This window comes from Schistocerca nitens, chromosome 5, assembly GCF_023898315.1.
Source record: "Schistocerca nitens isolate TAMUIC-IGC-003100 chromosome 5, iqSchNite1.1, whole genome shotgun sequence".
Classification (NCBI taxonomy): Eukaryota; Metazoa; Arthropoda; class Insecta; order Orthoptera; family Acrididae; genus Schistocerca; species Schistocerca nitens.
In genome coordinates this window covers 861,978,330-862,050,418 of record NC_064618.1, presented here as the reverse complement: position 1 = coordinate 862,050,418, position 72,089 = coordinate 861,978,330, and the positions used below count along the sequence as shown (strand labels likewise).

The 72,089-nt window shown below is 46.0% G+C and overlaps 1 pseudogene; it reads right to left on the bottom strand.

Annotated features, from left to right (window-relative positions):
• Positions 1 to 40,683: 40,683 nt before the first annotated feature.
• LOC126260766 (nucleolar GTP-binding protein 1-like) lies at positions 40,684 to 61,399 on the bottom strand (annotated as a pseudogene).
• Positions 61,400 to 72,089: the final 10,690 nt, after the last annotated feature.

Genomic DNA, 72,089 nt, shown 5'->3' with positions numbered 1-72,089 from the left:
CCATCTCTTTGGTCCCACCAAAGGTGGCGAAAGGATCGACTCAAAGATGATCATATATTCCCATTCACTATCTGTGGTTAGCAGACGATCATACATTCATTCATTTCACAGATCTCACCAAACTGGATGTAGGGATTTATTTTGAGGGAGTGCACATGTGATCAATTAGATAAATAAATTGTCATTCTTTCCCACACTGGTATCCGGCTTCGCTGTATTAATTGAAATTGAGTTACTTTTACACAAAAAATGTGTTGTTCTGACAAAAATATCGAAGTATTTCGTACCTATTTTCAATGTCGGGCGGTACTGTACCCTTTCAATGTGACTTATACCAGCGCAAATATGAGTTTGGATTTCCTGGGGATCTGCGTCAGTCTAAGTAATAGGTGCCTTAGACCATCTCACATCCAGGAACTAACACTCGTTGCAGACGTAATTTTAACCTCGTCTAAAGCGTTGCAGACCTGTACCTTAGCATTTACCCTTGACTCACATCTATTAAGCAGTTAAACTTTTGCTTTGTTTAAACAATACTGCGGAGTACAGCCCGCCCGCATCAGCTTTCGTCGCCTGCCTCCACAGTGCCTTGAGCCTGTCTACCCACTCAGCTTCTTCCCTCTCCTACCTGCTTCCGTTAGCAGCAAAAACTATCCACCTTTAACGGCCTTCCAGAACGTCGGTAGATCCCTACTGGTTTTCACCTATGTTTAACTTTAGCCCTGAGCTGGTGTTGCCTTCACTTTACAAACAATTATACATAGATAAATAAAAGATACTTATTGTTACTTACATAACACTATAAACATTTGTTAATTACATATAAACATTAAACTTCACATAGTCAAAGAATATTGTCTACTGCAGACACTCTTATACACTATATACTTTATAAATCTCATTCTTTGCTTCATTAGTGCAAAGTCCATCGCCTCTCAAAAGGTCGACAGCGTTACAAACCAACTTTCATGATTCTTAAACCAAATGTTAGCTATAATGAAATTATGCTCTGTGCAAAATTCTACCAGGCAGCTTTCTCTTTCCTTCCTTTTCCCCAGTCTATATTGTAACTGGGTTTTCTCTTTTGATGCTAGTCAATTGTCAGGATGAGCATTACTGCAAAGGGCATGTGATTCTAAAGCATTATGTCAGGGTGAGAAACAATAAATTGCTTTTTCTCTCTTAACAACATGTGGGCAGGGTGGGTTCTTCCTTGGCTCGCGTATGAGGTAGAATGAAAGAGCATTTTACCTAAGATAACTTTTATTGAAGATTTGTACAATGGTTTCCTTACTGGATTGTTCTGGCTGGGAGAGCGGCAGCTGTGTAGTTTGCGAAGCCTTCTGCTGCGGCAACGGCGGCGTCTGATTACGCCTGGCGGTGTGTATCTCGTGTCACTGTTTCGCCCAGTTGACTGGAGACGCGCATCGCGAGATGTGGCCCGTTTAATTATTGAGAACGAAGTCGTGAATGGGATGGCGATACCTCGGATGTGGCGTCCCAGTGTTTCACTTCTCTATGCGGCCGCGTGTGTCAGTGTTGTGCGTCGACCAGCGGAGCGGCGCGGCGGGGGAAGGCCAGTGTCCCGGACTCGAACAGCGGACTCCCGCTTGCCAGTCTTCGGCTGTCAGATCTTCATCCCAGCTCACAGGCGACTGCTGATGTGAGGCCGTCTCCTTCCCGTCCTCGCGAGTCACCCGGGAATGTAAAAATCAGGCTTTGCATACCTTCTGACTTCTGTCTTCTGGCGGCGAGGCTGCTGCTTGCTATTCCATTACAGCGGCGGACTTGGTGCTTCTGTGTACGATGTAGTCTCTTCCTGCATGACGGTCTTCAGCACCGAAACTGAACTGAAAACTACTGTCGGGCCCACTGTGTCTCGCGTATTTATTTACTTGAGTTCACTGGAGGCGAACAACTTCACGGTCATTGCCTCTTCTGTCACGTTGAAAAGCTTCTCGAAGAATCTTCTTAACGTCGGTTATTGACTCTTGGAATGTAGACGAGGTCCTTTGATCACGTGTGACAACTGAGAAACACGTGAGCCGGTCGGGCGATGCCCTGACGGCTGGATCGACGGCGTCCGCGTATGTGGGGAGGGCGATGGCTTCTCCTGCACGTGCTGACTTCACGATCATTGCCTCTTCTGCGCTGCCCGCTGTTTGCCAGTGTGTAATTCTTCTAAACTAAACTAAGTTTTTCATTTATTTTCTAATTTCTACTTCACATTGATTTCACTAATTTATTTACCTATCTTAAGTACCACTCAACAATATTTACCTACTGCGTTTCTATCTCTTCCTTTTCCTACTATCGAATTCCAGACTCCCACTACCATTAATTTTTCGGCTCCCTTAACTATCTGAATAAGTTCTTTTATCTCATCATACTTTTCCTCAATCTCCTCCTCATTTGAGGAACTACTTCGCATATAAACTTCTACATCTATGGTGGGTGTGGGCTTCGTGTCTATCTAGGACACAATAATGCGTTCACTATGCTGTTCATAGTAGCTTATCTGCATTCCTCTGTTTTTACTCATTATTAAACCTACTCCTGCGTTAATGCTATTTGATTTTATAAACCTGTATTCACTTGAGCAGAGGTCCTGTTCCTCCTGGCCCCGAACTTCACTAATTCCCATTATATCTAATTTTAACCTATCCATTTCCCTTTTTAAAGTTTCTAACCTTCCTGTCCTATTAAGCTATCTGACATCCCGTAGAACGACAGTTTTCTTTGTCCTGATTTCGACGTCCTCCTGAGTAGTCCCCGCCCAGAGATCCGAATGGGGGTCTATTTTATCTCCGGAATATTTTACCAAAGAGGATGCGATCGTCATTTAGCCATACAGTAGAGCTGCACGCTCGCGGGAAAAATTTCGGCTGCTCGCAGTATCAGTACAGCAAGGCCTTTTTGGTTAGTGTTACAAGGCCAGATCAGTCAATCATCCAGACTGATGCCCCTGCAACTACTCAAAGAGCTGTTGCACCTCTTCAGGAAGCTTTGATTTTATACTCAACATTACTGATATACATGTAACTCAAAAGCAGAGAAAAATCGTAATACCGACAATTTTCCTCGTCACGTAACCGTGAAGTCATCACTACTGCGGTTATCGTCAGAAACACAGGAAGGTGTCCGCATGATGCAGGCTTCAATCCACAGCTGCCACGCATAGCTCTGACTACGGGCAGTACGTGGACTCATTTTGTGATTTTCCGTTTGATAACTACAGTCGCCCTTCGTTCGGTAAAGCTCGACAGTCAACCACTTGGTACGCAAGACCTCTTCAAAGATACACCGACTGAAGGAGAGGGCCACTGTATCAGACTTTCAGCATATCGCACAACAAAATGCATCATGGGGTTCCATTTCCAAGTTGCAAACAGGTAGCATTTGTACTACATCCTCACTCTAGATGAAATTCCCGCATTTTACACTCCTGGAAATGGAAAAAAGAACACATTGACACCGGTGTGTGAGACCCACCATACTTGCTCCGGACACTGCGAGAGGGCTGTACAAGCAATGATCACACGCACGGCACAGCGGACACACCAGGAACCGCGGTGTTGGCCGTCGAATGGCGCTAGCTGCGCAGCATTTGTGCACCGCCGCCGTCAGTGTCAGCCAGTTTGCCGTGGCATACGGAGCTCCATCGCAGTCTTTAACACTGGTTGCATGCCGCGACAGCGTGGACGTGAACCGTATGTGCAGTTGACGGACTTTGAGCGAGGGCGTATAGTGGGCATGCGGGAGGCCGCGTGGACGTACCGCCGAATTGCTCAACACGTGGGGCGTGAGGTCTCCACAGTACATCGATGTTGTCGCCAGTGGTCGGCGGAAGGTGCACGTGCCCGTCGACCTGGGACCGGACCGCAGCGACGCACGGATGCACGCCGAGACCGTAGGATCCTACGCAGTGCCGTAGGGGACCGCACCGCCACTTCCCAGCAAATTAGGGACACTGTTGCTCCTGGGGTATCGGCGAGGACCATTCGCAACCGTCTCCATGAAGCTGGGCTACGGTCCCGCACACCGTTAGGCCGTCTTCCGCTCACGCCCCAACATCGTGCAGCCCGCCTCCAGTGGTGTCGCGACAGGCGTGAATGGAGGGACGAATGGAGACGTGTCGTCTTCAGCGATGAGAGTCGCTTCTGCCTTGGTGCCAATGATGGTCATATGCGTGTTTGGCGCCGTGCAGGTGAGCGCCACAATCAGGACTGCATACGACCGAGGCACACAGGGCCAACACCCGGCATCATGGTGTGGGGAGCGATCTCCTACACTGGCCGTACACCACTGGTGATCGTCGAGGGGACACTGAATAGTGCACGGTACATCCAAACCGTCATCGAACCCATCGTTCTACCATTCCTAGACCGGCAAGGGAACTTGCTGTTCCAACAGGACAATGCACGTCCGCATGTATCCCGTGCCACCCAACGTGCTCTAGAAGGTGTAAGTCAACTACCCTGGCCAGCAAGATCTCCGGATCTGTCCCCCATTGAGCATGTTTGGGACTGGATGAAGCGTCGTCTCACGCGGTCTGCACGTCCAGCACGAACGCTGGTCCAACTGAGGCGCCAGGTGGAAATGGCATGGCAAGCCGTTCCACAGGACTACATCCAGCATCTCTACGATCGTCTCCATGGGAGAATAGCAGCCTGCATTGCTGCGAAAGGTGGATATACACTGTACTAGTGCCGACATTGTGCATGCTCTGTTGCCTGTGTCTATGTGCCTGTGGTTCTGTCAGTGTGATCATGTGATGTATCTGACCCCAGGAATGTGTCAATAAAGTTTCCCCTTCCTGGGACAATGAATTCACGGTGTTCTTATTTCAATTTCCAGGAGTGTATTTATTTATGCATTTTTTTCACTAACAAGATCAGAGCTTTTTCCAAGTCCTTTACCCGTATCTTATATAGAGAGAGTCAACATTACGACCCGGACAGTACATGAGCAATATGTAATAATAATAATACATAGGGTGTATCATAATTAATGACGCAAACGCATACAATTGAAACTACACAATACTAGAAACAAAATAAGCTGTTAAACACGAGCTCTAAATGCATACCTTAAGAGGTGTTAGCACTTTCTCATCCTTGATCTCCATAGTTTGACAGGTATTAGTATGGACGAAGACAAGAAAAAGAAGTGCATTAAACGTGGGCTCTAAAGTGCTTACCTTCAGTGCTATGATCACTAATTCGTCTTCGCTACCGTGTAACACATCTCTTCTACTGCTCATAACAACGTATGCATTTTAGATGCCATGTTTATTAGACGAATTTTCTTTGTTTTGGGCCGGCCGAAGTGGCCGTGCGGTTAAAGGCGCTGCAGTCTGGAACCGCAAGACCGCTACGGTCGCAGGTTCGAATCCTGCCTCGGGCATGGCTGTTTGTGATGTCCTTAGGTTAGTTAGGTTTAACTAGTTCTAAGTTCTAGGGGACTAATGACCTCAGCAGTTGAGTCCCATAGTGCTCAGAGCCATTTGAACCATTTTTTTTGTTTTGGACTGCAGTACCTGATCTCAAAATATGAGAAGAAAGGGATGTACAGTGCTTACCTTGAGTACTATGATCACCAATTCATCTTCGCCACCGTGTAACACATCTCTTCTACTGATCAAGTGCTCATAACTTAATGTACGCATTTTAGAGGCCATGTTTATTAGACGAATTTTGCTTGTTTTGGTCTGTACTACATCGTCTCAAAATATGAGAAGAAACGGATGTACAGTATTGGAGATGCAGAAATGCTCATAGCTATTGAAGTACCGTTTTTTTATTTTTTTTTTTTTTTTTTACTTCTAGTATCGTGGAATTTCAAATGTATGCGTCACACCACTAGTTTTGATAAACCCTGAAGGAATTAAAGAAACGCCAGTCTTAAAACTTCACGTTCTTGTGGTAAGTCCTGAGTGGTCTAGAGGTAAAGCTTCCTGGAATCCGGGAAGATACAGGTTCTGATCCTACTCAGATCAGCTCTCAACGGCCTCAGGAGTCGCCAGAAAAGACACGTGGTTCAGATTCAGCACTAAACTGTATATCACGTTTCCCTATCTGAGTAGCTGGCGTGGGTTAGGAAGAGACAACTCGATGAAGAGACATCCAGTTAGAAGACTTGCAGTCAGTCATCGAGCCACAAGACGTTATTACGAGAAACAAAAGGGAAAGATTAGCATACAGGATGGACGAAAGCCGGCCGGGGTGACCGAGCGGTTCTAGGCGCACGCGACCGCTACGGTCGTAGGTTCGAATCCTGCCTCGGCAGTTCTAAGTTCTAGGGGACTGATAACCTCAGAAGTTAAGTCCCTTAGTGCTCAGAGCCATTCGAACCTTTTTTTTATGGACGAAAGTAAACAGAAATGGGGAGATATGACAACAGCATGGGGAGTTTGCAATGTGTCTGAGATGCAGGTTCCTTCATGGACAGAAGGAAGGCAGCTAGAATACGCCGAGAGGGAAGCTGCGGCGAAGATAAGAGATAAAGGTCGTTTTGGGTACAGCCGAGATGACGGCCGTATTTGACCTGTTATTGCAGTCATGGAACTGAATCAAAGTGAATGAAAACACTACCAATACTTTTGCTCAACGAAAGGAGTCAGAGGGAACGATGTCTCTGTACTCATGCACTGTTCATTCCTTTCGGAAATAAAACTGTTTACCTTCACCTAGGTTTCCAGTCCATATATACCGTGTGATCAAAAAGTGAGTATAAATTAGAAAACTTAGTAAACCACGGAATAATAGAGAGGTAAAAATTGACACACATGCTTGGAATGACATGGGGTTTTATTAGAACCAAAAATAAAACAAAGTATTGCTAGACGCGTGTAAGATCTCTTGCGCACGTCGTTTGGTGGTGATCGCGTGCTCAGCCGCCACTTTCGTCATGCTTGGCCTCCCAGGTTCCCAGACCTCAGTCCGTGCGATTATTAGCTTTGGGGTTACCTGAAGTCGCAAGTGTATCGTGATCGACCGACATCTCTAGGGATGCTGAAAGACAACATCAGACGCCAGTGCCTCACCATAACTCCGGACATGCTTTACGGTGCTGTTCACAACATTATTCCTCGACTACAGTTATTTTTGAGGAATGATGGTGGACATTTTGAGCATTTCCTGTAAAGAACATCATCTTTGCTTTGTCTTACTTTGTTATGCTAATTATTGCTATTCAGATCACATGAAGCCCCATCTGTCGGACATTTTTTGAAATTTTGTATTTTTTGGTTCTAATAAAACCCCATGTCATTGCAAGAATGTGTGTCAATTTGTACCTCTCTATCTATATTATTCCATGGTTTCTTAAGTTTTCAAATTTATACTGACTTTTTGATCACCCAGTATACGAACCGGTCGCCACCGTATCATGTACAGAAAGTGACTGCGAGCTACAGCTTCTTCACCGGACGAAACTTTTTTGCCCGCGTACTCCCGGTGAACGAACAGCCAGCTGCCGGCTCGAATTCTTTCCACCGAGGCCCGCCCGCCGGCCTTTGTGCGCTGCAGAGAGGGTGACGCGACGCGCGGCACCGGGCTGCAAATTCCGCGAAGAACTGCGCGCCCGAATTCCAGGCGGCCGCGCCTCCCCGCCGCTACCACCAGCCCCGCATAGCTGGCGCGCACCCCCCACCCCCTCGCCCGCCCCCCAGGCGACCGTGCGCCGCACGCGCGGCCACGAGCTGCGCCAGCCGCCGTACGCAACGTACAGTGGCGCGAACCGCCGCCAGCAGCGGCCGTGAAAAACGACCAGACGACGACCAGACGAAATAGTCCCACCTTCATCGAAGTTTCGTGGCGGTAAAATCGCCAGGAAACGCGTTTCTGTCCTCCAATCGACTACCTTATCGACAGTCTTTGAAACAGTGTGAGTCGGTTGGGTTGATTTGGGGGAGGAGACCAATCTGCGACGTCATCGGTCTCATCGGATTAGGGAAGGACGGGGAAGGAAGTCGGCCGTGCCCTTTCAAAGGAACTGTGCTTTCACCGCCAGACACCACACTTGCTAGGTGTTAGCCTTTAAATCGGCCGCGGTCCGTTAGTATACGTCGGAACCGCGTGTCGCCACTATCAGTGATTGCAGACCGAGCACCGCCACACGGCAGGTCTAGTCTAGAGAGACTCCGTAGCACTCGCCCCAGTTGTACAGCCGACTTTGCTAGCGATGGTTCACTGGCTACATACGCTCTCATTTGCAGAGACGACAGTTTAGCATAGCCTTCAGCTACGTCATTTGCTGCGACCTAGCAAGGCGCCATATTCAGTTACAAACAGATAATATTGTAAAGCGTGTACCGTCAAGAGCGACGTTCATCGTTAATGGATTAAAGTTAAGTATCAAACTAATTACGTCCGCTTTCTGAATTCTCATTCCTTGTCATTGTCCAGACCTCACGTCAGTATAGTTCTTCCCTCATCACGCCAGCCTGCGTGAGCTAAAACGCGTGCATTTCGGCCTCCACTAGTAACACGGTGTTGGCTCTTCTGCCAACACAACAGGAACCATTCCGACATTTACCTGAAGCGATTTAGGGACATCACGGAAAACCTAAATCGGGATGGCCGGACGCGGGACTGAACCGTCGTCCTCCCGAATACGAGTCCACTGTGCTAAACGCTGCTCCACCTCGGTAATGTGAGTTGGAGCCCGTTTACTTGTTTCTAGTACCTCAGTGGAGAATCAGCAAGAAATGGACGAGATCAAATTTCACTATAGATTTCTCATCCGACTGTACACGTACGAGAGCTGCAATAGGTATCCAATGGATACGGATGGTCAGTGGACCTTTTTCTTGGAGTTCAATAGAAAGTTGAGCTACTAGGTTACCAATTGTGCTCAATATGAAACTGCTTTAAGCTATAAGCACATGCCATTCTATGATTCCTTGTCGAAAAATGGGTCGTTCACGTCGTTGCGTACTGCTCGGTACACAACGGCAAGGAGACGTGGACTACAGAATGGAATGGCAGCTGTCGTATGGAACCTGAACAAGAGCAATTATAATTAGCGAACATGTAAATAGAGTAAACAGAATACTTCAGTTCCATATTTCTCCAAGTGCGACGAAGAAACTTTACAAAAGAACAACCTGCAATTTAGCCCAGATATTATAGGAAGCAAAATAAACATCGTCATGCAGGCTGAGGCTGCCACTACTAATTCACGTGTCAACTCACAAAGGGTGACTAAGAATGAAAACTGTTGAAGCCTGCGACTGAGACCGGCCGTGTTCGGGGCGCCGGTCATCCCATACCGCGGCGCAGAGAGCGCCCATAGTCAGACGTGCCTGAGACACCAGTCACTGGGAACGCGTCATTCAAATGGTTCAAATGGCTCTGAGGACTATGGGACTTAACATCTGAGGCCATCAGTCCCCTAGAACTTAGAACTACTCAAACCTAAGGACATCACACACATCCATGCCCGAGGCAGGATTCGAACCTCCGACCTTAGCGGTCGCGCGGTTCCAGACTGAAAGTCCTAGAACCGCTCGGCCACCACGGCCGGCGAACGCGTCATTGGCTCCGCTGGGTCCCCGCACAGCTGCTATCGACATCTCTCATAAACGTGCGAAACGTGCGTTTCTGTTGTCAACGGTGAGACGCCAGTAGAGGTGGTATCGATCTGTGATACCACACGTTCTTCATGGGCAAAAATAAAAATTGTCATCATTACATTCGGTCAGGTCACGAAGAAACTGTATGAAAAGTATCTCAGTGGAAAACGCTATCAATGTTACAGTTATGAGAAAGGCGCCGCAAGGTGTGGGCGAGTGGTTCCTTGCCTGAGGCGGGTGAAGGTGCAAATAATGCAGGCAACTAATCTCTTGTCAAACCTCTTTAACAATCATTCATGAACGTAGAGCAGTGTCTCTATAGCAGGCAGCCAGCAGGTGGTGTGCGATGTCCCTGTGACCTGAGCACGCCGGAAAGGACGCGCCGCACCTTGAGACGTGGCAGTAGAGCAGAAAAACGAGGTAGCTAGTAGCCAGCGCTAGGCAAGCAGTGCAGGCTGGAGAGCGCCAGTGGGCGGCGGCGGTACCTCACAGTGCAGAGGCGGCAGGAGCGCACTGCGTGTCCCGGACCGTGAGGCAGCGTCAAAGCGCCGACTAACCAGGCCAAAGCGCGTTTGCTGACGACAGCCTGCAGAAGGCGGCTGAAGCTGTGTCTTTAGTACAGCGACAACTGGCACGCGCTGTGCCTCATAGTATGATCCAGATGTACCAATCATGACAGACTGGACCTACATCTACATCTACATCTACATGATTACTCTGCAGTTCACATTTAAGTCCTTGGCAGAGGGTTCATCGAACCACAATCATACTATCTCTCTACCATTCCACCCCCGGACAGCGCGCGAGAAAAACAAACACCTAAACCTTTCTGTTCGAGCTCTGATTTCTCTTATTTTATTTTGATGATCATTCCTACCTATGTAGGTTGGGCTCAACAAAATATTTTCGCATTCGGAAGAGAAAGTTGGTGACTGAAATTTCGTAAATAGATCTCGCCGCGACGAAAAACGTCTTTGCTTTAAAGACTTCCATCCCAATTCGCGTATCATATCTGCCACACCCTCTCCCCTATTAGGTGATAATACAAAACGATCTGCCCTTTTTTGCACCCTTTCGATGTCCTCCGTCAATCCCACCTGGTAAGGATCGCACACCGTGCAGCAATATTCTAACAGAGGACGAACGAGTGTAGTGTAAGCTGTCTCTTTAGTGGACTTGTTGCATCTTCTAAGTGTCCTGCCAATGAAACGCAACCTTTGGCTCGCCTTCCCCGCAATATTATCTATGTGGTCTTTCCAACTGAAGTTGTTCGTAATTTTTACACCCAGGTACTTAGTTGAATTGGCAGCCTTGAGAATTGTACTATTTATCGAGCAATCGAATTCCAACGGATTTCTTTTGGAACTCATGTGGATCACCTCACACTTTTCGTTATTTAGCGTCAACTGCCACCTAGCACACCATACAGCAATCTTTTCTAAATCGCTTTTCAACTGATAGTGGTCTTCGGATGGCCTTACTAGACGGTAAATTACAGCATCATCTGCGAACAACCTAAGAGAACTGCTCAGATTGTCACCCAGGTCATTCATATAGATCAGGAACAGCAGAGGTCCCAGGACGCTTCCCTGGGGAACACCTGATATCACTTCAGTTTTACTCGATGATTTGCCGTCTATTACTACGAACTGCGACCTTCCTGACAGGAAATCACGAATCCAGTCGCACAACTGAGACGATACCCCATAGGCCAGCAGCTTGATTAGAAGTCGCTTGTGAGGAACGGTGTCAAAAGCTTTCCGGAAATCTAGAAATACGGTCTCAACTTGAGATCCCCTGTCGATAGCGGCCATTATCTCGTGCGAATAAAGAGCTAGCTGCGTTGCACAAGAAGCTTTGGGTATAAATACCACCGTCCAGGGTTGACTCTGTGGAAGGAACCATGTTTCTGTGTCACTTGAAAACATCTGCAACAGAGGCCAATGACCGGGGTCTGGCTGTTGTCATGGTCACTGTCCGAGACTCAGCCGACTGCTTTTGGAAAAGGATGGCTGTGATGTGGTAGCTTCTATGATGTTGCTGTGTTGTCAGGAGTGTCGACTGGACGGTAAGCTCCGGCTGCAGCCTGATTCTACACCTGTACATTATTAACAATTCTTCATTTCAAGTACAATAAATGTGCTTCAGACAGAAAGTCTTCTGTTCCACAAATCAGCAGAGTTTCAGAAAGCATTACTCATGCGAAACTTAGCTGGCTCTCTTCGCACATGATACCCTGCGGACCATGGTTGGTGGGCAACGGGCAGATTCCAGAGTCCCAGATTTCTGAAAAGTGGTTGACACGGTGCCCCATTACAGACTTTTAACGAATGTACTAGCATACAGAATACGCTCCCAGATATGTGAGTGACTTCAAGATTTGTTAAGTAATAGAAACCGGTACGTTGTCCTTGACGGCGAGTGCTCATCAGAGACAAGTGTATCATCACGAGTGCCCCAAGGGAGTGTGATAGGACCGCTATGATGCTCTACGTACCTGATCTGATGGACAGGGTAAGCAGCAGGGCTCTCTGCTGATGATTTTGTGATGTACGGGAAGCTGTCGTCGTTGGGTGACTGTAGAAGTATACAAGTTGACTTAGAAAAACTTTCTAATTGATGTAATGAATGACAGCTAACTCTAAATGTTGAAAATGGTAAATTTATGCAGCTGAGTAGAAAAAACAATCCGACAATGATAGAATACAGCACTAGCAATCTGCTACTAGACACAGTCACATTGATTAAATATCCAGGGGTAATGTTGCAAAGTGATATTGAATGCATTAGGGAGGGTCAGTGGTCCACTTCGTTTTATTGTGTGGATTTTAGGAAAGTCTGGTTCATCTTGAAAGGAGACCGCACAGAAAATGCTGCTGCGATCCATTCTTGAGTACTGTTGGAGTCTTAGGAATCCGCACGAGGTCGGGATAAAGGAAGACATTGAAGAAAATTCAGAAGCGTGCTGCTAGATTTGTGAAAGGTAGTTTCGATGAAGATAATCAGAGAAATTGTTTTATACTTCTTTGGCTAGAGAAAGATCGTAAGAGCTCAGATTTCGTCATACACATGATTACAATCATTCTAATTACTAGAGCCTTAAATTATTTTCAGGTACGAATTTCAGTAGAGTGAGGTAAAAACTAGTGTGTCCAAACTTCACACAAGGCTATCTTGCTCTATCAATCGTAGTAAGTCTTGAGATAAAAGTTCCCTTCTCACCAGGTTTGTTCTGTACACACACAAGCACACACACATAAACGCTTCCATATAAAGGTTTCAGACGTTTAATTGCAAGCAGGGAACACCCATTGTAAATATTAATAAATGCAAAATGGAATAGTCCTGAAGTGCTGCAAACATATATTACTGAGACACTCCCGCAAATGGAAAGTGACACTGTGAGGTACTGATCTGATATTAATCTAACGTTTTGGAAATGTTCATCACATAAAGTCAAACAATGGAAAATCCAGGATGGAATGGAACAATATTATGAAAATAAAGTTGCCACTCACCATATAGCGGAGACGCTGAGCCGCAGATAGGGACATCAAAAAGACTGTGACAATATAAGCCTTCGGCCAATAAGGCCCTTGTCGAAAATGGACGACACATACACAAACGCGCGCGCACGTTTGTTTGCTTGAGCGCAAACGCAGCTCACACGCACATGATTGCAGCCTCTGGCTGCTGAAGCCACACAGAGTGGCTGCAGTCATGTGTGTGTGTGTGTGTGTGTGTGTGAGTTGCGTGCGTGTGTGTGTGTGTGTGTGTGTGTGTGTGTGTGTGTGTGTGTGTGTGTATATTTTCGACAAGGGCCTTGTTGGCCGAAAGCTTATTGTGTGACAGTCTTTTTGTTGTGCCTATCTGCGGCTCAGCGTCTCCGCTATATGGTGAGTGGCAACTTTCCTTTTCATAATACTGTTACATTGCATCACATAAAAAGTATTCAATAAATAAACTTTCATTCCAATCGGAATTGAAGTTCATTATGAGCACCAGTACAAAACGTAACCCCTACAGGCCCTAATAAGCTCTTACGTTCGTAGCAGCATGGAAGTTAAGAGCCATTCTGATCACTTTTTTATGATACCTGAAACACTTGCTGATCCTAGATGTGCTCTACTGCTGACATTTAGGGAAGCGGGCAGCCGGAGCGACGTGCTGTTCATTCCGCAAGGCGTCTGTGTTGCAAAATGCAGTGTACAGTCTTGCTTTATGCAGTTGGAGTAAGGCATCTGGTACCCTGATCATGAAGAGCCCGGCTGCAAGTTTTACCACTCCTGCCACACAATGGTCAGCATTCAGTCTCCATTCAACATTACCACATCAGGTGTTGCCACCTCCTACAGCTCCTTTTTGACCTTCTCCAAGTAACCTGCTTACGCTGGCGTCGATCTGAGTGCCTTGAACAGAAACGAGTCTCGTGTAGAGCATCACAGAATATCGTTCAATATACCTCGTGGCTGTGACTCATACGAGGCCGTGCCTGTGGTGTGGTGTCAGAGGTGAAGGATTCACGACGACCCAGCTTCCCGTAGTCCGTTCCCAGCTGTTCGTGGTGATACTCCGTCTGTAAACCACGCACACATTTAAGATGTTCCATCGGTCTCTTCATCAGAGTGCAAGATCCCTTCACTTCACTAATCATCCTAAAGTGTCTCAATCTAGCTAGTGAGTACGAGGAGAATGGTATAAGAGGCGCACAGTATGACTGTCCTGCTTTCCATCCTAGATTTGCAGAGATTAAAACAACCTTCCCTTGAATTATCTTACTGAGTCGTCACGTAGGATTTGATCGTACCTGTTTTGCAGTGAAGCTCTCGTAGTTGATGTCCCACGCAGAAGCTGTAGTAGCGCCATTCAATTTTCTGGAAGCTGCAGTTCTACACTCCGTAATTCCAAGTGACGATACGTGTAGCTATATTACTTGAAATACGTTGTGGAGGCCATTACGATGTATTTATTTGCGAAAATACAGTAACCTGATAATAAAGAAACAATATATCACTTATTAACTGAAAAACTGGAACGTTTCGAGAGCATGGACTTCGACAGAACTCGTTCGGAAGGCACCCTATCGGCGACTGTGTAGAACGGCCCGCCGTCGACGTCACGTATTTAACAAACCTGAAAGATCGCAGCTCTTCGCACAACTTTATCAGGTAAAACATTATTCATTTGTTAACTAAAATTGATTTGTTGCCTAGAAATATTGGTGTAAGTGATTGTGACCGGTAGGCTTCCCCTCACATCTATAGTGGAAAAAGTAGCTTTAGTTAGTAAATAATTGTGAAACAAAATCACATGCTTCGCGCCAGAATGGCTTTGGTTTCCCTAGGGTAGCGTGCGCTGGTGTATCTATCTTTCTAATGGAACCAGATGGCTCAGTGGTTCGATCAGCTAGCATGGGAACTGGGATCATATGCCGTACTAAAGCGTTCTGCAGTGCTGTATGAACTCACTGAAAGCTCCTTATAGTGCAGATGCGATGTAAACCGTAAATTTGGACAATAAGAGAAGTAAAACGTGGTTCGAAAATAAGGTGTACCTTACAACAGCCATTCGAACATTCCTAATATCTTCTCGTGATGTAGCTTTCCTGCAACCACCTGTGTCTATTCTACATCTGCAGCAAGTAACCGTAAGGCGCGTGGCGGCGGGTACTCCGAACTAGTCATTTCCTTTTCTGTTCCACTCGCAAACAGAGTGAGGGAAAAGCGGCTGTCCATAATCCTCCTCATGAGCCCTAATTTCTCATATACCTTTGCGGTCCTTACTCGCAATGTATGTTGTCGGCAGCAGGATTGTTCTGCAGTCAGCTTCAAATGCCGGTTCTCTAAATTTTCTCACAAGGGAACCTCCCCATCGCACCCCCGTCAGATTTAGCTATAACTTGGCACAGTGGATAGGCCTTGATAAACTGAACACAGATCGATTGAGAAAACAGGAAGAAGTTGTGGGGAACTGTGAAAAAATAAGCAAAATATACAAACTGAGTAGTCCATGGGCCACATAGGCAACATCAAGGAGAACGTGAGCTCAGGAGCGCCGTGGTCCCGTGGTAGCGTGAGCAGCTGCAGAAGGAGAGGTCCTTGGTTCAAGTCTTCCCACGAGTGAAAATTTTACTTTCTTTATTTTTGCATAGTTATTATCTGTCCGTTCGTTGATTGACGTCTCTGTTCACTGTAATAAGTTTAGTGTCTGTGTCTGTGTTTTGCGACCGCATCGCAAAACCGTGCGATTAGTAGACGAAAGGACGTGCCTCTCCAATCGGAACCGAAAACATTTGATCGCAAGGTCATAGGTCAACCGATTCCTCCACAGGAAAACACATCTGATGTATTCTATACGACACTGGTGACGGCATGTGCGTCACATGACAGGAATATATTGTGGACCCACCTAACTTGTACATTTGGCGAATGAGTAGAAAGATTCTTCTACCTTGCCCGATTTAGGTTTTCTTGTGGATGTGATAATCACTCCCAAAAAAGTGATGAAAACATAAGAGTTTGTCACATAAACTGAAAATAAAAAATTAAAGTTTTCACCCGATGGAAGATTTGAACCAAGGATCTTTCGTTCCACAGCTGCTCACGTTACCACGACACCACGGCGCTCCTGTGGTCCCAGTGTCCTTGATGTTGCCTATCTTCCCATGAACTACTCAGTTTGTATATTTTGCTTATTTTTTCACAGTTCCACACAACTTCTTCCTGTTTTCTCAATTGATCTGTGTTCAGTTTTTCAAGGCCTATCCACTGTGCCAACTTATAACTAAATCTGAGGGGGGTGCGATGGGGAGGTTCCCTTGTCAGTAGCATTCCTCGAGAGGAACGTCGTCTTCGCTCCAGGGATTAACATTCGAGTCCCCGAAACGCCTCCATAATACTTACGTGTTCCAACCTAGCGTTGACAAATATAGCAGCCCATTTCTGAACTGCTTCGATGTCTTCCTTCAATCCGCCCTTTACTGATCGCAAACAGTCGAGCAGTATTCAAGAACAGGTCGCACCAGCGTCCTTTATGCGGTCTCCTTTATACATAAACTATACTTTCCTAAAATTCTTCCGAAGTCGACCATTCCTTACCACAGCCGTCACATGCTCGTTTGACTTCACATCGCTTTGTAACGTTACGCCCAGATAACGGGTGGTTAGAATTTCCCCAATTTAATACGTTATAACACGGAAACTAATTACCGTACGGGTACCAAACTTGGTAGCGTTAATGTCCAGAGTATGGCGTGCGTGATTTCCATGCGCCACAGCGCCACCGTCCAATTCCAACCATGGCCACCAGGTGCCGTGATCACTCATTGTGATTCAGTCTCACACACCTGACCAGTCGAGTGCACTTCCTGATGTGTCAACATGAGACTGGACAAAAGGAGCAGGGCATTACTGGTGAAACTCTGTTATCAAAACAACAGTAACGCCGCAGCTGCACTTCGAGAATATCGCTGGCTGAAAGGAGTATCGAAGGGTCCTCTTTCTCCAACTGCTGTGCGGAGAATGATGAGGAAGTTCGAATCAACTGGAGAACTAGGCGTCGCTCCCGAAAGAGGCCGACGACTGGATTAATAGCCCCACTCTCCAGTGTTGCCAAATACATTCAAAACGGAGAATCCAAGATGGCGGCGATAATGTGGTAACATCGCAATGACGTCATAATGGGAAGTTCAAATTTTGGCGGGAAAATAGGTCAACTGGGCTACCTCCATTAACCGCTGCATTGCCCTTGTCTGCTGGGAGAATTACTAAATCCTGATATTCTCTGATGGAACGCATCGCGGTTCCTTCAGGCGTGGAGATGTTACGTCGCGGGGTTGGCACCCGACGCAACGTATGAGAGACCTCTTGCCTCACCTCATCACCTAGATCGTCGAGAAACCTGGACACCGCTTGTTCAACGGGCGAAACGAATTCCGTAATTGCAACATTCCTGGGTGTATAGGCCAAATTCAGTACCTTTTTCCATACTGTCAGCGTAGCATAGTCCAGTTGTTTGGTTGTGAGATATTGTGTCCAGATGACGAGATGTTCCGGGTGGAGACCCGATATGAATACAACGAATTAGTAGGCCGGGAAAGTTTACGGAGTCACATGTACGGTACTCACTGTAAAATTTTGTGTAAACAAGTCACTATAAGATACACTCCTGGAAATTGAAATAAGAACACCGTGAATTCATTGTCCCAGGAAGGGGAAACTTTATTGACACATTCCTGGGGTCAGATACATCACATGATCACACTGACAGAACCACAGGCACATAGACACAGGCAACAGAGCATGCACAATGTCGGCACTAGTACAGTTTATATCCACCTTTCGCAGCAATGCAGGCTGCTATTCTCCCATGGAGACGATCGTAGAGATGCTGGATGTAGTCCTGTGGAACGGCTTGCCATGCCATTTCCACCTGGCGCCTCAGTTGGACCAGCGTTCGTGCCGGACGTGCAGACCGCGTGAGACGACGCTTCATCCAGTCCCAAACATGCTCAATGGGGGACAGATCCGGAGATCTTGCTGGCCAGGGTAGTTGACTTACACCTTCTAGAGCACGTTGGGTGGCACGGGATACATGCGGACGTGCATTGTCCTGTTGGAACAGCAAGTTCCATTGCCGGTCTAGGAATGGTAGAACGATGGGTTCGATGACGGTTTGGATGTACCGTGCACTATTCAGTGTCCCCTCGACGATCACCAGTGGTGTACGGCCAGTGTAGGAGATCGCTCCCCACACCATGATGCCGGGTGTTGGCCCTGTGTGCCTCGGTCGTATGCAGTCCTGATTGTGGCGCTCACCTGCACGGCGCCAGACACGCATACGACCATCATTGGCACCAAGGCAGAAGCGACTCTCATCGCTGAAGACGACACGTCTCCATTCGTCCCTCCATTCGCGCCTGTCGCGACACCACTGGAGGCGGGCTGCACGATGTTGGGGCGTGAGCGGAAGACGGCCTAACGGTGTGCGGGACCGTAGCCCAGCTTCATGGAGACGGTTGCGAATGGTCCTCGCCGATACCCCAGGAGCAACAGTGTCCCTAATTTGCTGGGAAGTGGCGGTGCGGTCCCCTACGGCACTGCGTAGGATGCTACGGTCTTGGCGTGCATCCGTGCGTCGCTGCGGTCCGGTCTCAGGTCGACGGGCACGTGCACCTTCCGCCGACCACTGGCGACAACATCGATGTACTGTGGAGACCTCACGCCCCACGTGTTGAGCAATTCGGCGGTACGTCCACCCGGCCTCCCGCATGCCCACTATACGCCCTCGCTCAAAGTCCGTCAACTGCACATACGGTTCACGTCCACGCTGTCGCGGCATGCTACCAGTGTTAAAGACTGCGATGGAGCTCCGTATGCCACGGCAAACTGGCTGACACTGACGGCGGCGGTGCACAAATGCTGCGCAGCTAGCGCCATTCGACGGCCAACACCGCGGTTCCTGGTGTGTCCGCTGTGCCGTGCGTGTGATCATTGCTTGTACAGCCCTCTCGCAGTGTCCGGAGCAAGTATGGTGGGTCTGACACACCGGTGTCAATGTGTTCTTTTTTCCATTTCCAGGAGTGTAATTTAAGCAGCAAAACGAAAAAATAGTGACTGAAAGCAGATGGGTTGTATATTTATAAATGTAAAATATGTATCTGTAACAAAGAAACAAGATACAAGAACATCCATGTAGGGATGAATAAGTAACATTTGCATAAAGAGTACTGTGCAGACAAGAGTTTGTGAGAACAGCGTGTATGGGACAGCACCGCAGTGGCTCACATGTGTAGTGAAACACGTACAGGACACATTGAGGCGAACCGAGTAACAGCTGATGGCCTAACAGTGAGGTGCGCGCCCATGTACGGCCCCTGAGCGCAGCGGAAAGTGGTCCGTCAGCCGCTTCATTGGAGACCATTCCTTTTTGGAGGACATCAAGTCAGCCAGGCCATAACCCGTGGTAGTATTATTCCGAGGGATACGCATCCATGATTAAATTTTCTCTTAGTGAGAACCTGTTCCCTGGTTCAACCGTGCAGTGCAGTTTTCAACAGCAACCCGCATTGTGTTTTAGATATGTACGAATAGCAACACCGTCCCAGATAGCCCTACTCCGACATTACCTCATGATATTTTGCTCCCCTACGAGCCATTCTTCATCTTCCTCCGTTTACGCAGCATAGATGCAAATAATAACAGGCCAAAGAGTGTAGATGAACTTCCCACACGGTCACACTACGCAAGTCACAGTAAGCTGGCTATAACTCAGTCCTTGCAGAGCCACTCAGGTGCAGAGATCAGCTGCACCCCAGCTGTAGACGTACGAGATAAGGGAATCTTAACTCCCAGATGGGTCATTGGCGTGAAGGAAGGACGACTCCCGACGCCCATGGCACTGAAACGACTAGATTCGATGCGCACAGCTGTTGACGAGCAAAGAGAGCCTGCCTTCCATTCAAACTGAACCACTGCCTCCACATAAATTCACATTCCAGTGTCAAGTAATCGTTCTGGCGAGTGAAAGTGGACATGCCATAGCTACCGTGAAGAACACAAGTATCACTTCCACTAAGTGAAGTCAGAACATTCCGACCTATTGTTGAGGGTGCTGTTACGCAATTTAGGCAACTTATGACTTGAATCGTACTGTATTTACGTTACTTTAACACTTTTTGTGCTAGCATATAACAACAGTTCATTTACCTCATCATCTGACACAATTGCCTAAAAAGGTTTCTTGCCCAAGAGGTCCACGCACAAATTATGGTGGCAGCACTGAGTTAATTGTAAACATGATAGGGATTCTTTTTGAATAGGATAGCATTTGGACGTTAATACACCACAACTGAAGGATAAGATTTTCAATAGACTTATGCCCCCCCCCCCCCCCTACCTCATCCATAACCTGCGGAATTAAAATTGTTGCTAGGATGAAGCAAAAGAGAAAGCGAAGGGTGATTAGACATTCGCATTTATGTATATTTTCTTAGCATAACTTAATTACTCGCTTATCACATACAATGTCACACTGCAGATACGCTTTTTGTGTTAATATCAAGCTCTTATATACAGGGTGGTCCATTGATAGTGACCGGGCCAAATATATCACGAAATAAGCATCAAACGAAAAAACTGCAAAGAACGAAACTTGTCTAGCTTCAAGGGAGAAACCAGATGGCGCTATGGTTGGCCGGCTAGATGGCGCTGCCATAGGTCAAACGGATATCAACTGCGTTTATTTAAGTAGGAACCCCCATTTTTATTACATATTCGTGTAGTACGTAAAGAAATACGAATGTTGCAGTTGGATCACTTTTTTCACTTTGTAATAGATGGCGCTGTAATAGTCGCAAACGTAACATCAGTGCGGACGGTATTTGCTTCGTGATACATTACCCGTGTTAAAATGGACCGTTTACCAAAAAGGTAGATATCGCGTTGATGTATGGTTATTGTGATCAAAATGCCCAACCGGCGTGTGCTATGTATGCTGCTCGGTATCCTGGACGACATCATCCAAGTGGCCGGACCGTTCGCCGGATAGTTATTTAAGGGAATAGTAAGTGTTCAGCCACATGTGAAACGTCAATCACGACCTGCAACAAATGATGGTGCCCAACTAGGTGTTTTAGCTGCTGTTGCGGCTAATCCGCACATCAGTAGCAGGCAAACTGCGCGAGAATCGGAAATCTCAAAAACGTCGGTGTTGAGAATGCTACATCAACATCGATTGCACCCGTACCATATTTCTGTGGACCAGCAATTGCATGGCGACGACTTGGAACGTCGTGTACAGTTCTGCCACTGGGCACAAGAGAAATTACGGTACGATGACAGATTTTTTGCACGCGTTCTATTTAGCGACGAAGCGTCATTCACGAACAGCGGTAACGTAAACCGGCATAGTATGTACTATTGGGAAACGGAAAATCCACGATGGCTGCGACAAGTGGAACATCAGCGACCTTGTCGGGTTAATGTATGGTGCGGCATTATGGGAGGAAGGGTAATTGGCCCCCATTTTATCGATGGCAATCTAAATGGTGCAATGTATGCTGATTTCCTGCGTAATGTTCTACCGATGTTACTACAAGATGTTTCACCGCGTGACAGAATGGCGATGTACTTCCAACATGATGGATTTCCGGCACATAGCTCGCGTGCGGTTGAAGCGGTATTGAATAGCATATTTCATGACAGGTGGATTGGCCGTCGAAGCACCATACCATGGCCCGCACGTTCACCGGATCTGACGTTCCCGAATTTCTTTCTGTGGGGAAAGTTGAAGGGTATTTGCTATCGTGATCCACCGACAACGCCTGACAACATGCGTCAGCGCATTGTCAATGCATGTGCGAACATTACGGTAGGCGAACTACTCGTTCTTGAGAAGAATGTTGTTACACGTATTGCCAAATGCATTGAGGTTGAAAGTTGTGAGCTCTATCTTCTTATCTTGTGTTTTCTACTCAAACTCTTGTGCTTGTACTCTTGTTAACTTTACTATTACAGAGATCGCCTAAACTTTATTTTTTTTATTGGTCCTGTGAGCAACAAATAACTTACTTGGTCTTTCTGCTGCCACTGCTTGATCTGCTGCATTCCATTATTTAACAAAAACATAAAAAACCTATTATTCATGCTGAGTGCAATGCATGTTCTGTATGGCGGCTCCTGCTGTTGCTGCGGCTGCTGCTGCTGCTGCTGCTTACTACAACTACATATAATTCAAGATAAAGGGTTTGGTCAAATCTAAACTCGATAAATGATAACCCAAACAAAAAACTATATTCTGAAAGCGATTCTTTCTCATTCAATTAACAAAACGCTAGAAGCTCTTTGAACAATCGCTTCGTTTGTAAATATGCCTCCAGTGGCATTAAAGCAATATTACAAATTAATGAAACTCTTGAGACAGACTGAAATACTTCCCAATTGAATACATAGTGAAACAATTCCCTGACAATTACAAAAGAAATCAATGACAAAAATCAATACTTAATCTAACAGTGGTTTCCCTTAAGAATTCAACTCCTATCATTATCAAAATTACCGTCTGCTGCTACGCACATACACAAACCCTTTTCTTTAAATTAATAAGCGCGCTGCAAATTATAAAAAATATCAACTAAATACCAAATCCTGTGTCGCTGCTGGCGGACACGGCAGTACGGCAGCTCGGCGACGACGCCTCGTCCAACACACGTGCGCACCACAGCAGGCGGGCTCCTACACTGGCCTCCAAATTGCTACTCGTGCGCTACGAAGCGCGACAACAATATCTTAGATTCCAGAGCTTGTGTACGTGCGCTGTAGCCAACGTTTAAATCCTAAGAGAATATTTCCAACTCTCAAGGTTGACGGACATCATTTTGAGCATTTATTGCATTAATGTGGTATTTACAGGTAATCACGATGTAACAGCATGCGTTCTCAGAAATGATAAGTTCACAAAGGTACATGTATCACATTGGAACAACCGAAATAAAATGTTCATACGCACCTAAGTTCTATATTTTAATTTAAAAAACCTACCTGTTACCAACTGTTCGTCTAAAATAGTGAGCCATATGTTTGTGACTATTACAGCGCCATCTATCACAAAGTGAAAAAAGTGGTCCAACTAAAAACATTCATATTTCTTTACGTACTACACGAATATGTAATAAAAATGTGGGTTCCTATTTTAAAAAAACTTAGTTGATATCCGTTTGGCCTATATGTTATTTTTGATCTCTAATAGTAACACAGGAACTTACATAATGCTCTTATAAAAATACTTCATACTGTGCGACAATTACACCGTCTTTATGTAGTTTTACATTTCATATTGTGCTTGTTGGGTTTAATCACTTAAATTTGTGTACTGATGATATAACAATAATTGTTATACACGTATTATTCTTGTAAAATTTAGTAAGGAGTTAATATGAAAGTACATGTAGATGGACCTTACGTCACAATCGTCTTATCTGCTGAAATAGGTGAAAGAATCATGGTATTGGGGACCACCAATAGTTTGGAGGCAGAAGACTTTATAGATATATTGTAATAATAGACTTTTCCCTTCCATTAAGATGTGAACGTGTTTATCAAACAACTGGACAGAGTTTTATTTTACTTTGGTTTGTTATTTAGATTTTTTTCTGATCAACGTTTGTGAGATTAAACTGCATTCCATAACATCAAGTAATTTGCCTTCAGCAGTAGCAGTAAGCCCAGTAAAACCGAGACGAACCGAAACCAAAACAAAAATGATCTGCCGACGCAGCGCTTCCAAGAAAATCATCCCTTGTTTCGTTTTACATACTGAGCATTTCACTACCTCTCTTTTGGAGGACAGAAGAATGGTATACAACAATTTGTCTGCCACAAGTCATCGATGAAAGCAGAGAAAACAGCCAGAAGCGTCACATCATTCTTCATCATGACAATTACAATATGACAAATAATTCAGTATTTCACGTAGAAAAACTTTCAAGGGTAGAGAGAGAGGAAGATCATGACGTAACGCTCCGTCGATTACGAGGTCATTAGAGATGATGCACAAGATCAGATTGTTTCAAAGATGTGGAAAGAAATCGGTCGTGCCTTTCAAAGGAGCCATCTCAGCATTTTCCTGGAGCTATTTGCGGAAATCACGGAAAACCTGAATCAAGATGGTGGAACGCAGATTTCAATTTTGCGAGTGTAGTACGCGCCACCATGGTCTGTGAAAAATTTTCAGTTAATCTATCGTAGTCTCTATCCATCTGATATAGCGCCCCAAGAAATTGCCGTATCCTTCCGAAACCACGTTTCTTGAGGCAGCGAGTACATAGTGGAAAAAATGGCTCCAGCATTGTGTGCAAGTGTGTATAAAGTTTAAAGGCAAATATTCTGAGAAATAATAAAACAGGTTATGCTAAATATGTTTTCCTTTCAGGGTTTTTATACACTCCTGGAAATTGAAATAAGAACACCGTGAATTCATTGTCCCAGGAAGGGGAAACTTTATTGACACATTCCTGGGGTCAGATACATCACATGATCACACTGACAGAACCACAGGCACATAGACACAGGCAACAGAGCATGCACAATGTCGGCACTAGTACAGTGTATATCCACCTTTCGCAGCAATGCAGGCTGCTATTCTCCCATGGAGACGATCGTAGAGATGCTGGATGTAGTCCTGTGGAACGGCTTGCCATGCCATTTCCACCTGGCGCCTCAGTTGGACCAGCGTTCGTGCTGGACGTGCAGACCGCGTGAGACGACGCTTCATCCAGTCCCAAACATGCTCAATGGGGGACACATCCGGAGATCTTGCTGGCCAGGGTAGTTGACTTACACCTTCTAGAGCACGTTGGGTGGCACGGGATACATGCGGACGTGCATTGTCCTGTTGGAACAGCAAGTTCCCTTGCCGGTCTAGGAATGGTAGAACGATGGGTTCGATGACGGTTTGGATGTACCGTGCACTATTCAGTGTCCCCTCGACGATCACCAGTGGTGTACGGCCAGTGTAGGAGATCGCTCCCCACACCATGATGCCGGGTGTTGGCCCTGTGTGCCTCGGTCGTATGCAGTCCTGATTGTGGCGCTCACCTGCACGGCGCCAAACACGCATACGACCATCATTGGCACCAAGGCAGAAGCGACTCTCATCGCTGAAGACGACACGTCTCCATTCGTCCCTCCATTCACGCCTGTCGCGACACCACTGGAGGCGGGCTGCACGATGTTGGGGCGTGAGCGGAAGACGGCCTAACGGTGTGCGGGACCGTAGCCCAGCTTCATGGAGACGGTTGCGAATGGTCCTCGCCGATACCCCAGGAGCAACAGTGTCCCTAATTTGCTGGGAAGTGGCGGTGCGGTCCCCTACGGCACTGCGTAGGATCTTACGGTGTTGGCGTGCATCCGTGCGTCGCTGCGGTCCGGTCCCAGGTCGACGGGCACGTGCACCTTCCGCCGACCACTGGCGACAACATGGATGTACTGTGGAGACCTCACGCCCCACGTGTTGAGCAATTCGGCGGTACGTCCACCCGGCCTCCCGCATGCCCACTATATGCCCTCGCTCAAAGTCCGTTAACTGCACATACGGTTCACGTCCACGCTGTTGCGGCATGCTACCAGTGTTAACGACTGCGATGGAGCTCCGTATGCCACGGCAAACTGGCTGACACTGACGGCGGCGGTGCACAAATGCTGCGCAGCTAGCGCCATTCGACGGCCAACACCGCGGTTCCTGGTGTGTCCGCTGTGCCGTGCGTGTGATCATTGCTTGTACAGCCCTCTCGCAGTGTCCGGAGCAAGTATGGTGGGTCTGACACACCGGTGTCAATGTGTTCTTTTTTCCATTTCCAGGAGTGTATATAAATAAATTTAAAAGGGGAATGTCATACTAAGGGACTTCACCATGAAAAACTCTTTTCAGCACATAACCATTTCGGTACCAACAACATCTAAAATTACGCATAAAATTACTGAGGAAGACAATGCTACGTACGAAATTGAGCCGCGAGTGGCTGGGACGCTGCACGCTGACACCTCCTTATGGGGTTACTCGTTGCACGGCCGTGGCGTAGTCTTTTGGGATGCGCTGCGGGTCGTTGTATTAAGTAGAATTATGTATTATAATAAATTTCTATGACTAACCGTGTTCTTCTTTTCTTTGATATTAACCCACGAGCTTTACCTTGATGATCAGACCAATACAGCTACGGAATCAGATCGCTCCTCAGGAGTCACTGCTCGTGAATTAAATTACGTGATAATTGAATTGAAGTGCATTATAAATTTGTGGGGTCCTGAGCACTGTATCCTGAATATGTCTCAGTTAACTGTCTGGTAATTCTGCCTATGGATATGGGTTTGCCGAGCGCTCCTAGGTGCTTTAGTCTGGAACCGCGCGACCGCTACGGTCGCAGGTTCGAATCCTGCCTCGGGCATGGGTGTGTGTGATGTCCTTAGGTTAGTTAGGTTTAAGTAGTTCTAAGTTCTAAGGGACTGATGACCTCAGATGTTACGTCCCATAGTGCTCAGAGCAATTTGAACCATTTTTTATATGGCTTTCATTACCTATGAAAGGAAAATCAAGGACTAAAATACATTCATAATTTATTCCTCAAGTGGCATTTTAAATACTGGAGTGATTAAGGAACCGACCTGTCCACTTTCATCTCCATAGCCTATGTCCGTCTTCTGCGGTCTTCACTGGTTGAGTCCTCAGTCTTCACTCGGAAGTGACCAGAAACGCAATTTCTCTCAAGCTGGCGGATGTTTTTCGTGGACATAAAAATTTACGACCAGGCTGAATTAACTACCAACACTGGCCAAGAGCAAATTGTTGTAGTGTTTTTCATCCTCCATCCAATAGGTCCATAAAAATATTCTCTTAATCAGCCACATTATTGCCCTCTCAATCAAAAAAGTAGGACTCAGGACGTACGTCACAGGCCATCTACCAATGTAGGATACTGTTTTGGCACTGTGGGAAAACAAAAAAAGGAGAGAACGGTCCTATTCTCTTGGCATCGGTTTGGCGGGCTACCAGTGACACAATAATAGGCCAGCTTGGTGGTATCTACATCTACATTTATACTCCGCAAGCCACCCAACGGTGTGTGGCGGAGGGCACTTTACGTGCCACTGTCATTACCTACGTTTCCTGTTCCAGTCGCGTATCGTTCGCGGGAGGAACGACTGTCTGAAAGCCTCCGTGCGCGCTCTAATCTCACTAATTTTACATTCGTGATCTCGTCGGGAGGTATAAGTAGGGGGAAGCAATATATTCGATACCTCATCCTGAAACGCACCCTCTCGAAACCTGGCGAGCAAGCTACACCGCGATGCAGAGCGCCTCTCTTGCAGAGTCTGCCACTTGAGTTTATTAAACATCTCCGTAACGCTATCACGGTTACCAAATAACCCTGTGACGAAAGGCGCCGCTCTTCTTTGGATCTTCTCTACCTCCTCCGTCAACCCTATCTGGTACGGATCCCACACTGATGAGCAATACTCAAGTATAGGTCGAACGAGTGTTTTGTAAGCCACCTCCTTTGTTGATGGACTACATTTTCTAAGCACTCTCCCAATGAATCTCAACCTGATACCCGCCTTACCAACAATTAATTTCATATGATCATTCCACTTCAAATCGTTCCGCACGCATATTCCCAGATATTTTACAGAAGTAACTGCTACCAGTGTTTGTTCCGCTATCATATAATCATACAATAAAGGATCCTTCTTTCTATGTATTCGCAATACATTACATTTGTCTATGTTAAGGGTCAGTTGCCACTCCCTGCACCAAGTGCCTATCCGCTGCAGATCTTCCTGCATTTCGCTACAACTTTCTAATGCTGCAACTTCTCTGTATACTACAGCATCATCCGCGAAAAGCCGCATGGAACTTCCGACACTATCTACTAGGTCATTTATATATACTGTGAAAAGCAATGGTCCCAAAACCCTCCCCTGTGGCACGCTAGAGGTTACTTTATCGTCTGTAGACGTCTCTCCATTGATAACAACATGCTGTGTTCTGTTTGCTAAAAACTCTTCAATCCAGCCACACAGCTGGTCTGATATTCCGTAGACTCTTACTTTGTTTATTAGGCGACAGTGCGGAACTGTATCGAACGCTTTCCGGAAGTCAAGAAAAATAGCATCTACCTGGGAGCCTGTATCTAATATTTTCTGGGTCTCATGAACAAATAAAGCGAGTTGGGTCTCACACGATCGCTGTTTCCGGAATCCATGTTGATTCCTACATAGTAGATTCTGGGTTTCCAAAAACGACGTGATACTCGAGCAAAAAACGTGTTCTAAAATTCTACAACAGATCGACGTCAGAGATATAGGTCTATAGTTTTGCGCACCTGCTCGACGACCCTTCTTGAAGACTGGGACTACGTGTGCTCTTTTCCAATCATTTGGAACCCTCCGTTCCTCTAGAGACTTTCTACAGGTGTTACCTGCAGGTGGAGCCTATGCTTTTGCAATGGTGAGAGGTCCTCACAACGCTTCTTTGAAACTCCTGACCACACTATCAGGAATGTTTTTCTGGTTAATCTCTGGGCACATGGGCTGACCTGCAAGTTAGACTGGAGGAAACAGGGTGCGGTCACAGCGTTTTAACATCGCGGATGCAGCTGTGCGTATCGTCCGCCGGCACCCACCTGGCGGCAGCCCGGCAGTTCCCGCAAAGCACCGTTCTTCCACTCTGCCCTGGCCGACCTGTAAGTACACTGCCTCCTACATCCCAAGGATTGACCCCCAGTGTGGCCATCGGGCCCCTCTCCAGCACTCGCTTTTCCCTGCCGGGATCGTGTTTCCCTCTGCTGATCGTTACTACAGCATATAGGAAATCCAAACAGCACCGAGACTTACTACTGCCAACGCAGTCGCTATCATATTCCTCATTTAAAGTCCAAGTTCAACTGTTTAGTTTAATTCTCATGCGCATGCTAACTCAAAAAATGGTTCAAATGGCTCTGAGCACTATGGGACTCAACTGCTGTGGTCATCAGTCCCCTAGAACTTAGAACTACTTAAACCTAACTAACCTAAGGACAGCACACACATCCATGCCCGAGGCAGGATTCGAACCTGCGACCGTAGCAGCAGCGCGGCTCCGGACTGGAGCGCCTAGAACCGCACGGCCACCGCGGCCGGCCATGCTAACTCATCCCATCGCCTATTACATGCATGAGATGTGGCTAGCCACCTCTCATGACTCCCTCTTTGCAGTTCAAATCTTGCATAGGAGGTATCATGCTTAAAAACAACTAGTGTGACATCTCCAAAGCATCCTTGCGTCCTCATAATCCCTTGGTATTATCTTACTGTATCCACCAGAAACAAACGCAAAATAATTTTATTTAAAAAAGCGGATAAAGTGTCACTAGAAGCCTTCCTAACAAGGGAACCTCCCCATCGCACCCCCCTCAGATTAAGTTATAAGTTGGCAGAATGGATAGGCCTTGAAAAACTGAAAACAGATCAATCGAGAAAACAGGAAGAAGTTGTGTGGAACTATGACAAAAATTAGTAGAACATACAAACTGAGTAGTCCATGTGCAAGATATGCAATAACATGGACAACATGAACTCAGGAGCGCCGTGGTCCCGTGGTTAGCGTGAGTAACTGCGGAACGAGAGGTCCTTGGTTCAAGTCTTTCCTCGACCGAAGATTTTACTTTCTTTATTTTCGCGAAGTTATGATCTGTCCGTTCGTTCATTGTCGTCTCTGTTCACTGTAATAAGTTTAGTGTCTGTGTTTTGCGACCGCACCTCAAAACCGTGCGATTAGTAGACGAAAGGACGTGCCTCTCCAATGGGAACCGAAAACATTTGATCACAAGGTCATAGGTCAACCTATTCCTCCACAGAAAACACGTCTGATATATTCTATACGACACTGGTGACGGCATGTGTGTCACATGACAGGAATATGTTGTCGACCCACCTAACTTGTACACTTGGCGAATGGGTAAAAAGATTCTTCTACCTTGCCCGAATTAGGTTTTCTTGTGGATGTGATAATCACTCCTAAAAAGTGATGAAAGCATAAGAGTTTGTCACATAAACTGAAAATAAAAAATTAAACTTTTTACTCGAGAGAAGACTTGAACCTAGGACCTCTCACTCCATAGCTACTCTCGCTAACCACGGGACCACGGCGCTCCTCGACTCCGATTGACCTTGATGTTGCCTATCATCGCATGGACTACTCAGTTTGTATATTTTACTAATTTTTTTCATATTTCCACACAACTTCTTCCTGTTTTCTCGATTGATCTGTGTTCAGTTTTTCAAAGCCTATCCGCTGTGCCAACTTATAACTAAATCTGAGGGGGGTGCGATGGGGAGGTTCCCTTGTAAGAGACAAAATCCATTCCTTCCGAACTGACTATGCCAATGTAGACGAGATGTGACTCAAATTCAAAGATATAGTAGCAACAGCAATTGAGAGATTCATACCTCATAAATTGGTAATAGATGGAACTGATCCCCCGTGGTACACAAAACAGGTCCGAACTCTGTTGCAGAGGCAACGGAAAAAGCATGCGAAGTTCAGAAGAACGCGAAATCCAGAAGATTGGCTAAAATTTACAGACGCGCGAAATTTGGCACGGCCTTCAATGCGAGATGCCTTTAATAGCTTCCACAACGAAACATTGTCTCGAAATTCGGTAGAAAATCCGAAGAAATTCTGGTCGTATGTAAAGTACACAAGCGGCAAGACGCAGTCAATACCTTCGCTGCGCAGTGCCGATGGTACTGTTACCGACGACTGTGCCGCTAAAGCGGAGTTATTGAACGCAGTTTTCCGAAATTCCTTCACCAGGGAAGACGAATGGAATATTCCAGAATTTGAAACACGAACAGCTGCCAGCATCAGTTTCTTAGAAGTAGATACCTTAGGGGTTGTGAAGCAACTCAAATCGCTTGATAAGGGCAAGTCTTCAGGTCCAGATTGTATACCGGTTAGGTTCCTTTCAGATTACGCTGATACAATAGCTCCCTACTTAGTAATCATATACAACCGCTCGCTCACCGATAGATCTGTACCTACAGATTGGAAATTTGCGCAGGTCGCTCCAGTGTTTAGGAAGGGTAGTAGGAGTAATCCATCTAACTACAGACCTATATCATTGACGTCGGTTTGCAGTAGGGTTTTGGAGCATATACTGTATTCAAACATTATGAATCACCTCGAAGGGAACGATCTATTGATATGTAATCAGCATGGTTCCAGAAAACATCGTTCTTGTGCAACGCAGCTAGCTCTTTATTCGCACGAAGTAATGGCCGCTATCGACAGGGGATCTCAAGTTGATTCCGTATTTCTAGATTTCCGGGAAGCTTTTGACACCGTTCCTCACAAGCGACTTCTAATCAAGCTGCGGGCCTATGGGGTATTGTCTCAGTTGTGCGACTGGATTCGTGATTTCCTGTCAGGAAGGTCGCAGCTCGTAGTAATAGACGGTAAATCATCGAGTAAAACTGAAGTGATATCAGGTGTTCCCCAGGGAAGCGTCCTGGGACCCCTGCTGTTCCTGATCTATATAAATGACCTGGGTGACAATCTGAGCAGTTCTCTTAGGTTGTTCGCAGATGATGCTGTAATTTACCGTCTAGTAAGGTCATCCGAAGACCACTATCAGTTGCAAAGCGATTTAGAAATGATTGCTGTATGGTGTGGCAGGTGGCAGTTGACGCTAAATAACGAAAAGTGTGAGGTGATCCACATGAGTTCCAAAAGAAATCCGTTGGAATTAGATTACTCGATAAATAGTACAATTCTCAAGACTGTCAATTCAACTAAATACCTGAGTGTTAAAATTACAAACAACTTCAGTTGGAAAGACCACATAGATAATATAGTGGGGAAGGCGAACCAAAGGTTGCGTTTCATTGGCAGGACACTTAGAAGATGCAACAAGTCTACTAAAGAGACAGCTTACACTACACTCGTTCGTCCTCTGTTAGAATATTGCTGCGCTGTGTGCGATCCTTACCAGGTGGGATTGACGGAGGACATCGAAAGGGTGCAAAAAAGGGCAGCTCGTTTTGTATTATCACTTAATAGGGGAGAGAGTGTGGCAGATATGATACGCGAATTGGGATGGAAGCCATTACAGCAAAGACGTTTTTCGTCGCGGCGAGATCTATTTACGAAATTTCAGTCACCAACTTTCTCTTCCGAATGCGAAAATATTTTGTTGAGCCCAACCTACGTAGGTAGGAATGATCATCAAAATAAAATAAGAGAAATCAGAGCTCGGACAGAAAGGTTTAGGTCTTCGTTTATCCTGCGCGCTGTTCGGGAGTGGAATGGTAGAGAGATAGTATGATTGTGGTTCGACGAACCCTCTGCCAAGCACTTAAATGTGAATTGCAGAGTAGTCATGTAGGTGTAGATATATATGTAGACCTATTCTCCTTGTTAAACACACACGTACACACACACACACATACAGACACACACGCCGGCCGAAGTGGCCGTGCGGTTGAAGGCGCTGCAGTCTGGAACCGCAAGACCGCTACGGTCGCAGGTTCGAATCCTGCCTCGGGCATGGATGTTTGTGATGTCCTTAGGTTAGTTAGGTTTAAGTAGTTCTAAGTTCTAGGGGACTAATGACCTCAGCAGTTGAGTCCCATAGTGCTCAGAGCCATTTGAACCATTTAGCCATACAGACACACAGACACACATAGACACACACACACAGAGACACACACACACACACACACACACACACATGCACGCAAATGCAGACGTAAATTTCTTCCATTCTGTGGCGCTTCATCCGTAAAGAAAGGTCAAACTCTTGAAAAACATCAAGTAAAGACTGTCTTCCGCCCACCAATTAAGACAGAGGCACTGCTTGGTAATGTCGAGGACGATATAGGACTACGGAAATCAGGAGTCTGCCAGATCCCCTGCGAATGTGCCATAACGTACTTAGGTCAAACGGTGCGCACTATCGACGATCGTTGCCAAGAACATCAACGACACAGCAGACTGCAGCAGCCTAACAAGTTGGCGGTTGCTGAACATTGCCTCTCGGAATCCCACAGAATGAATCACGATCAGACCAAGGTTCTGACACAGACGTCAAAATACTGGAGCCGTGTCATCAAACAATCAATCGAGGTACGAGTACGGGAACTGCTGATCAATCGAGGTAGCAGTCACACCCTTAGTAAGGTCTGGGAACCCGCTTTGAATCTGACTAAAAGGACAAAGAAGACATACCACCAGGAACTGACTTCGAGAACAGGCAGAGATACTAACAAGGGAACCTCCCCATCGCACCCCCCTCAGATTTAGTTATAAGTTGACACAGTGGATAGGTGTTGAAAAACTGAACACCGATCAATCGAGAAAACAGGAAGAAGTTGTGTGGAACCATGAAAAAAATAAGTAAAATATGCAAACTGAGTAGTCCATGCCAAAGATATGCAACATCAAGAACAGTGTGAGCTCAGGAGCGCCGTGGTCTCGTGGTTAGCGTGAGCAGCTGTGGAATGAGAGATCCTTGGTTCAAATCTTCCTCCGCGTGAAAAGTTTACTTTCTTTATTTTCGCAAAGTTATGATCTGTCCGTTCGTTCATTGACGTCTCTGTTCACTGTAATAAGTTTAGTGTCTATGTTTTGCGACCGCACGGCAAAACCGTGCGATTAGTAGACGAAAGGACGTGCCTCTCCAATGGGAACCGAAAACATTTGATCGCAAGGTCATAGGTCAACCGATTCTTCCACAGGAAAACACGTCTGATATATTCTGTACTACACATGACAGGAATACGTTGTCGACCCACCTAACTTGTAAACTTGGCGAATGGGTAAAAAGATTCTTCTACCTTGCCCGATTTAGGTTTTCTTGTGGATGTGATAATCACTCCCAAAAAAGTGATGAAATCACAAGAGTTTGTCTCATAAACTGCAACAAATGAATGCAACAGTTTCACAATCGCACAGTTTTCCCTGTGCTCTCTCAGAACATATATTTTAACGTTTTCAAATTTTTCCGTGTGTACACCGTCCAATCCTGCATATGTCCAAGCAAATCTGAACATGTCCTGGAACTTTAGAGAGCGAAGTTGATTGAGTGTGTGTGCCTGAACTTTGATAATTGTCTGAAAATAAAAAATTAAAATTTTCGCTCTAGGGAAGGCTTGAACCAACGACCTCTCGTTCCACGACTGCTCACGCTAACCACAGGACCACAGGGCTACTGATCATGTATTCTCCTTAATGTTGCCTATCTTTTGCATGGACTCCTCAGTTTGTATATTTTGCTTATTTTTCTCATAGTTCGACACAACTTCTTCCTGTTTTCTCGATTGATCTGTATTCACTTTCTCAAGGCCTATCCACTGTGCCAACTTATAACTAAATCTGACGGGGGTGCGATGGGGAGGTTCCCTTGTAAGAGGACGCCGCCAGCACACGTCCCTGGGCTCGGACCGCGTTTGGAACACCTGGAGGGGGCGAGGGAGGAGATAAAAGCCCCGCGCCGGCGCCTCGGCTGTCATTTCGTCAGCCCACATGATGATGGCAACGTGGTCGCTTGCCGAAATATTGTGCCCGTTAGGCACTAACATCCGGCTGCTCACCCGTCAACTCTTTCGTCAAAAACGCCTTTGTTTTAATTATGTCCACCTCAAATCCTGTATCATGTCCTCGATACTCTCCCCTATTTCTCGATAATACAAAACGTGGCGCACTTCGTTGAACTTTCTCAATGTGCTCCACTAATCCCATACGGTAAGGATGCCACGCCGCGCAGCTTTACTCCAAAAGAGGACGGACAAAGGTTGTCTAGGAAGCCTCTTAATAGATCTGTCGCATTTTCTAAGTGTTCTGCCAATAAATCGCAGTCACTGGTTCGCCTTCCCCACAACACTTCCTACATGTAAGTTGTTCGTAATTTTAATTACTAGGTATTTAGTTGAATTTACGGCGTTTATATTTGATTGATCTATCGTGTAACCGAAGTTTAACGGATTCTTTTCAGCACTCATGTGGACGACTTGACACTTTTCATTATTTACGATCAGTTGCCAATTTTCGCACCATACAGATATCTTTTCTAAATCGTTCTGCAATTTTTTTAATCTTCTGATGACTTTACTAGCCGATAAACGACAGCATTATCTGTAAACATCTTAGAGGGCTATTCAGATTATATTTATATAGATAAGAAACAGCAGAGTGCCTATAAGAATACCTTGCGGTACGCCATAAATCGCTTCTGTTTTACTGGATGACTTTCTGCGAATTACTACGAACTGTGACCTTTCTGACGGGAAATCACGGATCCAGTCCTGGAACTGAGACGATATTCCACAAGCACGCAATTTCATTACAAGGCGCTTGTGAGGTACAGTGTCAAAAGTCCTCTGGGAATTTAGAAATACGGAATCAATTTGAAATCCCTTATCAATAGCAGACAGCACTTCGTGTGTGTAAAGAGCTAGTTGTGTTTCGCAAGAACGATATTTTCTGAATCCGCGTTGACTGTGCGTCAGTGGACCGTTCTTTCCACGGTAATTCACAATGTTCGAATACAATGTACGTTCCAGTAATAACGTGCTGAAATATTTTTTCACATGCTCACACCGAATTGCTGTGCCGCAGGCTTTAGGCAGCCGCACACTCCATGACTGCAGCGCCCATAGAGCGCTCGGCTAATCTCGCGCGGCACCGTGAGCTTAAGCCGTCGGCACACGGACCGTGCATCCGAACGTTGAGCGTTGAGCGTGCCGAGTTTCTGACGTCACAGCATGGAATAGCACGCTCGGGAGTCTTTCCGAACGTGCAGAGCAATATCTGGCATGTCAGATATTCTCAGCGTGCGTCTGAGCGTTGACCGATGACATGGCACAACGCCACCTACGTCACACGCACGCCGTCTCCCTTCAGTACAGAGTTGTGACGCGCCATATTGTCATTCATTTCAAGCCTATACGTATATATGCCGTTCCGAGCACCATCAAATTGAGAATCACTGCAAAACTCATTGTTAACTGTGTGATTCGTTCCAATAAAATAATGAGAAACATCATATTCGCGGCAAAATAACTATTGTAACTTGCGTATAATGAGAGTAGGCTATTTGAAGGCAGCGACACACTGAAGATCCACCCAAAACGCATTGTTCTTGGTACAATGTGTTATAATTAAATTTCAGTTAGTAAAATATCTACGATTAAAGTTTTTGGCAAGAGGTAAGGTACTATCATTTGATACAGCAGATTTGATGTTGGTATAGCGTAATGAATAGCATCATTGTATACTAATAAGGTTTTTTGTTGGGGCGGTGGTTCGCGTCCTGACACGACAATTTTTTTTTCCTAACATTCGCGTTTTTATTAGGTTCTGATACTTTATTATTAGTTTAATATAAGTATAGACTGTAATGTTTGATTTTATGTAAATACAAGTTCACCTTTTTTTGAGGGGTGACTTTGTTCGATTGGCTAAATCTAAAGGACAGCTTACGCTACTTGTATAAAGGTATTTTTTCTCCTTTTTCTTTTACGCTTCGTAATTGACATGTTTCAAAGATTCTGCTACTGGGTACGAACAGTGATCAAGTAAGACTGACCTTGGGGTTTTACTAAAATGTTGGAATGATGAAATAATGTTTATCTTATGCGGAAAGTATTCCAATTTTGTAACGCACTGCTTGTAATGGAACTTTTATAAGCCTGTGTCCTTATTGATTGGACATGGTACTTTCCTTTTCGTGGACGATGGAAGAAATGTGCATTTTAATAGAGCTAACGTGGGAATTTTACGCGCCCGTTGAGTAAACAGTGTGATTAACGAACTAGAAACATCCCTCAACTGTCGCTTGAGTGCGTTGCGATCGCGTATACCACGTTGGGGTCCACGTACCGTATGCACAAGTAGCATCGTTCCTGAGCGTTGAGCAGCACGTTGAACTGGGCACGCTCAACGTTAACGTTCGGCAGCACGGTCCGTGTGCCGACGGCTTTACGGATGGGCGCAGAAGAATTAGCGTTGCTATTCCCGTGCATTTGCTTTGGTGAAGACAGCCACTGTCGTCTTTACTACGGGTGGGAAAAATCACACACTTCCGGTAATCCATCCGTAAGCGAAAGCGAAGTTATTCCTGGCGCACATTTGTTACGGACAATGTGAGAGGGTAAATCTGTGGCGAAATGTGGCGCCTACGAGATGGCAGTTACCGGCGTCTTCAACGTGTTGTTCGTGTGGCACAGAACGAAGGCAGGGCGACACTGGCGGCGCCGCAAAGTATTTTCCGTTTCTCTATGGGCAGAAAAAAACATTCACTCACCTCAGGTGCACATCGCTACAGCTCAGGCTATGACCGTAGAGGTTCCCTTTTGACTGAGCACGGCCGGTGTAGTCGTCCTTCAGCTTTAGTCATAACACCGGTTACGTGTATTGAGTTACAGTACACAATTTATAGTCAGTTACGTTCTGTCAATATTTTCTTCTTATAATTGCCTTACAAACGTCTAGCATCTCAGGTACACTATACGCTGCGCATCGTTCAGAAGCGATGTAAAGTTGTAACCTCCCCCTCACCTATCGACCTTAATGACAGTGAAAAATTAAACCGCGGGCACCTAATGGAAATTTGGGAAAAAGCAATCGTCACCGAAGTTAATTTGTCGGTAAAGAGGGAGGAAAGGGTTACATCTAAATGAAAGGAAAAATGCAAATGAAATTGGTGGAAAATAATTTTGAGAAAAGGGTAAAATTAATAAAGAAAGTAAATGTGCGGTCGTTACGTTAACAATTAATTAGCGTTAATTAGATATTTGAGATTTGGGGAAATTACGGTTACCAGTCCTATGGATAACTACTATAATAACTGAAAATGAAAGATTAATGCACATATAATTAGCACTAAAAGCGTGGCAACTGAAGATTGACACGTGTTGTGTGAAAACTGAATTTTTTTCAGAAGTAATAAATTTCGCTAGACTCTGACTTAATTTAGCAAAAGAATTAATAAAACCGGAAAATTGAAAGTTAATTTAATGACAGAAATTAATAGTTTCTGAAGCACTACGAAATTCAATAAAATAAGGTTAGTCTTGGGCTACCACAACAATCATTTCAAAAGCTACTTGAATCTACGCAATTTAGAAATAAGAGATTGAACTTTGAACTGAATTAAATGATTCTGAACAATTAACAATAGTAAAATTTAGTACGTACCAAGCTGAGCTGCAGACACAGGTAAGCTAAAATACGGTAACAAAACTCGCACTCTTAATTTGTGCTTGTGTAATCTAAATATTGTAGCCAGCTATGAATACCTTAACTGAACTTTGCAATTAAAGCAGTGAAATCGAATGATGTTGGCGTTTGAATTTCAGCGACACTCGGGTTCATTCCGGAAAAGGAAGGGACCCTGCTTGGTAATGCAATTGGAACAATGAGCAACAAAGGTTCATGCTACGTTGCTGTAATTTAGTGAGAAAAATTTAACAGTTTGAAAAGCTGAGGTCTGCCATACAGTTCTAAAACTTTACGTGCTCCCAGTCTTCCTTGTTGGTTGATTGAAGGTTTGAAGTCGTCGATCGAGGAGGTGGCGACAGTCACTCATTGTCGGTCGTCGCTGCTGCAGAAGCTGGATGCTGGCGCGCCTTCTTCTCGACACGGTCACCAGACGAAACGGGCTCTTGATGTGCGCCAGCTAATGCTTCCCGTCCGCGACACCGTGTCAGAAACTATCTTAGCAAGTCGAGCGCAATTACATGCTGCCAAACCCCGAAAGCGCGGCAACTCGCCGGAGCATCACACAACACGCTGCACCGCCCTACTCCAGCCAGACTCCCTCTGCCCGCGCTCCACACGGCAGAGTTAACACTACCAAAGATCCTCAACACTTTGGTTCTCCACACGACCTATCGATGTAATCGTTGCATACCATAGTTTTCCCTAGGCCAGACCCAGCGTAAAAATACAAATAATACAAACCAATTATACATCGACATAAATGCATATATATATATATATATATATATATATATATATATATATATATATATATATATAGTAAAACAATTACAATATACACTCCTGGAAATTGAAATAAGAACACCGTGAATTCATTGTCCCAGGAAGGGGAAACTTTATTGACACATTCCTGGGGTCAGATACATCACATGATCACACTGACAGAACCACAGGCACATAGACACAGGCAACAGAGCATGCACAATGTCGGCACTAGTACAGTGTATATCCACCTTTCGCAGCAATGCAGGCTGCTATTCTCCCATGGAGACGATCGTAGAGATGCTGGATGTAGTCCTGTGGAACGGCTTGCCATGCCATTTCCACCTGGAGCCTCAGTTGGACCAGCGTTCGTGCTGGACGTGCAGACCGCGTGAGACGACGCTTCATCCAGTCCCAAACATGCTCAATGGGAAACAGATCCGGAGATCTTGCTGGCGAGGGTAGTTGGCTTACACCTTCTAGAGCACGTTGGGTGGCACGGGATACATGCGGACGTGCATTGTCCTGTTGGAACAGCAAGTTCCCTTTCCGGTCTAGGAATGGTAGAACGATGGGTTCGATGACGGTTTGGGTGTACCGTGCACTATTCAGTGTCCCCTCGACGATCACCAGTGGTGTACGGCCAGTGTAGGAGATCGCTCCCCACACCATGATGCCGGGTGTTGGCCCTGTGTGCCTCGGTCGTATGCAGTCCTGATTGTGGCGCTCACCTGCACGGCGCCAAACACGCATACGACCATCATTGGCACCAAGGCAGAAGCGACTCTCATCGCTGAAGACGACACGTCTCCATTCGTCCCTCCATTCACGCCTGTCGCGACACCACTGGAGGCGGGCTGCACGATGTTGGGGCGTGAGCGGAAGACGGCCTAACGGTGTGCGGGACCGTAGCCCAGCTTCATGGAGACGGTTGCGAATGGTCCTCGCCGATACCCCAGGAGCAACAGTGTCCCTAATTTGCTGAGAAGTGGCGGTGCGGTCCCCTACGGCACTGCGTAGGATCCTACGGTCTTGGCGTGCATCCGTGCGTCGCTGCGGTCCGGTCCCAGGTCGACGGGCACGTGCACCTTCCGCCGACCACTGGCGACAACATCGATGTACTGTGGAGACCTCACGCCCCACGTGTTGAGCAATTCGGCGGTACGTCCACCCGGCCTCCCGCATGCCCACTATACGCCCTCGCTCAAAGTCCGTCAACTGCACATACGGTTCACGTCCACGCTGTCGCGGCATGCTACCAGTGTTAAAGACTGCGATGGAGCTCCGTATGCCACTGACACTGACGGCGGCGGTGCACAAATGCTGCGCAGCTAGCGCCATTCGACGGCCAACACCGCGGTTCCTGGTGTGTCCGCTGTACCGTGCGTGTGATCATTGCTTGTACAGCCCTCTCGCAGTGTCCGGAGCAAGTATGGTGGGTCTGACACACCGGTGTCAATGTGTTCTTTTTTCCATTTCCAGGAGTGTATAAAGACACAGAAATGTCATATCTTCAGGTAACAAAATAAGGAAAAAAATTTATAGTACAATAGATGGAAATATGAGGATATGCATTTCCGGTGTCACGATGTGAGTCACGATTTGCGGCTGCCCCGCTCCTGGTACCTCCTCCTCCACCCACGCGGATCGGCCGCCGCCAGCGCCAGCTCGCCACCGCCGGCGTCGTTAGCTCGTCGGCGGCTAAGCCGGCCGAGAACAATGGGTGACGCGGGGCCATTGTCTGGCGGGCTCCCCGCTGACACGGCTGTGCTGGCCGGATCACCGGCACAGACACACGGAATGGAATGGCCGGCCTCTCGTTTGCTGTGACTCACACTGCCACAAGCATTCCCAGCACCGTACGCCAGCTCGGCGTGGGCACCCTTAAACGCCGTCCACTGACAGCCCTCGCGGCTGTTTGCCCAAACCGTTATCTGTCGACCAATTACGCATAGCCCTCAAATACTCAGCGGACACATCAGTTGGGTACGACCAGAACCATTACTCCAGTTCGTCCGACAATGCTAAAAGCGTTCTCTCGGGCGTCTTAAACGATTTTTGGAAGGAACGTATCGTTCTGGTATCACATGAACGGCGACGTTTTCTTGTAAACACGAATGTGATGGTGTCAGAGCTCGTAGATACCCTCGCCTAAGATGGAAAACTCGCCAAATACACTATTAATTTCGTTTGCCTCAACATTAATAACAGTTTAATTTAGCTCCATAAATACCTAACGTACCTCCACTTTTGATTAGTTGGTTGGTTGGTTTGGGAGGGGGGGAGGGGGGAGGGGGAAATGGACCAAACTGCTTACTCATCGGTCCCTTGCTCCTATAAAACAAGTCCACGAGGGAAAGAATAAAACAAACGAGACCTACTGCACAAAACCAGGAGAAAAGGAAAACCACAAGAATGGCACAAGCGCAACAAACACTACAAAGGGCAAAATAGGACAAGAAAACCACAGAGACGGAAGAAAACAGGGAGACGGGATTAAAACATCAGAGCAGATCACCGTGGTTGGCTGATCACGAGAATGGTTCAAATGGCTCTGAGCACTGTGGGACTCAACATCTTAGGTCATAAGTCCCCTAGAACTTAGAAATACTTAAACCTAACTAACCTAAGGACATCACACACACCCATGCCCGAGGCAGGATTCGAACCTGCGACCGTAGCAGTCCCGCGGTTCCGGACTGCAGCGCCAGAACCGCTAGACCACCGCGGCCGGCAATCACGAGAATAAAAAAGGATAATCCAGTCGCTCTGCAACACATTAAAACCTCCAGGATAAAAGCGCTAGGCTAGAGAACACAGTTCAGGACATGCTCTAAAACTTAGATAGAACGACAAATACCCCTCCCACCCCAACCCCCACCGACCTGCACACACACACACACACACACACACACACACACACACACACACACAGAAGTATAATCAAGTAAAAAACTAAATCAGCCCATGAGGCGTTGTCAGCTAAAATTAATGGTAACGATTCCGGTAACTGAAGATTACTTCACAGGGCAACAGAATTTGGCAGGTCGCTTGTGTACAACCTAAAACGAAGGACTCTTAGATATTTTGGGTCAACACCCCCGCAATTTTGAGAAAATCGCCCCTAAAGGTTATGACGAGCAATCGTCTCAAAACTGGAGGGATCGATAAATAATTGTAAATAGAGCATTTTTCATCATCAGGTATGGTGTCCGCAAACGCAAACTTTTCCAGAAATCGATTAAAGAAACTTCTATAACTGCCGCTTCTGTACCCACATGGTAAACGCTTTTCGCCGACACTTCGGAAGCAATGTAGCTGTCTAAAGATTGCATTCATTACATGTTCTTGGTGCCGTGAGTATATTTGTTTCGAATGTTTATATGACAAGTACCACCCATCTAGCTGATCGAAGAAAAGTGAGGACAAGTAACAGTGACTGGAAGAGCCATTGTAAAGTGGCCTGGAGTAACATTTTAGTTGTTGACTATCCCAAGAGGTTTGAGAAATTTATTTGCCTACCTTATTATTATCAATCCTTATTGATTTACTTACCTTATTAACCCTCCTATCCCTATCAACTGAGATATGGAAAAATTCAAACGAGAAGAAGAACATCCGCTAGGTTTCTTTGAGATTCGAGCGCGGGTTCTCCGATTCGCAGCCACTTACCTTGGCCGTTGCGCTATCTTTTTCTTTTAAATTTAATTTTATTCGCTTTCGTTCGTTGCATCTGCTCGGGGCGGGCGTCGTAAGACATCCGTTTAAGTTCGTTGTTGATCGATTAACTCATTTTTTTTTATTACAGAGGGCAGCTATCCCTCTGACCGAACACGCTGAGCTACCGTGCCGGCGATATCGATGCTGTCGATGAGCGTTTACCGTATGGTTACAGAACGGCAGTTGTAAAAGTTTCTTATCTCGATTTCTGGAAAAGTATGCGTTTGCGGACCCATTACTGGTGATGAAAAATGCTCTATTTACAATTATCTATCGATCCCTCCAATTTGGAGTCGATTGCTCGTCGTACCCTTTAGGGGTGCTGTTCTCAAAAACGCTGGGGTGTTATCCCAAAATATCTTAGATTCCTTCGTTTTAGGTTGTACACAAGCGACCTGCCAAATTTGAGCCGAATCGGTTGGCCGTGTCTGAGGCCTTCCCCTTGTGAGGCGGGTCTTCACGGCACAGGAGACAGCCGTGGGTCACCCAAGGGCGGCCGACGCTGAGCCGGCAGAGAACCACAAAGACCCTGCCAGAGGCCCGCATGGAGGACTTCCAAACATTCGTAGTCTTCTAAACAACTGTTCTATGGATCACTCTGGAAAAAATGGTTCAAATGGCTCTGAGCACTATGGGACTCAACTGCTGTGGTCATAAGTCCCCTAGAACTTAGAACTACTTAAACCTAACTAACCTAAGGACATCACAAACATCCATGCCCGAGGCAGGATTCGAACCTGGGACCGTAGCAGTCGCACGGTTCCGGACTGCGCGCCTAGAACCGCGAGACCACCGCGGCCGGCGATCACTCTGGATTGCAGGTGAAAGTGGAGCAGCCAAAGAACGTGGCTTAAACTTAATATACTCTCTCATACGACATATATAGCTATAATTCTACACTGTATTCGAACATTATGAAGTACCTCGAAGAAAACGATTTATTGACACAAAGTACGCATTCACAAAATATCGTTCTTGTGAAACACAACTAGCTTTTATACTCATGAAGTTCAAATGCTTCAAATGGCTCTAAGCACTATGGGACTTAACATCTGGGGTCATCAGTTCCCTTGACTTACAACTACTTAAACCTAACTGACCTAAGGACATCACACACATCCATGCCCGCGGCAGGATTCGAACCTGCGATCGTGGCAGCAGCATGGTTCCGGACTGAAGCGCCTAGAACCGCTCGGCCACAGCGGCCGGTTCCCCACTCATGAAGTAATGAGTGCTGTCGATAGGGCATGTCAAATAGATTCCATATTTTTAGATCTCCAGAAGGCTATCGACACCGTTCCTCACAATCATCTTCTGACCAAACTGCGTGCCTGTGGAATATCGCCACTGCTGTGCGGCTGGATTCGTGATTTCCTGACAGAAAGGTCACAGTTCGTAGCAATAGACGGAAAGTCATCGAGTAAAACAGAAGTAATATCCGGCGTTCGCGAAGGAAGTTTTATAGGCCCTTCATTGTTCCTGACTGACCTATGTTAACGATGTAGGACACAATCTTAGTAGGCATCTTAGATTGTTTGCAGATGATGCTGTCATTTACTGTCTTGCAAAGTCATAAGATGACCAAAATGAATTGTGCCGGCCGGTGTGGCCGAGAGGTTCTAGGCGCTACAGTCTGGAACCGCGCGACCGCTACGGTCGCAGGTTCGAATCCTACCTCGGGCATGGATGTGTGTGATGTCCTTAGGTTAGTTAGGTTTAAGTAGTTCTAAGTTCTAGGGGACTGATGACCTCAGAAGTTAAGTCCCATAGTACTCAGAGCCATTTTATAAAACGAATTGCAAAATAATTTAGGTAAGATATCTGTATGGTGAGAAAGTGGCACTCGTCCCTGAATAAAGAAAAGTGTGAGGTTATTCACATGAGTACTAAAATAAATCCACTAAATTTCGATTACCCGATAAGTCACACAAATCTGAAGGCTGAAACTCAACCAAATACTTAGGGATTAGAATTACAAATAATCTAAAGTGGAACGATCACATAGATAATATTGTGGGTAGAGCAAACCAAAGAGATTCTCTGGCAGAAACCTTAGAAGGTGCAACAGGTCTACTAAAGAGACTGCTTACACAACGCTTGTCTGTCCTATTCTGGAGTATTGCTGTGCGGTGTGGGATTCGCATCAGGTGGGACTGACGGATGACATCGAAAAAGTTCAAAGAAGGGCAGCTCGTTTTGTATTATCGCAAAATAGGGAAGATAGTGCCAGAGACATGATATGTGAATTGGAGTGGCAAACATTAAAACAAAAGCGTTTCTTGTTCCGACGGGATCTTCTCATGAAATTTCAATCACCAATTTTCTCCTCCGCTTGCGAAAACATTCTGTTGGCACTCATCTACATAGGGAGAAATGATCTTCAGGATAAAATAAGGGAAATGATGGCTTGCACAGAAAAATTTAAGTGCTCGTTTCCCCGCGCGCCTTTCGAGAATGGAACGGTAGAGAGACAGCTTGAAAGTGGTTCATTGAACCCTCTGACGGGCACTTTATTGTGAATAGCATTGTAATCAGTAGATTTAGATGAAGATGTAGCTTCATTCGTCTTTTCTTTTCTTCCCAAATCTTTCGTTTGCCACTTTCACTTTTACATTCATTTCGCTTTTTATGGCGATTACTTTGTACTTTATGGCGACCTATTTAAATATATTACAGAGTGAATTATAAAAATTACCCAGTTACAGTGATAGTTTTACTGTGTTGTTATTCACATAGAGGGACGTCTGCAGCAGCCACAGCAGTTCTGTGTATTGCGCTACAACGACGGATACAGCCGTCATAGTGTTGTAACAGGAATGATGACTTTTTTAGTTGTTTCCTTTTAGTAGTTTTCTAATTCATACGACCAGTTTTTTTTTAGAAATGCATTCGTCCTAAGAAAAAACGCATTTATTTTTTTGTCATTTGAATTTTCCGCTAAAACGCTCATGTTATTCGCGTGACCTCGCTATGACTTCGTGAGTCTATATGCTGCTAGTGAAACGCCATGGATCTTAAAGACTTGCTATATTTCTCCCCCAATATTTAATTAACGAACAAAACAATCTGAAAATTGTTTTCCCAGTGGCAAGTGTCTGAAAGCTTATTTACCTCTTAGACTTTAATCTGAATTCGTAACTGTTGTGACTCGGGTACTAATACCCTGAAAAGATTCCCTTTCTTGTACAAAATATTAGCTCATGAATGAACAACCGATTTCTATTAATCAGATGTTAGGCACTAAGCATACTTTCAAAGCGCAGCAGAACACATCAAGTGGGTCTCCAACGCTTGTTACTGCAATGCAACATTATAACCACGACGTTCAATCATTGTAATACAACCTTCAAGTGCAGCTGCGTCTTCTTGATTTCTTCAGCACTGCAGCGCACGTCTCGAAGTTCTCTGCAGGTCAAATCTACCTTATACTGGCTGAAAGTCGCCCACGAAGAAGAAATATACTCTATCTGGTGAAAGCAGTTTTTCGTCATATTCGTGGAAGGCAGATTTTTTAAATCCTCACATCAGCTACGAATGTGTACAATGGATAAGCCGCTCACAGTGCCGCGTGATTTGAGGCTCTACGTCACGGATTGCTCGCGGCCCCTCCCTCTGGAGGTTCGAGTCCTCCCTCGGGCATGGGTGTGTGTGTGCTGTTCTTAGCGTAAGTTAGTTTAAGTAGTGTGGAAGTCTAGGGACCGATGACCTCGGCAGTTTGATCCCTTAGGAATTCACCCACACACATATACACATTTTACAAAGGACAAAAAAGTACATGGGGACTAAATCGTAAAGTTTAGAAATCATTAGGAGAAGAGAAATAGTAAAGGGTAGACTGAAGGTTCATTCTAATTTTAATTATTCAATAAGTAAGCATGAAAACTCACAAGCAGTAGATACACATGGCCTGCAAGGTATCACGTTGAAATACAATACTACATATTCTCATAAAAGAGAATAGAATCCAGTATACTCTCATATCCTCCCAGTACTATTAACTGAGTGGCAAGCAGCGTGAAACAAGATCGTCTACTACTATCTTAATGAAAGACCGATACTGAACCCTTCGTATTGGAAGAAGCCTCCATCCGAACAGATCTAACTTCGCGTATTACGAGAACACATCTGCAACGCTGAAAAATCATATAATATATAATTACACCAGTGCAATACTTGCAAGCAATGCTCTCAACAGAAATCCTAAATACTGCAGCCTAGAAGTGCTTACTGCCGTAATACACAAGTCGCTAACGTCCGAACATAAGATGCAGAACTAATTAACTGCTGCAGTGGCATCCACATGAGCCACCCGAATTCGAAGCCCAAGTCACTGTTAGCGTGGCAGCGCTCTGCCTCCGCAGAACAGGTATGCATCCGTATACAACCAGAGACGTTAGTTGCCTATCACAAGAAAACAGCTATGCTAGTGACTTGCAGCTCGTGTAGCGATGAAAAATACGAAGAAAGAAAAATTGTGGTTCTTGATAAGATATCGATCCGGTCTCGTCATTGAGAAATTGACGCGAGGAAGCGTGGTGTCTGAGAGGTGAACACTGACTTCATTCATATTAAAAGCCCACCGAAAAATTCAGCCGAATACGCCCATACAATCGTACAGGCTTCTAGGTCTGGACCAACGCACTACAACGACCTTGCCCTGTTAATGAAACTGAGGCCTCATGAGGTCTTGCAGAGCAGGCGGCGCGCTGATTCAGCTCGGGTAAAGTCGGTAGTCGGCAGTCGCGTCTTGAACGGTACGACTGGTACATAGTCAATTTTGACGATCATCACACAATCCAACACACTTCAAACACATACACATAAATACAGACACCCACAGCACAGTCGCAGCCCCAGCAGACAGCGGGAGAACGATCAGACCCAAACAAAAAACACAGAACTTGGGGAACAGACGACATTTTGAAGCTGGAAGAAAATATGTGCCTTTCGAGGTTAGGAAACAGAGACAACTTCCAAACAGCGCTGAGACTTGTGACTAGAACTGGTAACTCAAGAGGTGCCACAGTCTGCTATCCGGCGACCTAGCAGACAGACAGACTTCTACTGAAATCAGCTAACATACCGATAAACATTAAAGAAGTGACTGCACTACAACACAAAGCCTGCAGGAGAAGGGGCGAAAAGCTCATTCTAGAAAACGTATACAAAGACCTTGCGAGGGCCCACAGACGAGTATACAATGAAGAGGGATCTACGTTTTGTACGACGGTCACTCCAAAAGAAATGCACACTATTTTTTTAGATCCATCTTTTATTCTACATGTTTGAAAGTTTTACAGTGTGTAGATACAACCTTTAGGAACAATATTTTCATTTCTCCACATAATTTCCATCCCTCTCAACTGCCTTACGCCATCTTGGAACCGGCGCCTGTATACCCGCACGGTAAAATTCTGGACCAACCTGTTGGAGCCACTGTTTTGCAGCGTGCACAAGGGAGTCATCATCTTCAAACCTTGTTCCACGAAGAGAATCTTTCAGTTTCCCAAAGAGACGATAGTCACATGGAGCCAGGCCAGGACTGTAAGGCGGGTGTTTGAGTGTTGTCCATCCGAGTTTTGTGACTGCTTCCATGTTTTTTCACTGACATGTGGCCGTGCATTGTCGTGCAACAGCAAAACATCCTGATTTTGCCTATGTGGTCGAACACGACTCACAAGGGGAGGCCGCCAATTGTGAAATTCAGATTTGATTCATACTGCGCATAATAAAAGCTCATGGCCAGAGGTGTAATGTGGCAAAGCACCAAGATGCACTTCTCAGCCGCTGTCGAGAAAATCGACAGTTAAAATAAACCGTTGCGGTGAAATACGCTCTACGATTAATAACTTTCTACCGCGTCGTGGTGCAGCGGTAAGCGCTCGGGTTTGTAATCCGAAGGTCGCCGGATCGAGTCCCGCGACATGCAACTTTTTTTTTTAGTATTTGTTTTTTGTAATTCAAATATATATATATATATATATATATATATATATATATATATATATATATATATATATGTGTGTGTGTGTGTGTGTGTGTGTGTGTGTGTGTGTGTGCCGGCAATCAGTTGCAACAATTATGCATATAATAAGTTACTGAAAGTCGTTTGTGGTGGAAAAACTGGCGACTTCGAACATCATTATGTTTTCCGTAAACAAAGATGTATTTCACAAATGTTATTAATTGTCTTCATAATGTTAACCACGTATAGTTAACGGAAGACGTAGAAACGATATTCCGAAACGAATACGCATAGCGTAAGTCAAACGTTCGAATTAGAATAGAGACCCCACGAACACAAATTTGCTGTGGCAGGTATGAAATATAAACTCCGTTACTCGCTCGTTACACTTGAAGAACAGATGTTGAATGGGCCGAAACGAGCCGCCGCATAACTAGCGTAGTTGCCTGCTAACTTCGAAAGAAGGTAGATGCGGTCCCTAGCGCAACTTATAACATCGTCGAAAATCAGTGCGGACGGGAGAGCTTTGGTACACCCTGTTAAACAAACGGAAAAATGGAGGCGGTACAATTGGAGAGCAATCCGCCTTCACCAACATGCATAAGCAATTCATTAATAGTATATATATATGAATTACAAAAAACTAATTATAAAAAAAAATTGCATGGCGCAAGATTCGATCCGGCGACCCTCGGATTACGAACCCGAGCGCTTACCGCTGCGCCACGATGCTGGAGAAAATTATTAATCGTAGAGAGTATTTCACCGCAACGGTTTCTTTTAATTGTCGATTTTCTCGACAACGGCTGAGAAGTGCATCTTGGTGCTTTGCCACATTACACCTCTGGCCATGAGCTTTTATTATGCGCAGTATGAATCGAATCTGAATTTCACAATTGGCGGCCTCCCCTTGTAAGTTTGAAAAGAAGCGGGAAGAATGTATCCACACACTGTAAAACTTTCACACATGCAGAATGAAAACTGTATTTTTACAAAAATAGTGTGCATTTCTTTTGGAGTGACCCTCGTATATACCCGACATCCATGAAACTCTCACAACTGAATGCAAACAACCAGACACGAGTTAGTATGGAGCTACCTAAGCTAGTGGATGAAGTGCACGCGGACGTGGTCTGCTTGCAGGAACCCTACACCAGGAGCGGAAAACTAGTAGGTTTAGACCACAAACAAATCATCGTAACAGGCACATCGACTGCGACGGCAGCGATCGGTGTCACAAATCGAAACTTTACAGTTACACAGATAGCTCGTCCATGTAACGAACACCTCGCAACAGTGGAAATACTGCACGAAGGCAAGAAGTGGATTATTGCGTCGTATTACGCGCAGTACTCGCACAACATTTAAGCATATCTCAGTTACATCAGAGACGTTGTCAAACATGCCAATAACAGAAACATATTAATAGCTGAAGATGTAAATGCTATGCCGGCCGGTGTGGCCGTGCGGTTAAAGGCGCTTCAGTCTGGAACCGCGTGACCGCTACGGTCGCAGGTTCGAATCCTGCCTCGGGCATGGATGTGTGTGATGTCCTTAGGTTAGTTAGGTTTAATTAGTTCTAAGTTCTAGGCGACTGATGACCTCAGAAGTTAAGTCGCATAGTGCTCAGAGCCATTTGAACCATTTGTAAATGCTACGTCGACTACACGGAACTCTGGCACAACGGACGACCGGGGGCACCGAGTCCATGAGGCGCTAACTAAACTCAACCTCCAGAACGTCAACAGTTCGAATCAGCCACCCACCTACATAGCGCCATCGGGAGCCGGCAGTAGAATTGGCATAACAACTGCAAATTCACTTCCACCTACAACGGCGCTACTCACATCGACCTAAAAGCCATCATCATGAACGTAGGCACAGAAATATAGACACCTACACTGGACAGACATCAGCGATCGTTATTTCATAAGGCGGACTCGGCAAGAAAGGTGATTGAGGCGTTCCCTCTATATGCAGTTGAATATTCAATGGATTATAAAGCACATATTTTGACTGACTTACTACAAACACCACAAAGGGCTGCCATTCCGACCGCTGACACAGGACGAAAGCTAAACATACCACGGACTAGAGAACTAAAAAGGTTGCGCAAAGAAGCATGAAACAAACGGAAGTGGTATCAAAGAGCGGCAACGGCAACGGAGAGAGATGACAGTCTCATACAGTTCAGGGAAGCAAAACAACGCTGCAAACAAGAGTTACAAAATAAAATAAAATAAAATAAAAAAGTAAAATTAAAAAAAAAAAAACAAGAGAAAAACATTGGAACAAAATCGCGCGGAAACAGCTCCAAACCAACATTTGGGGCGAACCCTTCAAAAAACAACGAAGCTTCTGAAAACGTGATAACGGTACAATAACAGAGGAATAGAGAAGTTCTGTGGAAGTCCTGCTAAACAAACTCCTCCCCGATGACGAGCAACAATCAGATGAACAGATTCGTACTGCCAAACGAACCTTAATGAACTCTTGCTGTGAAAATAGTACCCTCATTATTCCCTTTGCACGTGAGGAGTTCGCGTTTGCCATTGCCAAATTAAAGAACAAAAAAGCCACTAGCCAAATTCCGAGACAGTGAAAATTGTCATTCCATAGAATGTTCCATATCTGACGGATCTACTCAACGAAACGTTACGGCTGGGACGGGTACCTGCGGTCTGGAAAACAGAAAATGCCGTCATAATTAAAAAGAGGACAAGGATCCTTCAGATCTAGAAACGTACAGACCTATACACTTAACTAACACCTAGGCCAAGGTCCAGGAACGACTTCTGTGCCACCGCTTGCTAAGCACAGGGAACTCCTTGACCTTAGTCCACATCAATTCGGTTTCAGGTCGGCAAAATGTATGGATGACGCACTAAATAAGGTACTAAGCACTGTTGTAACCTCCCCGCACAAATTAAAGAATGAAAATTGAACATAAACCAACAACAATATTAATTAAATAATGAGCCATGTACGAGATGTAACCTCCTAACAGAAATAATAATATCTGGTAAATTTTATAAGGGCAGCAGCGCTGACCTTCGGCCCTGTATTCTGAATAAAAAGCAAAAATTCTTACCTCAATAAAAAACCGCATCTATATCTGCTCTTATCTATCGACACAGCTTCGTGCAATGCTGGCCTATATATATTTTTTTGATTCTTGGGAGGAATGCATAGAAAAAATTCTTTAAATTAAAATGAATGCTTTTTCTTCAAAAGATTGGAAAAATTCTTTAAGTTGAAGTGAATACTTTTCTTTAAAAGATTTACTTTATAAAAAAAATTATTATTGGGGCATTTTTTCTCAACCTATTAAATTACAATTAACATACATTATTAGATATGCGCAATGCTGCTTCTTTACCTTCTACAACAACACTCATCGTGCACCACAATCCTGACCAGAGTCGCGAGAAGAGCACGCCGCCGACGCATGCCGACGCCCACTCAGTACAACCGTCCACTCGCTACCACTGACGACTGACTACAACTGCATACTCGCGCAGACAGGCGCAGACTAGCAACGATAAATAACTCTCTGGTCAGAGATTCTGTCATGCCTCGCCATCGCTGGTAATGAATACATACGTGTTTCACTGTCGATAACATAGAGAAGAAATACGCAGTTCCTATTCTTATAGACATTTCGGGCGCCTTTGTTACTCTCTTGTGACCGGCAGTGTTTGGAAGACTCAGAAAGATGCAGGTACCTAAGGCTCTCTACGATAGCCTCTCGGATTACTGTGGAAACAGGGTGGTTGGACGGCGCGCAGGAAATCAGAAAATGATCTAAAAAAGACACCAGAGGTTGGCCGCAAGGATGAATCTGTGGACCGGTCTTTTGGGATATCGCCTCTGAACCCCTCCTACATCAACTGGATGGGGAGACCCGTGTGAGCGGGACGACAGCATAAGCAGATGACCTTCGGGTGGTGCTCTCCACGGGCTCCAGAGTGCAACTCGAACACCGCTCAACACAGCTATTCACAAGCGTCAGCCCGTGGTGCAAACGTAATAAACTTCAGTTTATATACTACTCAAAGGAACACTACAAAGTACTCCAACCATGAAACTACTCGACATTAGCATACGCAGACAACTGTAAACACGATACCTTGGTGTGCACCTCGACGAACGACTGTCCTCTGACGAACACACAAGTCCAACGACTGACAGGGCTGCCAAGATCATTCACAAGTTCGTCAGACTGAACATAACACATTTCAGGGTATCATTAGTGTGGTGTGCGTACTGTTAAGACCTTCAGTACACACACCATGCACCGAGCGAGCTGGCGCAGTGGTTAGCACACTGGACTCGCATTCGGGAGGACGACGGTTCAATCCCGTCTCCAGCCATCCTGATTTAGGTTTTCCGTGATTTCCCTAAATAGTTTCAGGCAAATGCCGGGATGGTTCCTTTGAAAGGGCACGGGCGATTTGCTTCCCAATCCTTCCCTAACCCGAGCTTGCGCTCCGTCTCTAATGACCTCGTTGTCGACGGGACGTTAAACACTAACAACCTTAAACACACACCATCAGATTATTTGACCTGTCACTCTAACGAAGTAGGCGAGTGTCAGTAATATGTCTCGTGGTCTTATCGTGGCGTGTTTATATTCTGAGGTTAGGCCAGATGATAGAAATGCCAGTTGCGCGCTTAGAGTAGCAGATTGACGGTGACCAACTTTAAACAGAACTTCATTAATTTTCACACACATCTATTAAAATAATAACAAGCATAAAAATTACTTAACTTGGTTCTGCATGCTATTTACAATTGACAATCTGAAGTTCCTTTGGTATTGGTACGTTAATCTTATTCTCACATATATCTCTGATACCTGACAAAAGTGTCTATACATTTATCTTCAAGGCGATGTACAGGAATATGGTAATCTTATTAGGCACAGACTTGACTATAGACTGGTACAGACAAATGTAGAACTCGTACAGACTGGTACAGACTAATGCAGACTGGTACAGACTGGTGCAGACTAATGCAGACTGGTACAGACTGGTGCAGACAAATGCAGACTCACTAATCGGAGGTCTGTACACTCGTTATAATACCTCGCGCGTTCATGTATCACTGCGCGAGTGTGATCCGCGAGGAGAAAAGGTTCTACGTTAGCAGCAATCTCATTGGCTGCGTTACATATTAATACGCGGATCGGCGGAAGCAGAATTTGGTCCGTCTCTATGGCAGCGCCATCTCGTAGTGCGGAGACGGACGAGCGCTGCGCTTGCGCTGTTGTGAATAGCGGGGCGCGCTCCAGTGGGAAAGTTGAGTATGCGTTGACTACGCGGAACTACGTACACGACAATTACACACACTGAGAACTTAACAACGTGCACTCTGTCAGTCTGTGGTCTGTTTTGCAGCCAGTGCGTGGGTCCACCAAGTACGTGTGGTGACGATACGGAACACTGTGCGGCGAGAGCAGAGAAGTGCCCTGGTAAGGCTGTCAGGAGGTTTCAACACCACGTCAATGGAATCACCTTGCGTGCTGCTTGGAACCTTCCCTACCGACATAAAAATTCGTTTACGGGCTGCAATGTACAGGCTGAGGAGGGAGAGACAGGAGAAGGTAATTGAGCTTACCGGACAGGACATTGCCGAGAGGCACCAACTCGTTAAATGGCGGATGGATACCAGGCAAAGGGAATGGGAGTTACGCGATTAGGGCCGTGGGATACATCAATTATTTTGGAAAAAAATTTTTTCACTTTCTTCGATACAGAGCAACACACCAGACACCAACGGACTACAACAATGATATGATACGGACAATAAGAGACAAAGACGAGTGGGAGACAATAAATAAAATCACTGATTATGCCTCAAGAACATTACATGACGAATGCAGAGATACACGGCCGTGTGACAGAACACTGCAACACTGCAACACACATGAAACACGTAAGACAGCAGCCCCAACTCGTACACCAACACAGACAGCAATACCGAAACACACACTCACTCAGACAGCGAACACTTTCACTAGCACGTACCACAGACAGCCTTACACAACAAAATAATTAAACTGTATCAGAATAAACAGTGTAATGCAATCAACCCTGTAAACCTGTTCTAGCTTAAGTATAAACAGCAGGCATATCCATCCCGCGCTCATTATACCGTTGCTGGGATGCAACATTTGTAACTGAACATTTAGGATATAAGCTACACAACAGGTAAAATCCGAGACATATAATATACGAACTGAATGTTAATTAATAACCGCAAGAAATTACGTACTTTACACTCACACGCCACTGCGCTTTCCACAATGTACATAATAGTTATAGTGTTTTTGTAAATAGTGTTTAGAAATATTAATCAGTAAATTAATCTGTAGCGAATCGAGTCTGCAAGGCTCGAAGTAGTTCCGAGGCTTTCAGACCAGGCTGGCTCAGACACAGTATATTTCTCTCCCTCTCTCTCTCTCTTACTATCCAAGACTTTCCTATATCATCTGCCATCATATCTTCTTACAACTGGAAAATTTTTTGTTTTTTTTTTTCCTTCAAGTTGTAATGTGTTTTTAATTTATTATTATTTCCTTTGTAAATACTGAAAATAATAGTTGCTGTTTGTCATATGGAATATTTTTTGTGATCTACATGAAAAACTGTTAAATGAATGACCTGTTATAAAGTATAAGGCAACGGGTCTCTAAATGAGCAATAAATCAAATCAAATCAAACTCTCTATGGTGCACTGTGTGAGAAATCTTGGTCGAACTAATTAGGGTATTTTATTGAATAGCCGGCCGGGTTGGCCGAGCGGTTCTAGGCGCTACAGTCTGGAACCGCGCGACTGCTACGGTCGCATGTTCGAATCCCGCCTCGGGCATGAATGTGTGTGATGTCGTTAGGTTTAAGTAGTTCTAAGTTCTAGTGGACTGATGACCTTAGAAGTTAAGTCCCACAGTGCTCAGAGCCATTTTTTTATTGAATACGAGAGTATGAACAAAAAACTCATTCCCCTAAAGAATAGATTAATTACGTATGGGGATTATGCATATAGGGCTAACCACTATACCCTCTTTATTTTGTACACTGTTCAAGATATCGAAACGAGATTTTTGCCAAATGATAGAAGGCAGAGTGGCGCGTAATTTCGTAACTCTTGTAGCAACAGACACACTGAAGCAAATATAGCTTTTTTTTTAATGAAACGATAAACATTTTAACGACATTCGAAAAGTCTTGAATAGACGAGTACAGTAGCATAAAGGCTGTCAATGTTAACATTCAAACTCTTCGCAAAAGTACTCGAGAAATGTGCTCAAGTTGAACATCAATGCATCCGAAATCGGCTGTTGTTGCGTAAACTCCGTCAGCTGTCGCTCTCGTAGCAGGGCCCTTCATGAATATGCAGCTCTACTTTATACGACACAGGTACAGGGCCAGCAACGGTCGTTCTAAATGGAACTACATGCTAACTTTCAGCATATCAGACGGGACATAGGAAAAGTGTTTCACGTTTAGGTGAACAGCTCTTGTGCAAACGAGTAAACGGTCGAAGGGCTTGGGTCAGCGGATCGCGGTAACCAGTCCCGGACCCCTTTCCCGCCAGTTTGGATCATTTCTTGCGTACGCTCGGCAACACTTTCAACGGGTACTTCGAAATGCGTACATCACTGTACCCATCTTTCCGGGCGCTTCTGTATGCCGTTGAAAAAAGATACATAGTTTCATTTTTTTAAAAGAATCTGTACTTGCTTCAGTGTCTCGATTGATTGAATAGGTAACAAGAAATAGAATTACGTACCCCTAAGTGTGTTGTCAACGGCCGGACACATCGTTTCGATATCTTCAAACGTCCACGAAACAAAAGATGTGCCAGGTTTTATGATACTCATTTCGTATCTGAGTACGCTGAGCAACCCAATACTAACTAGTTTCTTCGTGTGTGATTCCTCAGCCCCGACGTAACTTCTAATTGTCGAAACCAGTTTTTACCTACACCATAAGTTGTCACTAATTTCTTGTACAGATCAACTTCGGTTAATCATACATGATTATTACACTACTGGCCAGATTCAGCGTATGGCCATTTTCTAATGGTACTGCATCGGTCAAAAGTGTGTCGTTACATTTAAAAACTATCTAGTGCTGCGTGGGAACAGACATCTGCTAGGCGATATACACTCCTGGAAATTGAAATAAGAACACCGTGAATTCATTGTCCCAGGAAGGAGAAACTTTATTGACACATTCCTGGGGTCAGATACATCACATGATCACACTGACAGAACCACAGGCACATAGACACAGGCAACAGAGCATGCACAATGTCGGCACTAGTACAGTGTATATCCACCTTTCGCAGCAATGCAGGCTGCTGTTCTCCCATGGAGACGATCGTAGAGATGCTGGATGTAGTCCTGTAGAACGGCTTGCCATGCCATTTCCACCTGGCGCCTCAGTTGGACCAGCGTTCGTGCTGGACGTGCAGACCGCGTGAGACGACGCTTCATCCAGTCCCAAACATGCTCAATGGGGGACAGATCCGGAGATCTTGCTGGCCAGGGTAGTTGACTTACACCTTCTAGAGCACGTTGGGTGGCACGGGATACATGCGGACGTGCATTGTCCTGTTGGAACAGCAAGTTCCCTTGCCGGTCTAGGAATGGTAGAACGATGGGTTCGATGACGGTTTGGATGTACCGTGCACTATTCAGTGTCCCCTCGACTATCACCAGTGGTGTACGGCCAGTGTAGGAGATCGCTCCCCACACCATGATGCCGGGTGTTGGCCCTGTGTGCCTCGGTCGTATGCAGTCCTGATTGTGGCGCTCACCTGCACGGCGCCAAACACGCATACGACCATCATTGGCACCAAGGCAGAAGCGACTCTCATCGCTGAAGACGACACGTCTCCATTCGTCCCTCCATTCACGCCTGTCGCGACACCACTGGAGGCGGGCTGCACGATGTTGGGGCGTGAGAGGAAGACGGCCTAACGGTGTGCGGGACCGTAGCCCAGCTTCATGGAGACGGTTGCGAATGGTCCTCGCCGATACCCCAGGAGCAACAGTGTCCCTAATTTGCTGGGAAGTGGCGGTGCGGTCCCCTACGGCACTGCGTAGGATCCTACGGTCTTGGCGTGCATCCGTGCGTCGCTGCGGTCCGGTCCCAGGTCGACGGGCACGTGCACCTTCCGCCGACCACTAGCGACAACATCGATGTACTGTGGAGACCTCACGCCCCACGTGTTGAGCAATTCGGCGGTACGTCCACCCGGCCTCCCGCATGCCCACTATACGCCCTCACTCAAAGTCCGTCAACTGCACATACGGTTCACGTCCACGCTGTCGCGGCATGCTACCAGTGTTAAAGACTGCGATGGAGCTCCGTATGCCACGGCAAACTGGCTGACACTGACGGCGGCGGTGCACAAATGCTGCGCAGCTAGCGCCATTCGACGGCCAACACCGCGGTTCCTGGTGTGTCCGCTGTGCCGTGCGTGTGATCATTGCTTGTACAGCCCTCTCGCAGTGTCCGGAGCAAGTATGGTGGGTCTGACACATCGGTGTCAATGTGTTCTTTTTTCCATTTCCAGGAGTGTATTTATATTTTTGGTGTGCGTGTGGCTCTTCACATGTAGCGCTAAATAGTTTTTAAATAGAGTGCGTGGCAAAAATGGTGAGGCACTCAGAAGATATGGTCGGATATCAATGTAACTTCGCAAATGTACACACCGTCGGCAGGTACGTAAATAATCAAAGTTGCATTTCTCTGTGAGAAGTGGTACGGTCACCGCAGTGCATTAGTGTTGTTCGTGTTCAGCACTGTTACCAGGCCAGGTGAGGCACAACAGGGCCGTGGACAGCGTCAGGTGTTGAATGATCGCTGTCAAGGACACAGAGAAGTCGCGTGTTTGTGTGAGACAGTGTTACCAGTAGCTGACAAGAGTTTGAAAGGGGTGCACTGTGGGCCTCTACCTGACACATTGGTCAAACTGCGCGGTATACGGATTTGTGGACCTTTCGCATGCGACAGTGGCCGATGTTGAACTGCACGTGGCCGTGGGGTGGGGACAGACGTACTTGTCGTGGGCGTTCCCGTCGACTTCGACTGCGATACGAGGGGTCGCCGTATCGTGCACCAAGTACATCGTAACCCGTTCATGTGTCATCCGTGAACAAGTGATGGACTGCCTACTACATTCCGTGTCGTACCTCACCATTCGTTGGAGACTTACAGCAACCGTACCACGCTATAATTGTCACAAGCGTAGGTTGCCACTAACAGCGCAGCACAGACGGCTGCATTTGTGCTGTGACTGGGCAGCGTGGACAAATGATGAATGGCATCGCACTGCGTTCAACGATGACTTGCGGTTCCGCGCTACCGCGAATGACCGTCCTCGGCGAATATGACGGAAACCTGGGCAGAGATCCGATTCATGGCGTATTTTGGAGACGCACAGTGGTGTGGCGATCCATTGATGTGTTCCATTTGGTGCTAAACCGTATTGGTGCCATTTTTCAACAGGACAATTCTCATCCATACATGGCACCAAGCTCTATGAAGAGTTGGTTAACGAGATCAGCAGATCTGCTTCCCCGGCAGAACATGTGTGGGAACTAGCTAAGAGGTCAACTCCGTTCCAGTGCCGTATTCGGCATATCGAGGATGAGCTGCAACAGTAGGTGGCCAGGTCGCCTCAGGAGAGGATACAACGCGTTTATAACACCCTTCCGAACGGAATCAGTGTGGTGTCACCGCCAGACACCACACTTGCTAGGTGGTAGCCTTTAAATCGGCCGCGGTCCGTTAGTATACGTCGGACCCGCGTGTCGCCACTATCAGTGATTGCAGACCGAGCGCCGCCACACGGCAGGTCTAGTCTAGAGAGACTCCCTAGCACTCGCCTCAGTTGTACAGCCGACTTTGCTAGCGATGGTTCACTGGCTACATACGCTCTCATTTGCAGAGACGACAGTTTAGCATAGCCTTCAGCTACGTCATTTGCTGCGACCTAGCAAGGCGCCATATTCAGTTACTATAACTACTTTAAGAATGTATTCTGAACAGATAATATTGTGAATCATGTACCGTCAAGAGCGACGTTCATCATTAATGGATTAAAGTTAAGTATCAAACTAATTATGTCCGCTTTCTGAATTCTCATTCCTTGTCATGTTCCAGACCTCACGTCAGTATAGTTCTTCCCTCATCACGCCAGCCTGCGTGAGCTAAGACGCGTGCATTTCGGCCTCCACTCGTAACACGGTGTTGGCTCTTCTGCCAACACAAAAATCAGTCTATGCGTCCAGGACACACGAGTGGAATGTTATACTGATAAGGGGGGATAATACTGACTCGTCCTTCGTAAATCTGACTCGTTCTGGTAGTCACTGAAATAACATCAGCTACTCTCTTCAGCAGTGAAGTTTCATTTCGTTCAGATGCAATACATAATCCAATAAATAATCATCATCTTCCTCTTCTTCAATTTCTCTCTCAAGTTTTCGTTTACGAAAAGCATGCTCTTGTCGTCGCTTTAACACATTTTCTGGTATAAAAGGCACTCTATTTGAATCTTTCTGTGATGGCAGGGCAACATGTATTCTGTTGAGAATGCCATCTACCATCTTCGTACGGACCTTCATTTCAAGCCTATATGAAAGAAGCTTCTCACAGGCCTCTGTTTTAACTTCTATCACACCTTCATGTGTCATTGTGCTCACTTGCTTTATTGGTACATTTTCATCTTCCAATGGCTTCAAGAGTGCTTGTTTCTCTAGAGGAAGTTCTTCTAATCTAACAACATCTGCTTTATTCAGGACTACCATCAGTGTCTTGTTGGAGAACAGCGGTTTAATACTTTCAAAGAGTTTAACTTGCTCTTCTACAGTGTGTCCACACTGCTCAGACAAATCCATAATGTAGAGCACAGCTGCACGGAGGTGGGCAAGTGCAGTAACCGCCTGCATTTCTATAACATTACGTTCTTCAAGAGGGTGATCCAGAATTCCAGGAGTATCAATAACTTGCCACCTCAGATACTTGTAGTCAGTGTGACCAACATACAGTGATTTAGTTGTGAAAGCATATGGCTGAACCTCCACATCGGCTCTTGTAATCTTGTTAATAAAGCTGGATTTTCCAACGTTTGGAAAACCACAAATTATTATTGTTCTTGTAAACGGATCAATAGAAGGTAACCTTGCCAAGTGTTGTCTCAGTTGCTCCAAATATTGCAGGTTTGGACCTTGTCGTTTCATAATGGTTGCCATACGTCCCAATGCTGCACGTTTCAGTTGCTTACATCTGTATAGCGAGTCACCAAATTTTAGCAGGCGTATATAATCATTTGCAACATTGTCAATAAGATGACGCGCCATATTCAGCTGACACAGTGCCAATTTGTAAAGATCTTTGTCATAGAGAACATTCATAAAATCAACATAAAAAGGATGAATATCATCAAGTTTCGGAAAGTCCTGTATAATCTCACCTTGCGCATATAAAACTGCTTTATTCTGGATACTTTGTAGTTTTTGTGAATAACAGTTGGCGCCTTCCGTTGTGTTTTTGAGAGGGTAATGTCTATAAAACGACAGCAATCTTTTTAAAATTATACATCGCCATGTTTAGAGATTTTTGGACATCTGTGTACTTTGCTTTTTATGTCAGACAATGCGTAACTAGACACATTTTATCCAAGCAAGTACATTTGAAAATACAGTAATCAGTAGTGTCACACATGATTTAATACAGTTTACTTATATAAAAAAATTGTGACAGCCTATAGAGGTCATAAAAATGGCTGCAGTATTTAGTAATCACTACCAACTGCGCTGAATAGAAAATTTCATCTACTGTCTCTACGGTTTCCTTTTCAATTTGTAGTATCTCCTGTTTTGTTGTGTCTTTTACTTTTCTACGCTAGTTTTTCGATCTGGTAACCTTTCTTTCAAGTGTGACTAAGTGTGAAAGCTAACAGTGGAAGAGGCCAGAACGTGAGATACTTGTGCTCATGAGCTCGAGAGAGAGAGAGAGCGAGAGAGAAGTCGGCAAACGGCGCCGGTCGCTCTGGCGCCGCGTACCGCGCGAGTGCGCCACACCACACCGCTGAGCGCCGCTCGGTGTGCCAAACCGCCCCCTGCCCCTCCCCCACACACCACAGCCCTCCCCCTCCCCCACCCCCACCCCCTGCTGCGTGCAGAGCGCGCGTGTTGTTTCGGCGCGGACCATTAGCCGGACCCAATTAACACATGTAAACGGCTTTTATTGCGAGCGCCAGTCGGCATGTAAACAGGCGCACGACACTCGCCACTCTGTCACTCGACAGCGGCCGCTTCCCCCCCCCCCCCCCCGCCCACCGCGGGCCGCACAGTGCAGCACCGGCCACCGGCAGCCGCGCAGCGCTGCTCGCTCTCGCTGCCCACTGGCCACTGGACACTGCACACTGCCAGCCACCACCACACACCACCTTCCCTGCGTGCCTCGCTTTCTCTCTGAATGATACCCTCACATCTCCGAGCTCTCTACAACATTCACGCGTACTGTATAACTTCAGCAGTGACATTTCTCACCATGAACCAGGGCATTTTGACAGGCTTACTGTAAAAACTCTCGACGTTCTGTTTCTTTGACTGTAACTTAAAAGCGTTCTACATTTCTGATGCCTTCTCTTATTTTCTGCTGCGATCAAATTGAAGAAAACTTGAAACTTCGTGGCAGATTAAAATTGTGTGCTGGACCGAGACTCGAACTCGGGACCTTTGCCTTTCGCGGGCAACTGCCGGGAAGTTTCATATAAGCGCAAACTCCGCTGCAGATTGAAAATCTCATTCTGGAAACATCCCCCAGGCTGTGGCTAAGCCATGTCTCCGCATAATACTTTCTTTCAGGAGTGCTAGTCCTGTTAAGTTCGCAGGAGAGCTTCTGTGAAGTTTGGAAGGTAGGAGACGAGGTACTGGCGGAAGTAAAGCTGCGAGGACGAGGCGTGAGTCGTGCTTGGGTAGCTCAGTCGGTAGAGCACTTGCCAGCGAAAGGCAAAGCTCCCGAGTTCGAGTCTCGGTCCGGCACACAGTTTTAATCTGCCAGCAAGTTTCATATCAGCGCACACTCCGCTGCAGAGCGAAAATCTCATTCTTGAAGAAAACTTGTTGAAAGCAACAGTAAGAACAAGGACTGGGCCGTCAACGAAGAGGTCATTAGCGACCCAGCATAAGCTCTACTTTGAGCCATATCCTTCTCCAACGAACGATCTCATCTCAGCATTTGCCTAAACACAGATTGTTGCATCTTAACTTGAACCTTCGTTCTGCGCATTGTGAGCCCAGTTTTCTTCATTTTCTCTCCAGCTAAGCTCAATTGAACAGATATGGTCCTTAATTACATGCTCAGCTTGACTGGATAAGATATTGTGCGACATAATGAGACTTAAACGGGACTTTGTCGACTTTGCCAGTGCAATATAAGGCACAATTTGTAACAAAGGAGATACAAATATGTCTATACAGTTATGCGATGTCACATGTTCCAGCTGTCGTCTCCACATTTGGGCACAATATTACAGTCGTTTCTCCAGTATAGTTACAAACTCTTTCAAACTACTCAGAATTATCTCGTAATTCTTAACAAAACTGTATAAAATTCGTTGGTATGGATCTCCAACATCATCAGTGAACATCCTGTCTATTTCACTTAGCCAATGACAGAAAAATCCGTATGACTGACCTGAAGTGCTCTTGAAGGTCAGGGTCCAGGTCGTGGTCAATGTATCTGAGACGCTCTGCTAAACCCGCAGGACAGGAAAGGGAGTTTAACTTGTGGAAATGGGCCAAAATAAGTGGATGTCAGTTACACTCGAACATACAACTTTATTTATTTCACCAAACATTACAAATTTTTTTTTAAAAAACACAGCATACATTTTTGGAACTTAATTACCAGCTGAATGTGCCATACAATCTCATGTCTTAAGGGCATGACCACTTTAATTTAAAATCGGCAGAAAGCCAATAACTTAAGACGCAAACCAAAATCAGAAATTTAAAAGGCAGAAGGCCTTATCTTAAATCAGTTCTTTCAATTCGGCTGAAGGCCCAAGCAATCTGACACCCTAAGAGCAAAACAACTTTAATTTCAAATCGGCTCAAGGCCCATCACTTAAGACTCAAACCAAAATAAATTTTTGAAAGGGCAAAAAGCCTTATCTTGAAACAGTTCTTTAATTAGGCTGAAGGGCCAAACAGTGTGACACCTTAAGAAAAATAGAACCTTAATTTAAAAATCAGCTAGGAGCCATACAGTTACAAACAACAAGAACAAATAAGAAAAGGCAGTACACCCAACGGCGCTCAGAAGTTTCCGAGGGTCGGTCTGGATTTCAAACACTAACGCTCGCGTAGATGAGACGGGCAGTCGACCCAACAATTCTCAATCCAACGGCAACCCAACTGACAGACAGTTAACGGACCCACTGACAAGACAACTTCCACCCGACCAGCAGACAACAGGGAGTTCAATGGAACAACGTAGAAGGTATTGGCGCCCACAACCAATTATACATTGAGCTGTCAAACTACACACCGTGCTGGACAGCGACAACACGATGAGGAAAATACACTGCCTGAATTTACAACGGCCTGGCCAGGTAACCGGAACGTTAACTGCCACAAGGCACAAGATTCCGCTGGTGCACTTCAATTCAAAAACAATCAAGTTAAGTTAAACTCCACAGGAGGGCGGCTAGAATTTCGCCAACTTGAAAACACACGTGTGTTGCTCGCGGGAATATCCCAACAGTTGACAACGAAACCCAAACGACACAATATGAACACTCGAGACTTGCTGGTAGATTGAGTCAAAACTCAACTTTCGTGTCCAGGATCGGTGAGCCACGGACCTCGTAGCAATGGGAACAGCACCACACACACCGACCGCGCGTGGACGCCACCAGCGGCCTCGGCCAAACTACACGCCGCGGAGATTTACTCGCTGCTCCACGTCAACCGACCGACTGCGCAGCCCCGGAAACGGCGAAAGGACCAAGTATACGTCGGCCGATGAGACGACCAACCGAATGACCAACCACCGGTCGTCCCGCTCCAATCTCCCTCCGTCGGACAGTTCATGTGTGTCGCCCGCGGTCGGCGAGCACTGGCTGTCGCCGCCTCACCGGCGCTCCGTCCCCCGTCTTCACTGCTGGTCTGTCCTGAACTGACCGCCAGACACACGACGACCTGGAAGTACTATCGGTCGCTCCAGAAATGGTGCGACAGTGCACTTATCGATACGCGCTGCTGCTGCCGCTCACGGCAAGTAAGGCAGGAAGTTAGTGACGCCAGTAAATCGAATAAGGAAACGAGGGGGCAGTACCGTAATATAAGGTGACAAACAATAAATGGGAGAAACGCGAGCGGTGCACGGCCCATTATCCATCTTGGACCACATCGCAGCTTTAGACGTCGTGTTACATCAGCAACAAGGAATCTACGTGTACACACATGTACCGCATTTGCTATCGATGGGGACCGGCAATATACGAGCCCAAGAGGCTATCGAAAAGCTTGAGAGGTGGCACGCCACTCTCCCAGTTTAACAACGATGTCAGTCTGATTAACGTTTATATTTTGGTTCATGATTTCGGTGTTCCCCTGTAGTACATTTGGTATGGGTGGCTTATGACTTTTTTACATCAGGAAATTATGGACAGAATGTTGTTATAACTGATGTGTAGCCTGTAGAGAATTTATATCCAAGGGGTCATAGTGGAAGTGACGGAGAACAGGGATAGAGAAGAACTGGGGGCCATAAATTCAGAGTGCGGCAATGTGGCTGGGTAGCGGGTCACAGCGGATCGTACCTGCGGAGGGACTTCTGTCCGAAGCCCTCTCCTTTTTCCGCTCAACGTCAGCCAGAATGGCATCGTTTCGCGAAAAATATTACCTAGGACAGACGGCAGTCCGTCATGGAGGCAGCCAATTGCTAGAGAGTGGACGGAGGAAGCTGTTTAAGAGAGTCTACTCCAAACTGAGCTTTAGTGCAAATGGTGGGAAGGTCATAAAGTTCCATGCATTCTCATGTTAGAAGCTGTGACGATGCGGCGGGCAGAGTTTCTGGTGTACGTGGTGGCAAGACTACAACCACCCCCCCCCCCCCCCCTCCTCCCCCGGACGCCCGACGCCAGGAAGTTGCCAGCTTTTTCCAAAAATGGTTCAAATGGCTCTGAGCACTATGGGACTTAACATCTATGGTCATCAGTCCCCTAGAACTTAGAACTACTTAAACCTAACTAACCTAAGGACAGCACACAACACCCAGCCATCACGAGGCAGAGAAAATCCCTGACCCCGCCGGGAATCGAACCCGGGAACCCGGGAGCTTTTTCCAGCGAGCAGCAAAAAAAACATAGACATTTCACGGGCACGATTGTCTGGGAAGCTTAACACTCTTGTTTCAGAAATTGGAAAAGGTTGGTCCGGAAAGAATAGATCTCTTTGTAAATGAGGCACTGTGGTCCCGTCTATGTAAATGTTTTTGCCAAAACAAGGCCATACTCACCGTGAGAATGACGTCTCCCTAGACTAAAATCTTCTTCTTTCAGAAAAGAGAGATTTGGAGAGGCTGATTGGCTCCTCTCAAAATATGCAAACTGGAGGCTTCCTTTCCCAGAGTGGGAACCCTGGCGCTGTATCTGGGTTGGCTACCAGCCAACAGAACAGTCAAGAGGGGAGATTCACTGAGTAGAGAATAGTTCGATTGTTTGTAAAACGTGAGAATGGTCTAGTTTTAGCTAATTCGGCTTCTGTACCGAGGTCCGGTGGAAAGTGGTTGTGATTCAATTCTTCACCTTCTGGTCCTCCCCTGGTGGAGAATTTTATGTCTTTCCCTAGTGGGTGAAACTTGTGGCCTGTACCTTGTGGTGGACTAAAAGCTGCTACTGGCTTTTAGTCCACCACAAGGTACAGGCCACAGGTCTCACCCACTAGGGAAAGACATAAAATTCTCCACCAGGGGAGGACCAGAAAGCCACACCCACCACAGTAGTACAATTTTATGTGCTAACTATCTCCGCAGATGAGGTGGAAATTGAGGAAATGTATGATGAGATAAAAGAAATTATTCAGATAGTTAAGGGAGTCGAAAATTTAAGTCATGGGGGACTGGAATTCGATAGTAGTCAAAGGTAGAGAAGGAAAAGTAGTAGATGAATATGGACTGGTGAAAAGGAATGAAACAGGAAGCCGCCTGGTAGAATTCTGCACAGAGAATAATTTAATAATAGCTGGCACTTGGTTTAAGAATCATGAGAGGTTGTATACGTGGAAAAGACCTGTAGACAGTAGAAGGTTTCAGATTGATTATGTAATGGTTAGACAGAGATTTAGGAACCAGATTGTAAAATGTAAGACATTTTCAGGGGCAGATGTGGACTCTGACGACAATATATTGGCTCTGAACTGCAGATTAAAACTGAAGAAACCGCAATAGGCAAGAATTTAAGGAGATGGGACCTGGATAAACTGAAAGAACCAGAGGTTGTACAGGGTTGCAGAGGGAGCATTACGGAACGATTGACAAGAACAGTAGAAAGGAGTGCGGTAGAAGAAGAAAGGGTAGCTTTCAATGTTGAGGAGGCCGGTTTTCGAGCGAAGTTGTCGTTTTAACTCATCCCAAATGTGTTGCGTTCCGTTCAATCCGGGAACCTGTGTAGGTCAGTTCACTTCAGGAATGTACCATTGTCTCACAGACGGTGCTCGTGACACCGTCCACAGTCGTGCTGATACCATCATCGTCTTTCAAACTGTTCCTCTACTGTAGGCAGAACACAGTGCTGCAAAATGTGTTCACATCCCTCTGCACTTAGCATTTTCTTAACAGCAATAAGGGGAGCACACATCAAGCACGAAAAACACCCCCAACATCTTAATATTACCTCCTACGAAACTCACTGTTGGCAGGTAACGTTCTGTAGGTCTTCATCGAACCCAATCCCTTTCATCGGATTACCACAGGGTGTGGCGTGATTCATCTCTCGACATCACTGCAAGTCACACCGTCAACTGACTAGGGTTGTCATCTTAATAGCACCTCAGACGTCATGTAGCATTGACTGCAGTGATATGTGGCTTACAAGGAGCTCCCAACGCGCAGTCATTGTGGTGGCTGGACTGCCGCTAGCACTTTGGAACTCACGAGTGATTCCTTCCGCTGATTTCACGTTATTTTTTTACAAACACCTTCCGCAGTGCTGACGACTGCTGTTCGTCAGTACGTGAGGTCCGCCTGTGGCTGTGGGTGTTCCTTCTCGTTTCCACTTCCCAATAACATCACTTGTAACAGTTGAGTTGGGCAGCTTCAGAAAGACTGAAATATACTGAGGTAGCGATGTGCACGTATACAAATGGCGGTAGTGTAGTGTTCACGAGATATAAAGGGGCAGTGCATTGGTGGAGCTGTCAGTTACACGCAGATGATTCATGCGAAAAGGTGTGATTGTGGCCGCACGACGGGAAATAACAGACCTTGAATGCAGAATGGTAGCTGGAGCGAGACGCGTGGAACATCCCATTTCGGAAATCGTTAGGGAATTCAATATTCCGCGAGCCGCAGTGTCAAGAGTGTGCCGAGAATACAAAATTTCAGGTATTACCTCTCACAACGGACAATGCAGAGCTCGATGGCCTTCACTAAACTACCGAGAGCAGCGCCGTTTGTGTAGAGTCCACAGTGGTAACAGACAAGCAACACTGCGTCAGTGCGGCAAAATTTAGTCGCAGTGGGGCTGTCACAGCAGGCGATGGACGCGACTGCCTTTGCTAACTGCAAGACATCGCTTGTGGCGCCTCTCCTGGGCTCGCGACCATACCGGTTAGACTGTAGGCTACTGGAAAACCGTGCTCGGGTCACATGAGTCCCTATTTCAGTTGGTAACAGCTGATGGTACGGGTGGAGTATGGCTCAGACCCCACTGAGCCATGGACGCAAGTTATCAACAAGCCACTGTGCAAGCTGATGGTGGCTCCATAATGGTTTAGTCAGTCTTAACATGATATGTTCTGGAATGACAATTTCACTCTGCAGCGGAGTGTGCGCTGATGTGAAACTTCCTGGCAGATTAAAACTGTGTGCCGGACCGAGGCTCTAGCTCTGGAAACATCCCCCAGGCTGCGGATTAGCCATGTCTCCGCAAATATCATTTCTTCCAGGAGTGCTAGTTCTGCAAGGTTCGCAGGAGAGCTTCTGTGAAGTTTGGAAAGTAGGAGACGAGGTACTGGCGGAAGTAAAGCTGTCAGGACGGGGCGTGAGTCGTGCTTGGGTAACTCAGATGGTTGAGCACTTGCCCGCAAAAGGCAAAGGTCCCGAGTTAAAGTCTCGATCCGGCACACAGTTTTAATCTGCCAGAAAGTTTCATGATATATTCTGGTTCATCTCATCCAACTGAACCGTTCGTGGGCTTCACGTTCTCAAACATGGGTGGAATTTTTATACAGGAAAAAGCGCCATGTCACCTGGCCACAACTGTACCCGATTCGTTTGAAGAACATTGGACAATTCGAGCGAATTATTTCGCCACCCTGATCGCCCCACATGAATGCCATGGAACGATTCGTGCACAAAGTCCTGCACCGGCAATACATCTGCAATTATGGACGGGTGTATAGGGGTTTTCCGTAACGGCGTGCAAAAATGTAACAGGACAGTATAGCTGCAAGGGACATACACCACGTCGAGTTGCTGCATTACGCTGGGCGAAAGGAGGTCCGACAGGATATTGCCAAGTGGTTCAAATGGTTCAAATGGCTCTGAGCACTAAACTTCTGAGGTCATCAGTCCCCTACAACTTAGAACTACTTAAACCTAACTAACCTAAAGACATCACACAGGATTCGAACCTGCGACCATAGCGGTCTCGCTGTTCCAGACTGTAGCGCCTAGAACCGCACGGCCACTCCGGCCGGCTATTGCCAAGTGTTCCGTGACTTGTGTCATCTCAGTGTGTGTCTAACTGGTTTCAGCTCAACAAACATGGGTATTGTGGTGGCTGGATTATTTTTGACAATCACCCTGCGCAATGCTGGACATGATATGTGACTAGTCATGGCTTATTTGTGGTACTTCCTTCGCGTTTGCACTTCACAATCACATCAGCAACACTCGAATTTGGTAACTTTAGAAGGACTCAAATATGCCTAATGGAATTTTTACTGAACTGATAGCAAGTGACCAGCTGGCATTCGAGATTCTCCTGACTTGTCGATTCTGCTGTTATTGCTACTCTGTTAACAACAAAACATTTGCGGCCTCGTTTTATACTGACGTGCTGACGTCTTGCTACGTGTTGTATACATAGTTCCGCGTAGTCAGTGCGTACACAACTCTCCCACTAGAGCGCGCCCCGCTAAGCACAACAGCGCAGGCGCAGCGCTCGTCCGTCTCCGCACTACGAGATGGTGCTGCCATAGAGACGGACCAAATTCTGCTTCCGCCGATCCACGTATTAATATGTAACGCAGCCAATGAGACTGCTGCTAACGTAGAACCTTTTCTCCTCGCGGACCACACTCGCGCAATGATACATGAACGCGAGAGATATTATAACAAGTAAGCCCACAACCGCCTCCGACTTCTCAAACTCCTCTCTGGCCGGACTTGGGGGTTGCACCCCTCTACCATCCTCCACACCTACAAATCCTTAATCCGTCCCATCCTCTGTTATGCCAGTCCTGCCTGGATATCTGCCCCCCCCCCCAAAATTCTATAAGACCCTCCAGATCCTTCAGCGTCATGCACTCCGCCTCGCCTTCCGTATACGCCTCCCATTCCCCACGCGGATCCTCTATGATCTCATTCCTTTCCCCCATCTGCTCCTATTCCTCGAACATATCCGCCTCCTCTACACCTCCCGCCATCTTGAACCCCCTCACCCCCTGGTTGCTCCTCTCCTCTCCTCTCCGATCCCCGCCCCCTGCCACGTCTTCACCGTTGTGTCCCCCCTACCCTCCATCTGTACACCCTACATCTCCTTTCCCAAGGTGGCTTCCATCAACTCCTCCTCCCGGATGATGCCCTCTCTCCCTCATTTATCCCTCCTATCAACTCTGATCCTCACTCCCCCTCCTTTCCTCTGTCCTTTCCCTGGGCTCCCTCTTCCCCCCTTCCATCCTGTTTTCTCCCCACTAAACCTCTCCCTACCTCCCTTGTCCCCCCCCCCGAGTCCTTTTGTATTGCCCTCCTCTGCCTACCCCACTCCCTGTCGCGTCTGCCCAGCGCCCCCCACCCCTCTTATGGGTCCTCATCCTCCATCAGCTCCTTTCCCACTCCCCCCCTTTTTTATTTTCCCATCATCTGTCCAGTTTCCCCCCACCTGCTCTCGGCTGTGGTCTGTCACATTTGACAACTTTTTAGTGCAGTGTTCCAGTGACTGTTCAGTGTTGTTCGTCTTTCTCGTGTTGCGAACAGAAACCATGCTGTCGCTGGGTGTGAATTTTATGTCTTTCGCGAACAGACACCAGACTGTCGCCGTGTTTTTTTAATTGTCTGTCTATTGTTTTACCTGTCTGCTTTGTATGTATTTTCTTAGCGTCATCATCCCTCTGTTCTTTGTTTTAAGTTCCACGATTTCTTTTCGCCACGTTACTCTTTAAGTCTCCGATTTTATCGCCTGTTTTTATTATTTATTCTCTTCATCTTTCTAACAAAGTCTGTAGGCTGAAGAGCGGCATACTAAGCTGCTGCCAGCCCGCCCCCTTCGGGGTGAATTGAAATTCAATAAAGGAAAAAAAAATAATATAACGAGTGTACAGACCTCCGATTAGTCAGTCTGCATTAGTCTGCACCAGTCTATAGTCAAGTTTCAGTCTGCGCCTAATAAGATTACCATATTCCTGTACATAGCCATGAAGATAAATGTATAGACACTTTTGTCCAGTATCAGAGATATATGTGAGAATAAGATTAACATACCAATACCAAAGGAACTTCAGATTGTCAATTTTGATCACCGTCAATCTGCTACTCTAAGCGTGCAAGTGGCATTTCTATCGTCTGACCTAACGGCAGCAGATAAAGACGCCACGATAAGACCACGAGACATATTGCTGACACTAGCCTACTTCGTTAGAGCGACAAGTCAAATAATATGATGGTGTGTGTACTGAAGGTCTTACAGTACGCACACCAGATTACATCATTGAAATTTTGATCAGTGTGTTTTTTATTTATTCGCAAGATAGCGTTGTCGACTTTCCTAGGTGAATATCAGAAACTTGTCTCTCTCTCTCTCTCTCTCTCTCTCTCTGTGTGTGTGTGTGTGTGTGTGTGT